Here is a 72,089-nt window from a genome sequence, read left to right as displayed (position 1 = left end):
CTGCCAAGTACTACATGCCAAGAATTTTATTAAAGCAACGGTAAAATGTATTTCCCTATCAGAAATCAGTCCTGCAATCATTGCTGTCCTTTCAGCCTGTATGTTTTGGCAGGCAATATATGCCAGCAAAATGAAGGCTGTTTTCACACACTGCTCATCTCCAGGCTAAGGTCTTGTGAAAGTTCCTAAAATTAGAAGAGCTAGTTCACAAGCCTGCATTCTGGTTGCAAGAGAATCTGAGAAACTGCAGTATAATTTCAATGTTGTAGGGCTATACACAGCATTTTATTTAATTCTCATAAACAGAGTGGACGTTATTATCTATATTTTATAAATAAAGATATTGAAGTATATCAATTTTGATGAATTATAGATTATTTTGATTTTTGATTTTATATAGACAATCAGGCCATCCACAAATAACGACATTTTTTCTTTCTTCCTTTCCAACTATTTGACCCTTTATTTCCTTTTCTTATTTTAATAATCAGGCTAGAAACTCTAGTACAATGAGAATAAATGTAGTAATAGCAGCATTCTCTGAATTATTTCTGGGTTTTTTTTTCCATGTTCCAAAGCTCTATTTTTATTATTATTATACTTTAAGTTATAGGGTACATGTGCACAACATGCATGTTTGTTACATATGTATACATGTGCCATGTTGGTGTGCTGCACCCATTAACTTGTCATTTACATTAGGTATATCTCCTAAGGCTATCCCTCCCCTCTCCGCCAGCCCCATGACAGGCCCCAGTGTGTGATGTTCTCCACCCTGTGTCCAAGTGTTCTCATTGTTCAGTTCCCACCTATGAGTGAGAACATGCGATATTCGTTTTTCCTGTCCTTGTTGGTCAGGCTGGTCTCGAACTCCTGACCTCAGGTGATCTGCCCACCTCGGCCACAAAAGTGCTGGGATTACAGGTGTGAGCCACCACACCCAACCTATTTCTGATTTTAAGATAAGTGCATTCAGTAATTTATAATTGAATATGATGTTTCCTATAGATTATTTGTAAATAACCTTAATTTTTCATGTTAAGAAAGTTTCCTATTGTTTCTTATTCCTCTTATTCCTTGTTTTCTAAGACTTTTAACAATGAATGGATGTTGAATGCTACCGATGCTATTTTTACATTTAATTAATCATATATGTTTTATTTTAATATCTAAATATGATGAGTAGTAATAACAGACTTCTTTTAAAAAATTTCTTTTCAGAAAGAAATCCAGTTTTCCTGAAGTAGCATCTTGTCTTTAAGATACTTAGGTTCACTTTGCTGCTAATTTGATCATATATTTGCATCTTTATATAAACAAGATTAGCCTGTGACACATTATTCTTATATTTTCCTTAAAAGATTTTAGTATCAAAGGATGTCACCAAAATGGTACAGCAGAAACAATCTGACTTTGCTCTCCCCAACAGAAAACTAAGGACAAATATCCAGCATCAAGATTACCACCAGGGGCCAGGTGCAGAGGCTCACACCTGTAATCCCAGAATTTTCAGAGGCTGAGGCAGGCAGATTGCTTGAGTCCAAGAGTGAGAGACAAGCCTGGGCAATATGGCAAAACCCTGCCCCCACAAAAACACAAAAAATTAGCCAGCTGTGGTGGTGCACACCTGTAGTCCTAGCTACTTGGTGGGCTGAGGTGGAGGATCACTTGAGCCCAGGAAGTTACGGCTGCAGTGAGCTGTATTTGAGCCACTCCACTCCAGCCTGGGTGACAAAGCAAGACCCTGTGCCCTACCCCATATATATATATATTTATAAAACAACCAGCAAAATCCTAAAACTCAAATCTGAGGCTGAGGCAATCCCTAGAGCCACAGAGAAGTGAGAAACTCCGAGCTTAAGGTAAGAGAAACAAACCTGTCTATCTTTGATACCGATCCTCAATCTGCCAGGCACCATTTGTGGAAAATTCCCCCCAGACTTATGATTTCTAGATCGGAAAAATTGAGATTGAGGTAGATAGCCAGCTTCTCCACCATCACGGATTCCCTTGTAGGAAAACCATTCCTGCCTCAACTCATGGGAAACATCATGAGTACCTGTAGGAAGGAAAACCCCAAGGCCAGCAGGAGACAAAAAGGGAAAGCAGGACTAGAAACCCCAGCCTGTGAAACTCTGGTCTTTAAGCCAAAGGAGATGCCAAATCAGAGTGTCTGTTCAGCACCACGACATTGTATGACGCACATTCTACCAGTCTTCTGAGCACAAATCCCTAGCCAGGTTTTCCTCATGGGTATGGCAACTTCTTTGGGATTTCCTCTCTCTCCTCAGTCAGGGATGGGCAACACTCTGAACCGTTACAAGAAGCCCAAGCCAAAACTGGGCTTAAGGCACCATCTAGTGTTGAAAAGAGGCAACAATCTAGGATAAGGAGACCCACAGGCAGCTAAAAATTACCTCATAGCAAACATACCCTAGGAAGACCAAAACAAGCCAGACAGCAAAAACTGTAAGTAGTCCTCCAACGCAAAGCCATAGATGCATATCCACAAGAAACAACAGCAAACAGGGAACTCTGACCTCCACAAATGAACGAAGCAATGAGTCCCTGACTGACCCTGAGACAATGATGTATAAGCTCTGTTAAAGAATCCAAAGTAGCAGTTCAAAGGAAACTCAGTGAACTCCAAGACAACACAGAAAAGCAATTCAGAAATTTACTACAGATATTTAACAAAGATATTCAAATAATTAAAAAATTTAAACAGAAATCCTGGAACTGAGAAATATGTTTGCTAAACTGAAAAATACATTATAGGCTCTCAACAGCACAATGGGTCAAGCAGTGGGAAAAATCAGTAAGTTCAAAGACAGGTTATTGGAAAATACACAGTCAAAGGAGAAGAAAGAAAAAAGAATGAAAAGAAATGAAGAACGCCTGTGAAATATAGAGAATACCTTTAAGAGAGCAAATCTAAGTGTCATTGCCATTAAAGAGGAAATTGAGAAAGAGAAAATGTTAGAAAGCTTATTTAAATAAATAATAACAGAAAAGTTTCCAAACCTAGAGAAAGATATAATCTAGCTACAGGAAGGCTAGAGATCACCAAATGACTTCAATCCAAATAATACCACCCCAAGGCATATAAGACTTTGAGAGTTTACCCTCAAAGGTCAAGGACAAAGAAAGGATCATAAAAACAGCAAAAGAAAAGAGGCAAATAACATATAAAAGGGCTCAGATTCATCTGGCAATAGACTTCTCAGGAGAAGACATAAAGGCCAAAAGGAAGTAGAATGACATATTCAATGTGCTAAAGGAAAAAAAAAATACTTCCAACCAAGAATACTGTACCCAGAAAAGCTTTCCCTCAAACATGAAGGGGAGATAAAGTCTTTTCCAAACAAACAAAAGCTGACAGAAGGAATTCATCACCACTAGACCCATCTTACTAGAAATGCTAAAAGTTATTCAGTCTGAAAGAAAATAATGCTATCATGCAAAAGCAAAATATTTGAAGATATGAAACTCACTGGCTGAGCACGGTGGCTCATTCCTGTATTCCCAGCACTTTGGGAGGCCATGGCAGAAGGATGACCTGAGGTCAGGAGTTCAAGACCAGCCTGGCCAACATGATGAAACCCTATCTCTACTAAAAATACAAAAATTAGCTGGGTGTGGTGGTGGGTGCCTGTAATCCCAGCTACTTGGGAAGCTGAGGCAGGAGAATCACTTGAACCCAGGAGGCAGAAGTTGCAGTGAGCCGAGATCACACCACTGCACTCCAGCCTGGGTGACAGAGTGAGACTCCATCTCAAAAAAAAAAAAAAAGAAAGAAACTCACTGGTAAAAGTAAGTACACAGACAAATTAACAATACTCTAATATTGTCATTGTGTAATCTACCCATAAATCTAGAATGAAGACCAAAAAAATCTGTAAAAAATAACTACTGCAACCTTTTAAGAGATAGGCAATGTAAAAAGATGTAAATTGAAAAAACAAAAAGTTAAAATGGGGGGTGGAATTAAAGTATAGAGTTTTTTAGTTTTTCCTTTCTTTCTGTTTTTTTCTGTGATAAAAGTTAGGTCATCATCTGTTTAAAATAACTTATGATATTTATAAGATAATTTTATAAGCCTCATGGCAACCACAAAGCAAAAACCTATATTAAATACACCAAAAAGAAAGCTCAGTGAATTAAAATATACTAGCAGAAAACATTACGTAACCACAAAGGAAGACACTAAAGAGGGAAGAAAGGAAGAGAGGAGTTAAAAAACAACCAGAAAACAAGTAACAACATGACAGTAAGTCCTTACCTATCAATTATTATACTGAATGTTAATGGACTAAATACTCGAATTAAAATACATAAATGGGCTGCGTATGGTGGCTCACGCCCATAATTCCAACACTTTAGGAGGCTGAGACGGGGGATCAGAAACCCCGCCTCTACTAAAAACACAAAATTATCCAGTGGCAGGCACCTGTAGTCCCAGCTACTTGGGAGGCTGAGGCAGGAGAATCACTTCAACCCAGGAGGCAGAGGTTGCAGTGAGTCAAGATCATGCCACCGCACTCCAGCCTGGTGACAGAGCAAGACTCCATCTCAAAAAAAACAGGGTTCAAATATATGTTGCCTTAAAGAAACTCACTTTACCTACAAAGACACACATAGTCTGAAATGAAAGGATACAAAAAAGATATTCCATACAAATGGACTCCAAAATCTTCAAGTCAAAGATTATAAAAAGAGAAAAGAATGTTACTATATGATAATAAAAGGGCCAATTCAGCAAGAGGCTATAACAATTGTAAATATATATGCACTCAACACCAGAGCACCCAAATATGTAAAGCAAACATTAACAGATATGAAGTCAGAGACAGACTTCAATACAATAATGCTAGGGGACTTTAACACCCTTCTGTCAGTAATGGACAGATTATCCAGACAGAAATCAATTTTTTAAAATCCAGGTTAAACTTCACACTAGACCCAATGGACCTAACTAATATTTATAGAACATTTCATCCAAGTGATACGGAATACACATTGTTATCATCAGCACATGGAACATTTTCTAGGATAGATAATATTTTAGATCACAAGACAAGTCTCAACAAATTCAAAAGTCAAAATTATATGAAATATCTTTTCTGACCACAATGGAATACAACTAGAAATTATTAACAAGAGGAACTGAAGAAACTATACAAACACATGGAAATTAAACATGTTCCTGAATGATCAATGGGCCCATGAAGAAATTAAGAAGGAAATTTTTTAATATTTTGAAACAAAAGAAATAGAAACACAATAATAAAGTCTATGGGCTATAGTGTAAGTGGTACTAAGAGGGATGTTTATAGCAATAAATGTTTCAAAAAATAGAAAGAGTTCAAATAAACAACCTAATGGTGCACCTCAAGAAACTAAAAAAACAAGAGCAAATGAAACCCAGAACGAATAGAAAGAAAGTAATAATAAAGACAAGAGCCAAATGAAATTAAGAGAGACTAAAAAACAATACAAAGTATAGACAAAACAAAAAGTCGATTTTTGAAAAGATGAAATTGGCAAACCTTCAGTAAGAATAATCAAGAAAAAAATAGAGAAAACTCAAAATGAAATTTGAAAAAGGAAACATAACAACTGATACCACAGAAATACAAGAAATCATTAGAGACTATTATGAACAACTATATGCCAACAAAATGGAAAGCCTAGAAGAAATGTATAAATTCCCAGACACATGCAATCTGCCTAAATTGCATTGAAAAGAAATAGAAAACCTGAACATACCAATAACAAATTGAAGCAGTAATAGGTCTCCCATCAAAGAAAAGCCCAGCACCAGATGAATTTACTGCTGAATTTTACCAAACATTTAAAGAAGAACTAATGCCAATTCTACTCAAACTATTCCAAAAAATAGAAGAGGAGGGAATATTTCCAAACTTATTATATGAGTCCAGCATTACCCTGATATCAAAACCAGACAAGGATACATCAAAAAAGAAAACTACAGGCCAATATCCCTGAAGAACATGGACACAAAAATTCTCAAATAAACACTAGCAAACTGAATCCAGCAACAAATTAAAAAGATCATTCACTATGATCAAATGGGATTAATTCCAGCAATACAAGAATGATTCAACATACGTGAATCAACAAATGTAATAAATCCCATTAACAGAATCTAGGAAAAAAACCATATGATCATTTCAAAAGATGCTGAAAAAGCATTTGACAAAATACAACGTCCCTTTATGATAAAAAAAAAAACTCTCTATAAACTGTTAGAAGGAACATACCTCAAAATAATAAAGATCACGTCTAAGAAACTTAAAGCTAACATCATACTGAACTGAAAAAAAATGAAAGGCTGTCCTCTAAGATCTAGAACAAGAAAAGAAAGCTCACTTTCACAAGTTTTGTTTAACACAGCACTGGAAGCCCTAGCAAGAATAATTAGGCAGAAGAGAGAAATAAAGGGCATCCAAATTGGTAAGGAAGAAGTCAAATTAGCCTTGTTCACAGATAACACAGTATATTTAGAAAAACCTAAAGACTACCAAAAAACTGTTGAAACTAATAAACAAATTCAGAAAAGTTGCAAGATATAAAATCAACATAAAAAATTAATAGCATTTATATACGCCAACAATGGACAATCTGAAAAAGAAATGAAGAAAACAAACCCATTTAGAAAGCTAAACAAAATATAAAATATCTAGGAATAAATTTAACCAAAGAATTAAAAAAAATTCTATAATGAAAACTATTTAAAAACTGATGAAAGAAACTGAAAAGAACACAAAAATGGAAAGATTTCCAATGCTCATGGGTTGGAAGAATTAATACAGTTAAAATGTCAATATTACCCAAAACAATCTATAAATTCAATGCAATCCCTATCAAAATACTAATGACATCCCTCACAGAAATAGAAAAACAATTCTAAAATTCATATGAATCACAAAAGACCCCAAATAGACTGAGCAATCCTGAGCAAAAAGAATAAAGCTGAGGGTATCACACTACCTAACTTCAAAATACCTTATAAAGTCATAATAACCAAAACAGCCTGGCACTGGCATAAAAACAGACTGATAGGCCAATGGAACAGAATAGATATTAATATCTGCATTTATATCCAATTTATTTTCAATGAAAGTGCCAATAATATTCTTTGGGGAAAGGACAGTCCCTTCAGTAAATAGTGCTGGGAAAACTGGATAACCACATGCAGAAAAATAAAGCTAGATGCCTATCACTCACCATATACAAAAATCAAATCAAAATACAGACTTCAGTTTAAGACCTGAAACTGAAAACACTAGAAAACAAGAAAACAACATTTGGGAAATGCTTCAGAACCTTGGTCTGGGCAAAGACTTTCTGGGTAACAGCTCAAAAGCATAGGCAACAAAAGCAAAACTAGACAAATGGGATTACATCAAGCTAAAAAGTATCTTCGCTGCATAGGAGACAATCAGCAAAATGAAGAGACAACCTACAGAATAGAAGAAAATATTTGCAAACCATCAATTTGACAAGGGATAAGTTACCAAAATATATAAAGAACTCAATAGCAAAAAAGCAAATAAACCAATTTTAAAATGGGCAAAAGATCTGAGTAAACATTTCTCAAAAGAAGACATACAGATGGCCAATGAGTATTTGAAAGAATGTTCCACATCACTAATCATCAGGGAAATGCAAATCAAAACCACAGTGAGATGTCATCTCACCCCAGTTAAAAAGGGTTTTAACAAAAAGACAAAAAAAAAAAATACTGGCGAGGATGCAGAAAAGGGGAACACTTATATACTGTTGGTGGAAATGGAAATTAGTATAGCCACTGTGGAAAACAGTATGACGATTCCTCAGAAAACTACAAATGGAACTACCGTGTGACCTAGCAATCCCACTATTGGGTATATGTCCAAAAGAAAGGAAATCAGTATATCAAGGAGATATCTCTATTCCCATGTTTGTTGTAGCACTGTTCATAATAGCCAAGATACAGAATCAAGCTAAATGTTCATCAACAGACAAATGGATGCAGAAAATATGGTACATATAGACAATAAAATATTATTCAGCCATTCAAAAAAGAATGAAACCCTGTCATTTGCAGTAAAATGATTATAACTGGAGGTCATTATATTTGGGAAATAAGCCAGGCACAGAAAGACAAATACTTCATATTCTCACTTGTATATGGTGATCTCATGAAGGTAGAGAGTTTATTGCTGGTTACCAGGTTACCAGAAGCTAGGAAGGAAAGATGAGAAGAGATTGGTTAATGGGTACAAAAATACAGTTAAAAGGAATAAGAGGCACTGTTTGATAGTACAACACGGTGACTATAGTTAATTATAATATATTGTACAGTTCAAAATAGCTAAGAGGGAAGAACTGGAATGTTCCCAACATAGAGAAGAGATAAATGTTCAAGGTTATGGATATCTCAATTACCCTGATTTCCTCACACATTGCATGCATGTATCAAAACATTACATGTACTCCAAAAAATGTATGACTATTATATACCGGTAAAAAAAAAGTTCAAAAAAAGATTTTAGTGTCAAAGTTATGCTATTTTTATAAAATAAGTAGATAGTATTCCCTCTTTTATATTGTCAGAAAGAGTTGTATATGTTTGGAATTATTTATTCTTGAAATTATTGTTATGATTTATGTGTAAAACCTCCTGCTGTAATCTGTTTGCTTGTTTGCTTGCTTTTTATGGAAAGATGTTTAATTACAGTTTCCATTTGTTTGTCATAACACCATTGAGGTTTTCTATTTTTGAGTTGATTTCATTAATTTACATTTTCTGAACTTTGCACATTTCATGTTTTCAAATTCATTACCATGAAATTATTCATGACATCTTCATTATATTTTTAGTCTCTGCAGCATCTGTGATTATCTCCCCTTCTTCCACTACTAATATAGTTCATCTGTTTATAAGCAATGTCCATCTTTAGTCAGAAGGAATTTCACTGCTGATTCCTTCTACTTCTCCTAAATCCACAGTACAACACAGAAAGCCCAGAGCCAGGGGACACACTAAAATCTTTGACTTTACAGATACCCAAGCAGCCTTAAGTATTCATGTATTGCTTATTAACCAAACCGTAATGCCTATAAGCCACTTGGACAATCACCCAATTTTAAAACATCCAATATAAAATATGAGAAAATTTAACAAATTAATCACCAAAATAATCAAGAATAAGCAGGACAAATTTGGAGAAATCTCCCACATTCTTAGGCAGGGAAACACGCACAAAAAAGAAAATAATAATGTAACAAATGTTGAATTTTATAGTAGTTTCGTGGCACATGTTCAAATTGGGAACATGGATTAGGCATGCCACAACTCAATACATAACATAGTATAATGTACACATTATAATGCATGTATAACCCATCATAAGATAATAACCACTAAACATATCTAAACACATCTACCATTCAAATTAAAATAGTTTTCATAAGATATCCCCCCAAAAAGGAATGTATTTAACTAAAATTATATAAGCATGTCCAAATTTGTTATTCACCGTTTCACTGATTTTATTCCTTAGATTCATAGTATCTTTTGCTGGTCTCTGATTGCTGTACAAAGCCCCTCACTGTTTCTGCTGACAACTGATACCTCACTTACTCTCTAGGAGTGCTGCTGTGAATGATCAAAGCTCAGAACAAGTATGAAGACATGTTTTCAGTGGGCAGAGGCAATGAGGAGATTCTCACTTTGGCTCTTTCTCTTATATTTGTGGATTTAAACTGTCATCCTACTAGAGTAGTAACTTCTAAGATTCAACCTTGAGCAAGAGCAGAAGGGGGCCATTTAGGCCTGGAGTCAAAGGAGATACTCTGCGGCCCTGCCCAGTGATTCCGAAACATTTACTCACAAGCACCCTAAAAGGATGTGGAAAAACTACATCTCCTCTCATACATTTTGTAATTGGCATTTAAGATTTTTAAAGAAATTATTTAAGCTTAAATAGTTGCAAGTGATATAACTTCTCACACATTATAATACTGACATTTTAAATAAAACTGCTACTTCACTCTTTTAAATGTATCCAATGGAATCTAAATACCATAGCAATTTGACACCCACCATCAAACACTTTTAAAAGACAAGGTACTTTTAAAGCTAAAACTTTCACAAAATTCTTTTTTCTTCTTGAACTTGTATTTATATTCTATCCTCCCACAGAATTTTATCCTAATATATATTTGTACTTGAAAGTATTTTATTGATTACCTCATCATATTCTTCTGCAACAAGCATATGTATATTCTTTAAATTATTTCTGTTGCCATAAGTTTCCAAATGCTAAAAATTTACATCTGATCCAAATTTGATTTATTCACTATTGATCAAAATAATACATGTAACTTATAAATCCTGACAAATATCAAACATAACATTGCAAATGTATCTCACAGATTGGACTTTCTCCAATTAGTTCATGAAGCTAAGAATGAATGTTACTTAATTATACAGAGTTCAGCATCAAAGCTACTTCTATTTCCTATTTTTATTTGTGAGCATTGACAACATCATTTCAAATAAATCAGTTGATAAAAATGGATAAACGTTTTCAACAATGTCACTCAGTTCTTTGAACCCTTTTTAAGTTATACGTTTGAAACATCACGTAGACATCTATCATCAAAAAAGTAAAAGTCTATTAGTTGACAAAAAGACACCACTTGATTTGGAAAATGATTGGTTATTCAGTCATTAAAGTCTTTCACTTTCTTAACACTGGCTCTATATTTCAAATATCCCTCTGATGTCTTAGAGATTTGTATGCATCACCATAAAAGACAAGGTACTTTTAAAGCTAAAAATTTCACAAGATTCTTTTTTGTGGTTTTTAATAATGCACCTACAACATTCTGCATGGGTGAGAAACTTGCTTTTCTTTTTCAAATAGGAGAAGGATAATTGGAAAAGGGAGAAGGGAAAGGCACATCAGCAGGATTCCTTGGTTACAGGCTGGTTCTCAGGCAAATTTTAGAAAAGAGCGTGTGGAAACCGAGACTCTAGAAATTTATTCCCTTTAAGCTACCAGTAGCAGTATACACTTAAGGTGTGCATGAGGATTACTGGTATCACAGTTTACTAGATATCTCTACTTTAGAAACCGTGTGTAAGATAATAATCAGTTCAATCAATCTAATCCAATAACTATTTAATAACTGGCTACAGGTTGTAAAATAACAGGTTGTAAAAATGTAAAAGAATAAGAAGCACATGATTTGGCCCCTCTCAGAGAGAGGTAGTCAAAAAGCTCTGGAAAGACAAATAGGAGTAGGGACACTAGATGATGACACGAGGGTTTGAAATACAGCAGATGATGGAGCAAGTACTGAAGGCGTCTGTGTGTGCCAGGAAAGTCTGAAAATGAGGAAGGTGGAAGCTGGTATAGGTGAAAAAAAAAAAGATCCTTGATTTGAAAGTGAAATATGGGATCAGGAGCAGTCTCCCCTCAAGAGGCTATAAAAGTAGGAGCATCTACAACAGAGAGCCAGACCTCAGTCAAGGAAAGAAAGTAGGGAGGTTGCGCCATTGCACTGTAGGCTGGGCAACAAGAGCAAAACTCCATCTCAAGAAAAAAAAGAAGAAGAAAAAGAAAGTAGGGAGGAAACAGGTGTTAAAAGGAGTCTGTTAACCACAAACCAAAAAAACTTTGCTGCTTTGCTTTTCTTGACTCCTTTGCACATTTATCTTTCTAAGGAGCACTTGCTTAGAAGAAAAACGGCCTGGTCAAGGCAGAATATTCTTAGGTTTTTCTGGCATAAAAGCCTTCTTGGGAGCTATGGCAGCAATTGTAAATGACATGATGCTGGAAATATCCTTGAGGTCCTTCAAGAAAGAGAGAAACAGAATGAGCAGAACAGGTGAGTCAGGCTGTAGGAATGTTACACCATGGTAGTGCCCACAGATAGCACCAACACTAATGCAGCATCAAGATGCCAGGATTCCTGGAACCACAGGAAGGGAGAAAAGTCAGAATTTTAAGCTTCATCTGTAGACCCAAAGGGAGAACAAGGAGGCTTCAGTAAATCCCTGGGGTGAGGTAACGATATCAGTGCTTTTGATGGAATTATTTGAAAAATGAAACATTTTATTCCCGTCGCTAGTTGGATGTGTTTCACCAATAAGCTTTTTTTAATCGACAAATAATAATTGTATATATCTGTGGGTTACAGTGTGATGTTTTGATATATGTGTAGATTATAGAAAGATTAACTCAAGCTGATTAATATATCCATCACCTTCCCTAAATAAGCTCTTGACGTAGGTGCTAAAAGTGAAAATGTAACCAGTAGAAGCCCAGGCTCTGAGGCAGCTGCAGAGGAAGCCACCCAGATTTCACCCACACCCACCCTCCCCAGAAAGGATTCATGTGGCTGTAATTGGGGAAAAAAGAAATATTCTTAAAAGCTAATTTCTCTGTGGGATCAGGGCGCAGAATATGCAATTTAGAGACATAACTTTTGTATGGAGCTATGAAAATGGGAGGAAAACAGAATTGTTCAATAGAGGGCATTTTCTATTACTGGCATTGTATTAAATTGGGCTACACTGCCATCTGCAGGTCACTGTGAAACTGTGCGGTGACCAAACTTTAAGATGCTGTATCCAAAAGTTAAATCAGGAAGAATGAACAAGCAGCACGGATAAACTCCATTACACTGTGTTCGAATTAACTGATTTCAGTTCTACATGGACATACTAAGTAAGCATCTCTGGAAACATCAAAGAACATGTATAATCAATTGTTAGGTCTCAAGTGAATGTATATGTAATATTTTTCACAGAATCAGCTACTTTACCATCTTTGCCATCAGAATAATGGTAGAGTACAGGCTGTAAGCCAGGCTGCCTGAGTTTGAATCCCAACTTGACAACTAGAAGATCTTGGACAAGTTATGAAACTCTCTTGGCCCCATTTTCCTCATCTAAAAAATAAAGTTAATAATAATGCTTAATTCAAAGGATGAGTTTGAGAATCAAGCTAATTTGTACATGTAAATTGTTCAGAATAGTGCCTGGCACATTGTAAGTGATCAATAAATTTTAACTATTATTCTTCCAGGAAGCTGACCATAGGTTTGTTAAATACATGGGATAATAGGAGGAAAAAAAAGGTGAATAGTCCCAATCCCCCTCACCATCACTCTTGCCCAGAAAAGAGGAATATGCTAGGAAGTTATGATTGGTCAGATCCCAGGATGCTATATAGAAAACTGGGATATTAACAGGCCTCTACTTGTGAGTAACACTGATTTAATTTCTTTTTTTAATTATTATTTCAACTGTTTGGGGGAACAGGTGGTGTTTGGTTACATGGATAAGTTTTTTGGGGTGAGATTTTGGTGCACCTGTCACCCGAGCAGTGTACACTATATCCAATGTGTAGTGTTTTATCTCTCACCTCCCTCCCACCCTTCCCCCTGCATCCCCAGAGTCCATTACATTATTCTTATGCCTTTGCATCCTCATAGCTTAGCTCCCACGTGTCAGTGAGAACATAGAATGTTTGGTTTTCCATTTCTGAGTTACTTCACTTAGAATAATGGTCTCCAACTCCAGCCAGGTTGCTGTGAATGCCATTATTTTATTCCTTTTTATAACTGAGTAGAATTCATATATATTCTACTACATTCCATGGAATTATATATATTATCACATATTATATATATCACATAATATATATAATATCACATTTTCTTCATTCACTCGTTCATTGATGGGCATTTAGGCTGGTTTCATATCTCTGCAATTGCGAATTGTGCTGCTATAAACATGCATGTGCAAGTATCTTTTTCGTATAATGGCTTATTTCCTCTGGGTAATTCCAGTAGTGGAATTGCTGGATCAAATGGTAGTTCTACTTTTAGTTCTTTAAGAAATCTCCATACTCTTTTCCATAGTGGTTGTACTATTTTACATTCCCACTAGCAGTGAAAAAGTATTCCTTTTTCACCACATCCACGCCTATAATTTTTTTATTTTCAGTTATGACCATTCTTACAAGACTGTAGTACCACACTGTGGTTTTAATTTGAATTTCCCTGATCATTAGTGATGTTGAGCATTTTTAAATATGTTTCTTGGTCATTTGTAAATCTTCTTTTGAGAATTGTCTATTCATGTCCTGAGCCCAGTTTTGATGGGATTATTTGTTTTTTACATTCTGATTTGTTTGAGTTCCTTGCAGATTCTGGATATTAGTTCTTTGTTGGATGCATAGTTTGTGAATATCTTCTCCCACTCTGTGGGTTGTCTGTTTGCTGATTATTTGTTTTGCTGTGCAGAAGTTTTTTGTTTTAATTAAGTCCCATCTCTTTATCTTTGTTTTTGTTGCATTTGCTTTTGGGTTCTTGGTCATGAACTCTTTGCCTAAGCCAATGTCTAGAAGACCTTTTCCAAATTATCTTCCAGAATTTTTTTGGTGTCAGGTCTTAGATTCAAGTCTTCGATCCATCTTGAGTTGATTTTTGTACAAGGTGAGAGATGAGGATCCTTCTACATGTGGTTTGTCAATTGTCCCAGCACCATTTGTTGAATTGAGTGTCCTTTCCCCACTTTATGTTTTTGTTTGCTTTGTCAAAGATCAGTTGGCTGTAAGTATTTGGCTTTATTTCTGGATTCTCTATTCTGTTCCCATGGTCTATGGGCCTGTTTTTTACCAATACCATGCTGTTTTTATTTTTTGTTGTTGTTTGTTTGGTTGGTTTGTTTTGAGGCAAAGTCTCACTCTGTCACTCAGGCTGGAGTGCAGTGGCACGATCTCGGTTCACTGCAACTTCCTTCCCTGGGTTCAAGCAATTCTTCCACCTCAACCTCCCAAGTAGCTGGGATTACAGGCACGTGCCACCATGCCCAGCTAATTTTTGTATTTTTAGTAGAGACTGGGTTTCACCATGTTGGCCAGGCTGGTCTTGAACGCCTGACCTCAAGTGATCCACCTGCCTCAGCTTCCCAAAGTGCTGGGACTATAGGCGTGAGCCACCGCACACTGCCTACCAAGCTGTTTTGGTAACTATAGCCTTGTAGTAGAGTTTGAAGTCAGGTAATGTGATGCCTCCAGATTTGTTCTTTTTGCTTAGTCTTGATTTGGTTATGTGGGCTCTTTTTTGGTTCCATATGAATTTTAGGATTGTCTAAAGGCATTTTGATGGGAATTGCATTGAACTCATAGATTGCTTTTGGCAGTATGGTCATTTTCACAATATTAATTTTACCCATCCATGAGCATGGAATGTGTTTCCATTTGCTTGTGTCGTCTATGATTTCCTTCAGCAGTGTTTTGCAGTTTTACTTGCAGAGATCTTTCCTTGGTTAGGTGTATTCCTAGATACTTTGTTTTTGAAGCTGTTTTAAAAGGGGTTGAGTTCGGCCAGGTGTGGTGGCTCACACTTGTAATCCCAGCACTTTGGGAGGCTGAGGCAGGTGGATCACAAGGTCAGGAGTTTGAGACCAGCCTGGCCAATATGGTGAAACCCCATCTGGTGAAACCCCATTTCTGGTGAAACCCCAAAAATACAAAAAAATTAGCTGGGTGTGGTGGTGGGTGCCTGTAGTCCCAGCTACTCAGGAGGGTGAGGCAGGAGAATAGCTTGAACTCGGGAGGCAGAGGTTGCAGTGAGCCAAGATCGCGCCACTGCACTCCAGCCTGGGTGACAGAGCAAGACTCTGTTTCAAAAAAAAAAAAACAGAGGCGGGGGTTGAGTTCTTGATTTGATTCTCAGCTTGGTCGCTGTTAGTGTGTAGCAGTGCTACTGATTTGTGTACATTGATTTTGTAACCTGGCACTTTATTGAATTTATCAAATCTAGGAGTCTAGGTGGTTTTGGTGCCAAATTCTACCAAATCTTTAAAGAGAAACTAACACCAATTCTCCTCAAACTATTTCAAAAAATTCAAGAGGAAGGAATTCTCCCTAGCTCATTCTGTGAGACCAGCACTACCTGATACCAAAACTAGACAAGGACACAACAAAAAAGAAAACTACAGGCCAATATTTCTGAGGAATATAGATGCAAAAATTCTCAACAAAATATTAGCAAACTGAATCCTACAAGACGTCAAAAGATCATACACCAGGATCAAGTAAGATTCATCCCAGGGATCCAAGAATGCTTCAACATATGCAAATCATTAAACATTATACATTACATCAACAAAATGAAGGACGAAAATCATATGATCATCTCAAAAGATGCAGAAAAATAATTTGATAAAATTCAACATCCCTTCTTGATAAAAACTCTCAACAAACCAATCATAGAAGGAATGTACCTCAAAACAATAAAGGCCATATGTGACAAATCCATGCTAATATCATATTGAATGGTGGAAAGCTGAAAGTTTTTTCTCTAAGAACTGTGACAAGATAAGGATGCCCACTTTCACCAAGTGGCTTCAAATATCACATGTTCTCACTTATATGTGAGGGCTAAACACTTGATCTTGAGAAGGTAGAAAGTAGAAGATAGCCGGGCGCGGTGGCTCAAGCCTGTAATCCCAGCACTTTGGGAGGCCGAGACGGGCGGATCACGAGGTCAGGAGATCGAGACCATCCTGGCTAACACGGTGAAACCCCGTCTCTACTAAAAATACAAAAAAAAAACTAGCCGGGCGAGGTGGCGGGCGCCTGTAGTCCCAGCTACTCGGGAGGCTGAGGCAGGAGAATGGCGCAAACCCGGGAGGCGGAGCTTGCAGTGAGCTGAGATCCGGTCACTGCACTCCAGCCCGGGCTACAGAGCAAGACTCCGTCTCAAAAAAAAAAAAAAAAAAAAAAAAAGAAAGTAGAAGATAGATACCAGAGGCTGGGAACAGAATGTGGGTGGGAGAAAGGATGAAGAGACGTTGGTTAATGGCTACAAAAATACAGTCAGATAGAAGATATAAGTCCTAATGTTCAACAGCAGAGTAGGGTGACTATAGTTGCAACATATACTTCAAAGTAGCTAGAAAAGAGTACTTGAATTGTTCCCAATGCAGAGATAATACTGAAGGTGATACATAACCCAAATACCCTAACTTTATCATTACGCATTCTATGCATACAACAAAATATCATATTTATACCATAAATATGTAAAGTATCATGTATCAATAAAAATAATTTTTAAAATGCATTTTTATTAAAAAAAACTCTTCTGTCTTTGAATCTGCTCTTCAACTTTGACTTCAACCTCTGCCTTTATCTGAGTACCTACTTCCACACCCATTTCTGGCATTACTGAACATCTGCATGACCAATGATCATATTATCTTAAAGGTTCCTTGAGAGCCAATAACCTAACAACATCAATAATACAAACGTGTGTCATTCAGATGCATTGCTAACCCTCATGTAAGCATTCTGTGTAAAGAGTGAATTCTGCAAGTGCAGTAAATTCTGCAAATACACTAAAAGGTTAACTTAGCTAGGCCTGGTGTGTTCAAACCCTGCACATTCCAAAGAAAGGACTGGCCTTTGATCAGCTCCTGGGAGATAACCTCTGAGCTTTCTGGAATAGCTTTCTTAATGAATGTCTTTGTAAACCCAAGACCTTGAGCCACACCAGATAATTTATGCTAACAATGTGATTTATGTCGAATTCATGTTTCTGTTTCTGGGCCACAATGCATTAGTTTGACCTCTGGGGGAGCTGACAAGTGAGTAGCTAAGGTCAGTCAAGTGGATGTTCCACACCAATGTAACTGACCCCCAGTAAAAACTCTGGACAACAAAGCTCCAATGAGCTAAGCTGGTTGGCAGTACTTCAAAAATGATGTCACACATTAGACTTAAAAGATCATCATGGTGGATGGGAGGCAGGACTAGCTTGCAGCATGCGGAGGCTTGCATTGTGAATTTTAGCTCCAGAATGACTGCAGGAATAAATCAGGAAACCTGAGAGGATCCCTAAATCATCCGAAGGAAGCAGACTGTTCCTGCGGGACCTGGGAGACACCCCAAATACTGTGACTGCCCAAACTGCAGAAGTGAGAAAGGGAGATCCTCCACCCCAGAACACACACCCCTACTGGGGAAACTGAAGGTCTAGTTTGCAGGAGAAGATTCCAACCTTACCTGGAGCTGAGTCCATTTAGAGAGCCGAGCGAAACACAAGGGTAGAGGAAGCAGTGGGAGAGGCCCTGGAAGTTCACTGGGTCCGGAAGCAGGCTATTCCTGTCTGGCATCACAGCGATCCTTTGGGAGGGAAGCCAGAGGTGCGGGGAAAATGCCACAGGGAGACAGAAACCTCCAGGTGAACTTTGTAACAATTTGAAATACTCGAGAAGCTTCCTGGCCAGAACTCAGGGGAGAGCACGAATCTGGCCGGCAGATTCCACAGGCGGAGGAAGAACTAATGCCCTATTCTTTTGTAGCTGGGAGGTGGGTAGTCTGGGGTAGGTCCTCAGCCCTGCTTGCCCACTGCCTGGAAACAGAGGCAGTGCTGTTAGGTGGGGCACGGTGGGAGTGAGACCAGCCCTACAGATTGCATGGAAGATGGGTGAGGCCTGTGACTGCCAGCTTTCCCCAACTTCCCTGACAACCTGCATGACTCAGCAGAAGCAGCCATAATCCTCCTAGGTACAAAATTCCATTCAACTGGTAACCTCACCCCCATCCCCCACAGCAGCCACAGCTGACCTGCCCAAGGAGTCTGAGCTCAGACACACCTAGCCCTGCCCCCACCTGATGGTCCTTCCCTATTCACCCAGGTATCTGAACACAAAGGGCATATACTTTTGGGAGTTCTAGGGCCCTGCCCACCACTGGTTCCTCTCCATACTACCACCACTGATGCTCTCTGGAAAGCACCACCTCCTGGCAGGAGGCCAACTAGCACCAAAATAGAGCATTAAACCATGAAAACTAAGAACCCTCACAGAGTCCATTTCACCCACCTGCCGCCTCCACCAGAAAAGGTGCTTGTATCCATGGGATGTGACCCATAGACAGGTCACATCACAGGAGTCTGTGCAAAAAACCCCCAGTACCAGCTTGGAGCCTGATAGATTTGCTGGGTGGCTAGACCCAGAAGAGAGATAACCATCACTACAGCTCACCTCTCAGGAAGCCACATCCATAGGAAAAGGGGAGAGTACTACATCAAGGGAACACCCCGTGGGACAAAACAATCTGAATAACAGACTTCAGCCCTAGACCTTCCCTCTGACAGAGCCTACCCAAATGAGAAGGAACCAGAAGACCAACCCTGGTAATATGACAAAACAAGGCTCCTTTACACCCCTAAAAAATCACACTACCTCACCAGCAATGGAGCCAAACCAAGAAGAAATCTCATTTTACCTGAAAAAGAATTCAAGAGGTTAGTTATTAAGCTAATCAGGGAGGCAACAGAGAAAGGTAAAACCCAATGCAAGGAAATTTTTTTAAAAATACAAGAAGTGAAGTGAGAAATATTCACGGAAATTAGATAGCATAAATAAAAAAACAAAACTGCAGGAAACACTGGACACATAGAAATGCAAAATGCTCTGGAGAGTCTCAGCAATAGGTCAAACAAGTAGAAGAAAGAAATTCAGAGCTCGAAGGCAAGGTATTTGAATTAACTCAATTCAACAAAGACAAAGAAAAAAGAATAAGAAAACATAAACAAAGCCTCCAGGAAGTCTGGAATTATGTTGAAGGACTGAACCTAAGAATAATTGGCATTGCTGAGGAAGAAGAGAACTCTAAAGTTTGGAAAACATATTTGGAGGAACTATCAAGGAAAACTTCCCCAGCCTTGCCAGAGACCTAGACATCCAAATACAAGAAGTACAAAGAACACCTGGGACACTCATCACAAAAAGATCATCACCTAGGCACACTGTCATCAGGTTATCCAAAGTTAAGACAAAGGAAAGAATCTTAAGAGCTGTGAGACAAAAGTACCAGGTAGCCTGTAAAGGAAAACCTATCAGATCAACAGCAGATTTCTCAGCAGAAACTCTACAAGCTAGAAGGGATTGGGGCCCTATTTTCAGCCTCCTCAAACAAAACAATTATCAGCCAATAATTTTTTATCCAGTGAAACTAAACATTTATATATGAAGGAAAAATACAGTCTTTTCCAGAAAAACAAATGCTGAGAGAATTTGCCACTACTAAGCCACCACTACAAGAACTGCTAAAAGGAGCTCTAAATCTTGAGACAAATCCTGGAAATACATCAAAACAGAACCTTTTTAAAGCATACATCTCACAAGACCTATAAAACAAAAACACAAGTTAAAAAGCAAAAACAAAAAAACCAAGGTACACAGGCAAGAAATCGTAAGATGAATGGAATGGTACCTCACATATCAATACTAACATTGAATGTAAATAGCCTAAATGCCCCACTTAAAAGATACAGAACTGCAGAATGAATAAGAATTCACCAGCCAACTATCTGCTGCCTTCAAGAGACTCATCTAACACACAAGGACTCATATAAACTTAAAGGGGTGGAAAAGAGCATTTCATACAAATGGACACCAAAAGCAAGCAGGAGTAGCTATTATTATATCAGACAAAACAAACTTTAAAGCAACAGCAGTTAAAAAAGACAAAGGGGACATTATATAATGGGAAAAGGTCTTGTCCAACAGGAAAATATCACAATCCTAAACAATTACTGATAGACCTAAGAAATGAAAAAGACAGCAACACAATAATAGTGGGAGACTTCATCAATACTCCACTGACAGCAATAGACAGTTCATCAAGACAGAAAGTCAACAAAGAAATAATGAATTTGGCCGGGCGCGGTGGCTCAAGCCTGTAATCCCAGCACTTTGGGAGGCCGAGATGGGTGGATCACGAGGTCAGGAGATCGAGACCATCCTGGCTAACACGGTGAAACCCCATCTCTACTAAAAAATACAAAAAACTAGCTGGGCGAGGTGGCGGGCGCCTGTAGTCCCAGCTACTTGGGAGGCTGAGGCAGGAGAATGGCGTGAACCCGGGAGGTGGAGCTTGCAGTGAGCCGAGATCCGGCCACTGCACTCCAGCCTGGGCGACAGAGCGAGACTCCGTCTCAAAAAAAAAAAAAAGAAAAAAAGAAATAATGAATTTAAACTACACCTCGAAACAAATAAATGTAATCGATATATACAGAACATTCCATCCAACAACCACAGAATACACATTCTATTCAACAGTGCATGTAACTTTCTCCAAGATAGACCATATGATAGGCCACAAAACGAGCCTCAATAAATTTAAGAAAAATTAAATTATATCAAGCACTTTCTCAGACCACAGTGGAATAAGACTGGAAATCAATTCCAAAAGGAACCTTTGAAACTATGCAAATACATGGAAATAAAATAACCTGTTCCTGAATGATCACTGGGTCAAAAACAAAATCAAGATGGAAATTTAAAAATTCTTCAAACTGAATGACAACAGTGACATAACCTATCAAATCCTCTGCAATATAACAAAGGCAGTGCTAAGAGGAAAGTATATATCCCTAAATACCTACATCGAAAAGACTGAAAGAGTACAAACTGACACTCTGAGGTTACACCTCAAGGAACTAGAGAAACAAGAACAAACCAAACCCAAACCCAGCAGAAGAAAAGAAGTAACCAAGATTAGAGCAAAACTAAATTGAAACCAAAAAAATACAAAAGATAAATAAAACAAAAAGCTGGTTCTTTGAAAAGATAAATAAAATTGATAAACCAATAGCAAGATTAACAAAGAAAAGAAGAGAGATATCCAAATAACCTCAATAAGAAACAAAACAGGAGATATTACAACTGACACCACAGAAATAAGGTTATTTAAGGCTACTATGAACACCTTCATGTACATAAACTAGAAAACCTAGAAGATATGGATAAATTTCTGAAAAAATACAACCTTCCTAGCTTAAATCAGGAAGGATTAGATACCCTGGACAGACCAATAACAAGCAGCAAGATTGAAATGGTAATTTAAAAATTACCAACAGAGAAAAGTCCAGGACCAGACAGATTCACAGCAGAATTCTACCAGACATTCAAAGACCAATTGGTACCAATCCTTTTGACACTATTTCACAAGTTAGAAAAAGAGGGAACCTGCCCTAATTCATTCTATGAAGCCAGTATCAACCTAATACCAAAACTAGGAAAGGACATAACCAAAAAAGAAAACTACAGACTGATATCCTTGATGAACATACTTGTCAAAATCCTTAACAAAATACTAGCTAACTGAATCCAAAAGCATATCGAAAAGATAATCCACCATGATCAAGTGGCTTCATACCACGGATGCAAAGATGGTTTAACACATGCAAGTCAATAAATGTGATACACCACATAAAGAGAATTAAAAACAAAAATCACATGATCATCTTAATAGATGCAGAAAAAGCATTTGATGAAATTCAGTATCCCTTTATGTTTAAAACTCTGAGCAAAATCAGCATACAAGGGGCATACCTCAATGTAATAAAAGCCATCTATGACAAACCCAGAGCCAACATAATAGTGAATGGGGAAAAGTTGAAAGCAACTTTTCTCTCTAGTTCTTTTCTCTGAGAACTAGAACAAGACAAGGATGCCCACTCTCACCATTCCTCTTCACTGTAAGTCCTAGCCAAGCAATCAGACAACAGAAAGAAATAAAGGGCATCCAAATTAGCAAAGAAGAAGTCAAACTCTCACTGTTTGCTGATGATATGATTGCTTACCTTGAAAACCCTAAAGACTTCTCCAGAAGGCTCCAAGAACTGATACAATAATTCAGTAAAATTTCTGGATACAAGATTAATGTACAGTAATCAGTAGCTCTTCTATACACCAACAGCGACCAAGCAGAGAATCAAATCAAGAACTCAACCTCTTTTACAATAGTCGCAAAAAAAATAAAAAATACTTAGAAATATACCTAACCAAGGAGTTGAAAGACCTCTACAAGGAAAACTATAAAACACTGCTGAAAGAAATCATAGATGACACAAACAAATGGAAACACATCCCATGCTCAAGGATGGGTGGAATCAGTATGTGAAAATGACCATACTACCAAAAGCAATCTACAAATTCAATGCAATCCCCATCAAAATACCAACATCATTCTTCACAGAATTAGAAAAAAAAAAAGTCTGGAATCCATATGAAACCAAAAAAGAGCCCACATAGTCAAAGCAAGACTAAACAAAAAGAACAAATCTGGAGGCATCACACTACCTGATTTCAAACTATACTATAAGTCCATAGTCACAAAAACAGCATGGTATTGATATGAAAATAGGCACATAGAACAATGGAACAGCATAGAGAATTCAGAAATAAACCCAAATACTTACAGCCAACTGGTATTCGACAAAGCAAACAAAAACACAACATGGGGAAAGGACACCCTTTGCAACAAATGGTGATGGGAAAATTGGCTAGCCACATGTAAGATAATGAAACTGGATCCTCATCTCTCTCCTTACACAATAATCACCTCAAGATGGATTAAGGACTTAAATCTAAGACCCAAAACTATAAAAATTCTAGAAGATAACCTTGGAAAAACCCTTCTACACATTGGTTTAGGCAAGGATTTCATGACCGAGAACCCAAAAGTAAATACAATAAAAACAAAGATAAATAACTGGGACTTAATTAAACTAAAGAGATTTTGCATGGCAAAAGGAACAGTCAGTAGAGTAAACAGACGACCCACAGAGTGGGAGAAAATCTTCACAATCTATACATCTGACAAAGGACTAATAACAAGAATCTACAATGAACTCAAACAAATCAGAAAGGAAAAAACAAAAAATCCCATCGAAAAGTGGGCTAATGACATGATAGTCAATTCTCAAAACAAGATATATAAATGGCCAACAAACATATAGAAAAAAGCTCAACATCACTAATGATCAGGGAAATGCAAATCAAAACCACAATGTGATACCACCTTACTCCTGCAAGACTGGCCAAAAACAAAAAAATCAAAAAACAGTAGATGTTGGAGTGGATGAGGTGATCAGGGAACACTCCTACGCTGCTGGTGGGAATATAAAATAACACAACCACTATGGAAAACAGTGTGGCGATTCCTTAAAGAACTAAAAGTAGAACTACCATTTGATCCAGCAATCCCACTACTGGGTATCTAGATAGAGGAAAATAAGCCATTATATGAAAAAGATACTTGCACATGCATGTTTATAGCGGCACAATTCACAATTGCAGAAATATGAAATTAGTCTAAATTCCCATCAGTCAATGAGTGGATAAAGAAACTGTGATTAGATAGATAGATAGATAGATAGATAGATAGATAGATAGATAGAAAGAATACTACTCAGCCATGAAAAGAAATGAATTAATGGCATTCACAGTGACCTGGATGAGATTGGAGAGTACTATTCTAAGTGAAGTAACTCAGGAATGGAAAACCAAACATCATATGTTCTCACCATTATGTGGGAGCTAAGTTATGAGGGTGCAAAGGCATGAGAATGATACACTGGACTTTAGGGACTTTGGAGGAAGGGTGGGGAGAGTGAGGGATAAAAGACACAAATAGGGTGCAGTATACTGCTTGGGTGATGGGTGCATCAAAATCTCACAAATCACTAAAGAACTTACTCATAACCAAACATCACCTGTACCCCAATAAGCTATGGAAAAATAAAATTTTAAAAAAAAAGAAAAAAAAATGATATCACACACTACTGCTGGGAGAATTAAGCACAATCCATTCAACTCCACTGGAAGAAGACAGTTGAAGGCTCATTCTTGGTTTATCCTGGATTCTGCCTATGCACCTTTTCATTTGCTGGTTTTAATCTGTTTCCTTTTCCTGTAATAAACTCTAACTGTGTAACTATAACAGTCTTTCTGAATTCCGTGGGTCCTTCCAGAGAATCATCAAATCTAATGGTAGTTTTCGGGACCCCTGACACAGCAAGGATTAATGATGATTACAAAATCTACTCATTTATGTATAAAAATAGTTCTTAAGAAATTAAATCATTCAATAAATTGATTGTTGGTTGATACGAATATGAAAAGAGTACATTGGCTACTTGAATTTAGAAAGAATATTATATCCTTTTGAGCAAAAAATAATATATTTTAAATAATAAAATTAAAAGGAAGACTAATCAAGATTAATATTTGTAGAATTGTTTGGTATACCAGCATGTTTTACATTAAGCAAAATAGTTTTTAATAATCATATTTTATTTTTATCTTATTATTTTAAGTGCATCCAGGCCACGAGTCTTACATGAAAACAATCTTATTTGGAAATTCTTCACATCATATTAGGTTGAATTAAAAGCAAAATGTCAACTTTCCTACATTAATATTTCATGAAAAAGAAAAACAGCAAAATCATGTAAGTCACATTTCAAGTACTTATCAGACACATCCACACTCACACACAAAGTTTGTTTTCTCTAGCACCAATCCAGCCATAATAAAGAACACAAGCAGTAAGAATAAAACAGGAACGTGACCAAGGGACACTACATGAAGCATTGGAAAAACACATCATGTTCTCATTAATCAAACTTCAAACCCACAGATTTTACAAGAATAATTTAAGAAGATGCTGCCTCAGTTCTCAGGCTATCAAAAACTTCAAACTAAAAGACCTTTTAAAATTATTACTAAGGGCTGGGCATGGTGGCTCATGCCTGTAATCTCAGCACTTTGGGAGATCAAAGCAAGCGGATCACTGGAGCCTAGAAGTTCAAGACCAGCCTGGACAACATGGCAAAAAAATCTCTACCAAAAAATAGCTGGGTGTGGTTGTGCACATCTGTGGTGCCAGCTACTCATGAAGCTGAGGTGGGAGGATCACTAGAGCCCAGGGAAGTTGAGGCTGCAGTGATGCATGATCACACCCATGCACTCCAGCTTACACAACAGAGTAAAAACTTATCTCAAAAAAGTAAAATAATAGTAGTACTGTTACACACATCTGTGTGAAGAGATCATCAAACAGGCTTTGTGTGAGCAATAAAGCTTTTTGATCCTCTGAGGGCAGGTGGACTGAGTCTGAAAAAGGAGTCAGCAAAGGCAGATAGGGGAGGGGCAGTTTTATAGGATTTGGGTAGGTAGTGGAAAATTACAGTTAAAGGGGGTTTTCTCTTGCAGGCAGGGGTGGGGGTTACAAGGTGCTCGGTGGGGAGCTCCTGAGACTCATTGTCAAGGAGAAGGAATGTCACAAGGTCAATTGATCAGTTAGGGTGGGGCAGGAACAAATCACAATGGTGGAATGTCATCAGTTAAGGCAGGAACTGCCTATTTCACTTCTTTTGTGGTTCCTCAGCTGCTTCAGGTCATCTGGATGTATACATGCAGGTCACAGGGGTTATGATGGCTTAGCTTGGGCTCAGATGCCTGACAATTACTATAGACTGAAAACCACCTTCAGATGTTGAAGAAAAGTTTGTAAGATTTTTCCAAACCTATCAATCCTAGATACAAAGTTCTTTTTAGAAAATTTGCCACTGAGTTATATTTTATTGGTGCTATGAAGTATTTCACTTCAATCTTTTATACATCAGACACTTGTATAGCAAGGCAGATTTGTGATAAATCTATCTTGATCTGCTTCACTTGTGTATGGGCGTTGGAGGAGCTTTCCCCTTGCCCTCAGAGGGTTCGATGAAAAAAATCAATCTATAGTAAGGCATATTAATAAGACAAAAAGCACACAAATTTATTTAACCATGTGTGCGGGAAGAAACATAGAGTGATTACCCAATTTCCCAATGGGGCCCACACACTTCTATAACCTCTTTCAGAGGGAGGGGGAAGATGGGGAATATAGGTAATTCTGGTTGAGGGGCATTAAATAATTATTAAGGAAAAATGAATGGATACTTAGGAGAATGAATGGAAGGTGAGAACAGAAATTGACTTGTAAATGGTTTTCTTTGGAAGTTAAAAGAACCTGACAGACAGCTATTATTTTGTAAAATGGTTGGACCTGGTATGGATACATTCTTCCTCTTCTTTCCTGAAATAATGAGATAACAGGGAAGGGAGGAAAAGGCAATTGTTCTTGATGGGCCCATCTGATCTTTTTGAAGCTGGGGGAAAATTTCTTCTGAGGCCTGTTGATTTATAAAGGCTTTTAATTCAAAATATGCATTATCCCAAGGAGCTCACTCATTCTCCCTGTCTGGAACGCTCCTAGAAGTTTCACATATAAAAAGTTGAGTTAGGCTGGGCGTGGTGGCTCATGCCTATAATCCCAGCACCTTGGGAGGCCAAGGCGAGTGCATCAGGAGGTCAGGAGTTCAACACCAGCCTGGCCCAAAATGGTGAAACCTTGTCTCTCCTAAAAATACAAAAATTAGCTGGGTATGATGGCAGGGGCCTATAATCCCAGCTACTTGGGAGGCTGAGGCAGAGAACTGCTTGAACCCGGGAGGCGGAAGTTGCAGTGAGCCAAGATCATGCCACAGCACTACAGCCTGGGCGACAGAGCAAGACTCCATCTCAAAAAAAAAAACCTGAGTTAATGGCTCTGGAGAGAGAAGTTGGTTTAGTAGTTGGGTAGTCAGAGATCTGAAAAGGAAGAAAAGAACATAGATTAAAATGAGAAAAGAACATATCTAAGCACACTTCCCCACACCCCGTTAAATCAGTCTCCCATTCCCAGGAATAGGTCAGACCAATAGAACTGTTTAGCCTTGGTTACATAATGGATAATGTTTTACCTTGACTTTCAAAAGGTGCAGATCAGTCTCTACTTGCCCTGAGCAGTTTATGTAGAAACAGCATTTGTCACCAATAGCTGCACAAGCTCCTCCCTGTTGGACTGTCAGCACATCCAGGCTGCAGCAGTTTTGAAGTACAGCAGAAGCTAGACTGTTGACTTCTGACTGGAGTGCTCCCAACGCTTGTGTAGTGATACTGAAGTCTTGTTCTCTTGCCATGGAAAGATTTTAAACTGCCCTTTCATTTTCTTAAGTTCCAAATGCCAGGGGAAAAGTTCTGAGGACTGAAAAGAACATAGATTTGTAATACACGGTTGGGTTTTTTACAAAGTCACATTCATTACTTCTGTGTGGCACCGCTTTATGAACAAAAAGGCCCATTTGTAATTTGGCTGCCATTTAAAGTGGAGTACCTAGTAACAGAGGATGTCAGATAACTGAGTCCACAGCACCCTGAGCATCTAGGTGGGAACCACTTGTACATCTTGTCGCCACACAATATTGAAAGGCCACTGTTGTTTACAGATAGGGTCAGGGTGGAGCCGGTGGCGCCTCAGCGTGGAGTTTGCTGTGCCTCATCTTCTTTGTTATTGGCATTTCCACATCTCCAGCTATCATGTCTCCCTGTCAATTTATGGGAGCAGAACAAGTTGTGAAATACTTTATATAAAAGACTTTTAGTTTTGGCTGTTAGAGGGCTTGGTTTTATCACCTAGCCAAATCAGTCCAGACTTTGAGTCTATCCATATGTAATCCTTAGTATCTGACAGGTAAGCTACCCCAAGTTGCACACCAGGGCTGGCTTGTGAGCCATCCGTAACATCTGGTGATTTGATAAATATTGATTTCATGAGTCAGCATCAGGACCACCTATGGTCTGTGTAAGAAGTGCAAGAATGCCGTTTGTGGAATCAAACTATAAAGTCTGATTGCAATATTGCCTAGTATGTCACCTAGCAAGGGTCCAGCATCATTCCTGTTTTCAATGCAGAAGGAAAATTTTCTTTCTAGTAATTTTATCTAAGTAGAAGACAGTTTTGAGCTTCCATAGTGGCTTTTCTGTGTCCAGTTGACTTGCCATAAGAGATGCAATGTGACATTGTTTCTCTGGTTCTGGATGCCATATATTGTCATACATCCATCTTCCAGACTGAATCCACCAGGTGCTCATACTGGCAGAAACAAAAATGAATTCAGGTTCTTTTGCATCATCTAGATGTTGGCATAACCAAAATTAGACTGACTAGTTAATGTGGTCAAGACTTACAAGCCTGGTGCAAAAGCTTTGTGCCTGACTGTCTAGAAAAACAGCAAGAATTAGTAAAAAGCACAGTTCAAAAGAACAGTCACAGCGAAAGATCAAAGGGCAAATGAGTGAGATAAGTTCAGGCAATCTTTAATCACCTTTCAATTAAAAAGTCAAGAAACAACAGATGCTGGTGGGGCTATGAAGAAACAGGGATGCTTTTACACTGTTGGTGGGAGTGCAAATTAGTTCAAACATGGTGGAAGATAGTGTGGACATTCCTCAAGGATCTAGAGCCAGAAATACCATTTGACCCAGCAATCCTATTATTGGGTATACACCCAAAGAAATATAAATCATTCTACTATAAAGACATATGCATGCATATGTTTATCGTGGCACTATTTACAATAGTAAAGACATAGAACCAATCCAAATGCCCCTCGACGATAGACTGGATAAAGAAAATGTGGCACATATACACCACAGAATACTATGCAGCCATAAAAAGGAAAGGGATCATGTCCTTTGCAGGAACATGGATGGAGATGGAAGCCATCATCCTCAGCAAACTACTACAGGAACAGAAAATCAAATACCACACGTTCTCACTCATAAGTGGGAGTTGAACAATGAGATCACATGGACACAGGGAGGGGAAAAACACATAAACACATACCAGGTCCTGTCGGGGTCAGGGGCAAGGGGAGGGAGAGCATTAGGACAAATACCTAATGCATGCAGGGTTTAAAACCTAGACGATGGGTTGATAGGTGCAGCAAACCACCATGGCACATGTATACCTATGTAACAAACCTGCGTGTTTTGCACATGTATCTTGGAACTTAAAGTAAAATTTTTAATAAAAATCCCCATGGTGTTCATTCAGCCCAAGAAGAGAAGGTTTAGAGGTGTCAGTAGGTATGGAGTGACTGAACTCTATTTTAAAAGGGGCTAATCCATGTCTCCTATTTGAAGTATTCCAGATTTTTATAAGGGTCAGAGATAATGCTTCTGGCCATTTAAGTCCACTGTCTTGATAAAATTTTCCCAAAATTATTTTTATATCTAAATTTTCAGGTTCCACTTGCCCTGAGGATTGGGGATGATATGAGTTATAAAATTTTAATAGTACCCCAGAGCCTCTGCAAGCAAGTGGTTTATTTCTGCTGTGAAATAAGTCCGTTGGTCTAACTCAATCCATAAGGGAATAGCAAAATGAGGAATAATCTGCAACTTATTTATTTACCACAGCTGTAGCATCAGCACACCTAGTTGGATAACATTCAGTCCAGCCATTGAACATGCAGAAAATAATGAAGCAGTGAGAAAAGCCTAAAGCTGGAGGTAAATCCAGAAAGTCTATTTGGAGTGCTGGAAGCGGCAACATGGGCCTTCGGGGGCTTCCTGAGGAATACTGGTTTCCTCTAGAGATTTAGTGAGATTTATAAATAGTGCACTGGGAAATAATTTGGCCATAAATTTTATAGTTCCCAGGACAGTACCAACTATCTTTTAATTTATTAATTATTCCCCATTTGTATATACATCCCATCTGATGGGAGATAAGTGCCAAAGAGTTAAAAGGAAAGGGGCTCCAGGGAGTCCATTTGGCCCAGTATACAACCAATCTGATAATAGTTTGGCACCCATTAATATCCATTTATCCTGTTTCACATTGTGAGGCATTACTGTGATAATCAGCAATGTTAGGCAGGGATAAGGGCAGGTTAATAAATTGCATATAAAAAGGACAAGGAGGGCCGTTAGGCCACAGATTTAGCAGCCCTGTCTGTTCAATAATTTCCTTGGGGTACAGTATCCATATCCTTGGTATAAGCTGGGTAATGAACAACAGCAATCTTAGTGGGAAGGTGGATAGCCTATAATAGGACAGAATTATAGGCCCATTGGCAATAGAAGTGCCAGCGGAGGTTAAGAAACTACAGGATTTCCAAATTGTACTAAGTGTATGACAGTCTCCAAAGGCATATTTGGAGTCTGTATAGAGTGGCGGTTTTTTGGTTTTTGTTTTTGTTTGTTTGTTTGTTTCTTGCCAATGTGCAAGCTCTAGTAAGGGCTACAAGTTCAGCAACTTGAGCTGACTTTATGGTAGGCAGATGGTCTGCCTACCAGAGAGGGTTTCATGTGAGGAAACTATAGTGTAGCCAGTTACATTCCCTTTGAAATCTCATTTACAAGAGCCGTCACAAAAAATAAGTAAATCTTGGTTGTCTAAAGAAATGTCTGAGGGATCCTCTTGTGACTTTCAAACCATACCAACAGCTGCAAGGCAATCATATGAAATGGAGTGAGGGTCTCCATCATCAGGGAGAGGCAGGAGGGCAGCTGGATTTATAGTGTTGCAATGATATAAAATAATGGAGGGATTGGTCAAAGGGGGTTGCTCACAGGTGGCCTGTCATCACCTAGAGAGACACTGCGTTTTATGAATTTGTAAGACAGCAGACACAGTATGAGGAACATAGGAGTGAATAGGGAAACCTAACGTAACAGTGCTGACTTTATCAATTAAAGTGGCAGCTGCACATAGGCCTGGCGGCACACCTGCTGCCACAGGGTCCAGTTCGCATGAAAAATATGCTATAAGGGACCTGGTGCAGTGGCTCATGCCTGTAATCCCAACACTTTGGGAGGCCGAGGTGGGTGGATCATGAGGTCAAGAGATTGAGACCATCCTGGCCAACATGGTGAAACCCATCTCTACTAAACATACAAAAATTAGCTGGGCCTGGTGGCATGCACCTATAGTCCCAGCTACTTGGGAGGCTGAGGCAGGAGAATTACTTGAACCTGGGAGGCGGAGGTTGCAGTGAGCTGAGATCACGCCACTGCACTCCAGCCTAGCAACAAAGCAAGACTCTGTCTCAACAAAAAAAAAAAAAAGAAAGAAAAGAAAAGAAAAAAGAGAAGGGAAGGGAAGGGAAGGGGAAGGGGAGGGGGAAGGGCAGGAAAGAAAAATATGCTCTAGGATAGATCTGGGAGGAAGAGGGCTGTCCTAAAATAACAGCAGCAGTCCCATTATTTTCATGGCAATATAAGTGGAAAGGTTTATCAAAATTAGGTAAGCCGAGAGCAGGGGGTATGAATAATGCTAATTTCCAGAATGGTACCTGGGAGGAGGGCAAATAAAAATTTAGCAAGAGCACCAAAATTAGGAATTCATTGGCTGCAATAGCCAGCTGCTTCTAGAAACTAATAGGTATTTCTTAATTTGGGGAACAGAAATAGACACAATAGACTCATGGCATTTTTGGAGTGAGCTTTTTGAGTGCCTTGAAATATCTCATGTCCTAAGCAAATAACAGTTGTCTGCAGCCATTGAAGTTTAGACTTGGAGGCTTTGTAGCTTCAAATAGCTAGCCTTTAAGAAAATGAGGGACTCTAGAAGGGCATCCTACTTGGTCAGGTTACAGAGCAAAAGACTGTCAACATACTGAACAACAATGGAACCTTGAGTAAAGGTCATAGCGTCTACATCAGTTTTGAGGATTTCAGAGAATACTGAAGGAGACTCACAATATCCTGGAGGTATTCAAGTCCATGTTAACTGTTTCCCTCTGAAGTTAAAGGCAAAGAGAAATTTTGAGTCAGGGTGCAGCAAAATTGGAAAGAATGCTGGACAAAGGTCAGTTTCTATAAACCAGACTGCATCAGTGGGAATTGAGGTCAGGATAGCAGCAGGATTAGGCACAATAGGGTGGCAACGAATTACAAAGTTATGGCTTTTAGATCCTGCACAAATGGATAGATTTGATTTCCATCTGAATAAAACTTTCCTTCCTTTTTTACTGGTAAAATTGGGGTGTTACAGGATGAACTAGTGAAAACAAGTACTACCCATAAACAAGTGTTGGAAAGATTTGGTCTTTTGTTTGTTTGTTTGTTTGTTTGTTTGTTTGTTTGTTTGTTTGTTTTTGAGACAAGGTGTCCCTTTGTCACCCAGGCTGGAGTGCAGTGATGTGATCTGGGCTCACTGTAGCCTCAACTCCTGGGCTCAAGCAATCTTCTTGCCTCTTCCCCGCACATAGCTAGGACTACAGGCACACCACCAAGCCAGGTTAATTTTTTGTTTTTTTGTAAAGATGGAGTTTCACCATGTTGCCCAGGTTGGTCTTAAACTCCTGAGCTCAAGCAATCTGTCTGCCTCCCCTCCCAGGTCCTAGGATTATAGATCCACTGCACCTGGCTGACTTGTTCCTTTTCCAGGAAATGTACATAGGCTCTACACTCAACAGCAATTTGACTTCATTTGCATGTAAGTACTAGCAACTAGATGGAGCATCCTTTAAGATTTTATCTTCAGAGGAATTTAAATCAGAATGGATCTCCATTAGGGAGACTAGAAAGTTTGGAGTTTTGTCTGAGGGCAGAGAAAAGTCATGGTGTGTGTTAAGAGGGCCTAGGAATATCGGGGTGACCTAAGAGATAAATAATGAAATGAAATAGGTTGCCCAGAGACTTGAATAGAATTAGAGGTGAGAGGTAGAGATAATTCTTCTGGACAAATGGTAGAGAACATCACCCCCAGTATCAATTTTAAAATCCAGTTCTTGATCCTCTATCTTTTTTTATTCTCTTTTTTTTTTTTTTTTTTTTTTTTTTTTTTTGATATGTAGTCTCACTCAGTCGTCCAGGTTGAATGCAGTGGCACAATCTTGGTTCACTGCAACCTCTGTCTCTCAGGTTCAAGCGATTCTCCTGCCTCAGCCTCTCATGTAGCTGGGATTACAGGGACCCACCACCACACCTGGCTAATTTTTGTATTTTTAGTAGAGACGGGGTTCCACCATGTTGGCCAGGCTGGTCTCGAACTCCTGACCTCAGGTGATCCCCCTGCCTCAGCCTCCCAAAGTGCTGGGATTACAGGCATGAGCCACTACACCCAGCCTGATCCTCTGTCTTAACTTTAATGGTAGATTCTGGAGTGCAACTGAAGATTCACTGACCCTGCCAGTCAACAAGATATTGTCCCACAGTAGGAGAGAAACAAACCTATTGAGTCAGACGGAGGAATTTTTTAAGTTTTCTTCTACTTTAAGGGCTAGACAATTGTTTTTCAAATGTCCAGGATTCCTACAGTATCTGCAGACACCCGGAGGAATGTTCTGTGACTGATGAGAGAATTTCGATCTGCTCTCAGGGGTCTGATTTTACTTTTGCAGTGACTCAACCTACAAACCAAGGCCTGCACATTTTAAATCTTTCTCTTTTGTTGTTGTTCTGTGAGTTGTTTTCAAAGAACTGTGTAGCTGCTTCCATAACAAATGCTTATGTGTCCCCATCCAAATCTCTGTGGTCCCCATCCAAATCTCATGTTGAATTTAATTCCTAATGTTAGGGCCAGGACCTGGTGGGAGGTGACTGGATCATGGGGGCGGATTTCCTCCTTGCTCTCATGATAGTCAGTGAATTCTCACAAGATCTGATGGTTTAAAAGCGTGTGGCACTTCCCCCTTTTCTCTCTCTTGTACCACCATGTGAAGGTGCTCACTTCCCCTTCACCTTCTGCCATGATTGGTTTCCTGAGACCTACCAGTCATGCTTCCTGTACAGCCTGTGGAACTGTGAGTCAATTAAACCTCTTTTCTTCATAGATTACCTGATCTCAGGTAGTTCTTTATAGTGGTGTCAGAGCAGGCAAATACAGAAAATTGGTACCTGAAGAGTGGGGCATTGCTATTAAGATACCTGAAAATGTAGAAGCAACTTTGGAACTGGGTAACAGGAGAGGTTGGAACCATTTGGAGGGCTCAAAAGAAGATAGTAAGATGAGGGAAGGTTTGGAACTTCCTAGAGACTTGTTGACTGCTTGTGACCAAGATGCCGATAGTGATATGGGCAATGAAGTCCAGGCTGAGGTGGCCTCAGATGGAGATAAGGCACTTATTGGGAATTTGAATAAAGGTCACTCTTACTATATTTTAGCAAAGAGACTAGTGGCATTTTGCACCCCCTAGAGATCTGCGGAACTTTGAATTTGAGAAAGATGATTTAGGGTTTCTGGCAGAAGAAATTTCTAAACAGCAAAGCATTCAAAATTGACCTGTTTCTAAAAGTATATGCTCAAATACATGAACAAAGAGATTATCTGAAACTGGAATTTATATTTTAAGAAGAAGCAGAGCGTAAAAGTTTGAAAAATTTGCAGCTCAGCCACATAGTAGAAAATAACACCCATTTTCTGGGGAGAAATTCAAGCCTGCTGCAGAAATTTGCAGTAGTAAAGAGGATCCTAATGTTAATAGCTAAGACAACAGGGAAAAAGTCTTCAGGGCATGTCAGAGACCTTCAGGCATCCCCTCCCATCACAGGCCAGGAGGCCTAGAAGAAAAATATGGTTTCGCGGGCCAGGCCCAGGGCCCCACTGCTCTCTGCAGCCTCAAGACATGGCACCCTGGGTCCCAGCTGCTCTAGCTCCAGCTACGACTAAAAGAGGCCAAGGTACAGTTTGGACCATTGCTTCAGAGGGTGCAAGTCACAAACCTTGGCAGCTTCCATATGGTGTTGGGCCTGTGGGTACACAGAAGGCAGGAGCTGAGGTTTGGGAATCCCCACCCAGATTTCAGAGGATGTATGGAAATGCCTGGATGTCCAAGTAGAAGTCTACTGCAGGGGCAGACCCCTCATGGAGAATCTCTGCTAGTGGAGGGGAAATGTGGGGTTGGAGACCCCACACAGATTCCCCACTGGGGCACTGCCTAGTGGAACTGTGACAAGAGGGCTACCATCCTCCAGAACCCAGAATGGTAGATCTACCAACAACTTGCACCGTGTACCTGGAAAAACTGCAGGCACTCAATGCCAGCCTGTGAAAGCAGCCAAAGGGGCTGTGCCCTGCAAAACTACAGGGGTGTAACTGCCCAAAGCCTTGGGAACCCATGCTTTGCATCAGTGGGCCCTGAATGTGAGACATGGAGTCAAAGGAGATTATTTTGGAGCCTTAAGATTTAACACTGCCCAGCTGAGTTTTGGACTTGCATGGGGCCCGTAGCCCCTTTAATTTGGCCAATTTTTCCCTTTTGGAATGACAGCATTTACCCAATGCCTGTCCCTGCATTGTATCTTAGAAGTAACTAATTTGTTTTAGATTTTACAAGCCCATAGGTGGAAGGGACTTGCCTTGTCTCAGATGAAACTTTGGACTTGGACTTTTGAATTAATGCTAGAATGAGTTAAGACTTTGGGGGAATGTTGGTAAAGCATGATTATGTTTTGAAATGTGAGAAGGACATGAGATTTGAGAGGGCTCTGGATTGGAATGATACGGTTTGGCTCTATGTCTCCACCCAAACGTCATGTTGAATTGTAATTCCCAATGTTGGGGAAGGGACCTGGTGGGAGGTGATTGGATCATGGAGTGGATTTCCTCCTGGTTGTTCTCATAATAGTGAGTGAATTCTCATGAGATCTGATGGTTTATAAGTGTATGGCACCCCCTCCTTTGCTCTCTCTCTCTCTCCTGCCACAATGTGAAGAAAGTGCTTGCCTCCCCTTCACCTTCTGCCATGATTGTAGGTTTCTTAAAGTCTCCCAGTCATGCTTCCTACTAAGCCTGTGCAACTGTGCATCAATTAAATCTCTTTTCTTCATAAATTACCCAGTCTCAGGTAGTTCTTTATAGCAGTATGAGAACAGACTAATACAGAGGCTGAGTAGCCCAACCAACTATATTGTTCTAGATGTGTGTGTGTGTGTGTGTGTGTGTGTGTGTGTGTGTGTGTGTGGTTATGGAAGTAGATTTTCAACAAGGGCAGAAATTTAAAGATTTCTGTGTTCTGGTGCATCAGGTTTTAATCCAGTATGCCTCTGAAAAGTTTGCATAAACCCCTCAATAAAAGCCCTAGGGTGTTCTCCCTCCTTCTGGTTACATAGTTGGAACTTAGACTAATTAACCTTAGGAGTGAAAGCCTCTAATATCACCTCATCAGACCCTGAATATTAGCCTCTAGCTGAACCATTTCCTGGTCAACCATTAGGGTGCCAGGGAGAGGAGCTGGCCTCCCATTTCCCATGTTTAGGGTTTTCCCCTGGAGGCCTTCTGGCCTGTCTCTGGACTACAGAATAATCATGGGTAGAATGGGTGGGAAGTACACCCCTTAGTAGCCAGTCAAGGTCCCTGTGAGTGGGATTGTAAATGGCTTCTAGCCTCTCCGATTCTTCTATAAATTTGGTAGGAAGGATCTTCTGAAAGTGCGAGCAAAAGGGTTTTGTGATTCAGAAGATTTGCTGCCATATAGGGGACATAAATTCTTTGTCATGGAGGCCCTGGATAGATTCTCAGGGGGCACTGCCTAGGGAAGCCTGGAGCTATTGGAGTTACTTACATAGCCTGGAAAGGAAGAAGCATCGTATGGCACAAGAAGTCAAGCACTGCCTGGTTTATCTAACAGGTTTCTCTTGCTTGTCAGCTCTTATACAATCAACCTGTATGCATCTGGACTTTAAATTAGGTCTAAGTGTTTTCTGTAAATGTTGCAGAGACACAGAAGTTAGATTAGGCAGTTGGTTAGCTAAAGTATTTTCTGGAGGCATTAGGGGTGTAATTGTTTTAGGGTTTATTACAGAAGTTTGCTGTGGGGTTAAGACTGGATTTTGAGGAGGGGGATTTTGACCAGCGGCCCAGATGATCCAAAGAATCTTCTCGGGCGGTCTGGGACACATAGTTGAGGATAAAAAAGAGTTTAAGTTGGAGGGAAATTTAAATTGGGGGCAGATTTTAACTTTTGTTCTAGATTAGATTTCTGTTCTTTAATCTTGTCAGGAGAGTTCTTAAGGCTAGCTGCAATACTAGTACATGTCTTTCTTTCTATTTGATCTTCTCATAAATACAAATAAGGCAAATGCTTAGAATGAGAGCTCTTAAAAATTTTCCTTAAATTTAAGCTTTCTAATTCAAAAGATCCTTCTGCTGGCCATGGATAATTAGAATTTTCAATGGATTATTTATTCCAATAGTGATTTAATCCAATGAGCCTCTTCATAGTAAGCCCAGGTGGAAATTTCCCAGGTTGAGAATAGGTTGTCACTGTATAAGCAAGATGTGTTTCTGGACAGGGCATAGAAGAGGCAGTCCCCATAATGCCCAAAATTCACTCTCAGAAATAGGCTGAAAGTAACAAAAGACAACAAAAGTCCCATAAAAATGGGACCTTTTATGACAAATCTCCCCTAAGAGCTTGGCACATTTGGTACAAATAATGTGCTGCTTAAAATCGTACATGTCTCAGACTCCTAGTCTTTTCAGATTGGCCACCTAATCTTTTCAGATTGGTATGAACCCAAAAATTCATACCCTCCTGATGGTGGAGACTAAGAGAGTACCCACACTTAGTCACAAAGTCAACCTCCCAAGGTTATAAACACCCCCCAAAAAAATCCAGTTTTTGTTTCAGAGACTAAAAGCAGTTTGTCTTTACAGATGCTCATCCAGTCAGATCAGCAAAAAACTAACCAGTCTACAGGGCCAGCTTGAACATTTATAGGGGATCTAGGCTCATGTTCTACCCTGTGGTACCCCTCTTTATAAAAGAATAACACAGAAAGACAAAGGAAAATGGAAAAACAACAAAAAAAAAAGGCTATTTCTGAGAGAAAAAGAGTTCAAACTGTCAGAGGCGTTTGAACCAGAGTGCCTCCATTTTGAATACGACTGGATAAAATAAGGCTGAGACCTACTGGGCTGCATTCCCAGAAGGTTAAGGCATTCTTAGTCACACAATGAGATGGGAGGTTGGCACAACATACAGGTCATAAAGACCTTGCTGATAAAACAGGTTGCAGTAAAGAAGCCAACCAAAACCAAGATGGTGATGAGAGTGACCTCTGCTGGTCCTCACCGCTCATTATACACTAATTACAATGCATTAGCATGCTAAGACACACTCCCAACAGCACTGTGACAGTTTACAAATGTCATGGCAATGTCAGGAAGTTGTCCTAAATATTCTAAAAAAAAAAAGAAAAAAAGAAAAAGGGAGGAACCCTCAGTTCTAGGAATTGCCCACCCCTTTCCTGGAAAACTCACGAATAATCCATACCTTCTTTAGCATATAATCAAGAAATAACCATAAAAATGGGCTGCTGTGCATATAGAGTAACCATTCTTTTATTCCTTTACTTTCTTAATAAACTTGCTTTCAGTTTACGCTGTGGACTCGCCCCAGATTCTTTCTTGCACAAGATCTAAGAACCCTCTTTTGGGGTCTGGATTGGGACTCCTTTCCAGTAACAAAACAATATAAATACTCATACCCCAAATTAAATACACCAGAGTTGCTAAAACCCAACTAGTCCCATATAAAACCTTTTCTCTCAATAATCTTACATTTGGAAAGGAAAAGGGAGAGAGCGATTTTTTTTTTCTTTTACCATTCACTCGACCAGAGTTCATGGAAAGAAAGAAACTGGGAGGCTGACCAGTAAGAAATTCTTACCATTTCTTTGCCAACTTTGTTGAGTCCTGGATTCCTTTCACTGTGGTCTCCAGAAGTGCACAATGGCTTTGATGATTCTGCCAACTATGCCAAAACTGTAGGGGCCATAGGGAAGCTTCCCCCTTGCCCTAGAGAGGTTCACTGAAAAAAAAATCAGCAAACTCTTTTCAATGAAAAAATCAGCGAACCATTATTGCCTCACAATAAAGCAGACTGTTAAGAGAAAAGGCATACAAATTTATTTAACTGTGTGCATGGGAGGAATTACAGAGTGATTACCCAATTTCCCAATGGACCACAAACACTTATATAATTTTCTTTCAGAGGGGAGGGGGAAGATAGGGAATAGAGTAACTGTGGAGAGACAGCAAAGGATTGCCAGAGGAAAAAGAAAGGGTACTTGGGAGAATGAATGAAAGGGGGAACAGAGATGGACTTTCAAATGATTCTCTTTGGAAGTCGAATGAACTGAGAGACAGGAATTATTTTGTAAAATAGTTGGGCCAGGTCTGGTTACATTCTTTCCTTTCCTGAAATATTAATACATAATGAGATAACAGCAAAGGACAGGAAAAGCAATTGTTCTTGATGGATCCATCTGATCTTTATGGAGACGGGAGAAAAGTCTCTTCTAGGGCCCATTGATTCCTAAAAGTTCTTATTTCAAAATATGCATTATACTGGGGTGCTCCTTCATTTGATTTCAGAGAGATTTCAGGGTTTCACACAGCTACAGCAAAGTTGGCCATAGAAATATTTATAAACTGTAAAGGCAATAAGCAAACTCACGCAATTGTAACATCATGTTTGGTTCATGCTCTTCAGTTGTTTATTCAGAAAGTAATAAAGCATAGTGTAATTAACAAAATTACTGGCTGGAAACAGAAAATAATGAGCCACTGTCACCACTTTTTCTGTCTGTCACAAGAATCATTTTGAAAGCTCTCTGTCATGTAATTATGTTCAAACAAAATGGAATCACAGCTATTATTTTTTAAAAGAACAAGGACTGACTCCGAGGAGGGAGGTGGAAACAGTAAAGGGCAGAGGAAGAGTGAATGACGAGAAGAATATTGGATATGTGTGTTGTGAAATGCCTTACAAATGTAGAGGCAAAAATATGGTAAAGACCTAGATAAATTTATGTGAACCTCAAGAACTCCTTTTACTGTTGTGGCTGTTTTATGAGCAATAAATGACATGCCTGCTCCCCCTTCCACAGGGCAGTCTGTCAACTAACAGCAGAGACTAGCCTTACCAGGCTGTCAGAGGATCCCTATCAGATGAATGGACTAGACTAAATTCTGAGGCAGGACTCCAGAATCAGGCAGGTCTGACTGTCCTCACCTCTCACACCAGATTGGGTTGGGAGGTAGAGCTGTCATCCCAATGAAGACAGCTGGATAGAGCAAGAGCTGTTAGAGCTCTGGAGATGCTTTCTCACCATTGTATCTCAGAGCACAGAACAGGGCTCTGTCAGTTTCAGAAAGGATTATAAGATGAAGGAGACGGAGGAGGAGGAGGAGGAGGAGGAGAAGGAGAAGGAGAAGAACAAAAAGAAGAAGGAGGGGGAGGAGGAGGAGGAGGGGGAGAAGAAGGGGGAAGAGGAGGGGAAGTAGGAGGGGGAGGAGGAGGGAGAGGAAGGGGAGGATAAAAGAAGAAGAAGAAGAGGAAGAGTAAAAGGAAGAAGAAGAGGAGGAGGAGAAGGAGGGAGGAGAAGAAAAAGAAAAGAAGAGGCGGAGGAGGAGAAGGAGGGGGAGAGGAGGAGGAGAAGAAGAAGAAATTTTAAATTAAAAAGAAAAGTTAAGAAAAACTATTTAAAACTTGGAAATAAGACAGGAAGACTACTGTGCACCCTTTCAAAGTCGTACTACTGTTAGAGTAGGTAGCGAGACAGAAATGAGCAGAGTGGAGAGCCCCCCACCAAGAAATGTCAGGCGACCATCAGGTGATGGTCAGGTAGTTGTTAAACTGTCTCTCTAAAATAATTGTTGGTCGCAGCTGGCACCAGGAAAAGACAGCCTCCCAACAGATAGAAAACACCTGAAGCTGGTGATCAGCAGCTGTGGGCTCAAGCATGTTCACTGAGAGGCAAAATGGCAGAGTTTAACAGGTATCTGACCTTCCTCGAGGAATGCTCGTTAAGGAAAAAATGCTTCAAGTGAGTATGTGCATAACTGCAGTAGACACGCTGGACATGTGGCCTCTCCCAAGTGCTGGCAGGCCACCATGCATGCGAACAGCCTGCACCAAGGGAAGAATCAAGGGAGAAAAAACGCAAACCCCAGAACCATGCCAATGTATAAAACCCCAAGTCAAGGGCTGGACGGGGCACTTGGATCTCACAAGTTGCCTGCGTGGCCCTCTTCCAAGCGTACTTTACTTCATTTCATTCCTACTCTAAAATGTTTTATAAACTCTCACTCCTGTGCTAAAACTTGCCTCAGTTTCTCCTTTTGCCTTGAAACTACTTCTCCTTGGCCAAATTCTTTCCTCCAGGGAGGCAAGAACTGAGTTTGCTGCAGACTCATATAAATTTGCCACTGGTAACACTAGGACATTGTCTAACAAGCTCCTCAACGGTCATCTGATTCTAGGGAATATGGTATTGTTTGGCTTACTATTTATTATTCTGTGAAGTTAGATGTTAATTTGGAGGAGACTGGTAAGTCACACATGATTTTCTGTCCAGCAGAAAAAATTACTCCAAAGGTTGAGTCTTGTAGGACATTAACCAATTTTGTATCTAATTTTGCAACCTTATTCCAGCATTTTTCTTTAATTTAACAAGTATATCAATCCCTCCTATCTTGCTGGTTTCCTCCTTAATGACTTAAGTCTTTTACATAGTCTCATATTATATTGTGAGTCTTTTTTTAACTTTTTGAAAAGTATAGTTTGATGGAAGTTAGAAAGGAAAGAAGGAAGAAAGAAACTCTTATCAGATTACTCTAAATAAGGAGTAAACCTGACACTTCCCCTCCCCTTCATCACCTCTCGTCTCCCTTCTCTGTCCTCTCCCACCTGCAGGCTCTCTCTAGTAAACCCGGCAAACAAATCAGAGAGTAATACAGAAGGCACTTCCTGACAGAAGTCCTACCCTGGGCCATAACACGACAGAGCTCCTGACACAGACCAATCACAGTGAGGATTCTGAGTGCGCATGAGGTAACCACCCAATGGGTTCTTCCTGCCCACTGCACAAACAAAGACAATTCACAGTGTTGCAACAAAGAAAGAGTTTAGTTGACACGAGGCTGGCCATGCCACACCGGAGATGGAGTTATTACTCAAATCAACCTCATCGAAGGCTCAGAGGTTAAGGGTTTTTCAAAGGTGGTTTGGGGGAAGGGGTGGGAGTAGCTAGGCAATAGGTGGTTGCTACTGATTGGTTGGGTAGGAGATGAAATTATAGGGAGTTGAAGCTGTGTCTTTCACTGAGCTGCTTCTGGGTAGGGCCACAGGAGTAGTCGGAGGGTCCAGATGGAGTCAGGTGTCAGACACACAAAAAACCTGAAAAGATATCACAAAAGGAGATTCTAGAATAGTGATGTTATTTCCAGGAGTAATCAGGGAAGTTGCATATATTGTGACCTCCAGAATAAAGGCTGGCGCTTGTTTATATCTACACCTCAGCAGAATTCAGGCTTCTCTCCTCCTCCTACCCTGATGGGCTTTCATTAGCTTTACAAAGATGATCGAGTTTTGGGGAAGGCCTATTATCAATTAAACTATAAAGTAAACGTCTCTCAATGCTACACCAGAAATAATTAAAGGCAGCTTGGAGGCTAAAGGCACAAGGGTGCTTGGCTAGATCAGATCTCTCTCACTGCCACAATTTTCTCACTCACATAATTTTGCAAAGGCAGTTTCAATGATATGACCCAAAAAGCATGACTTCCCCTCCTATGTTAAATGAGAGCATAGAACTAGAGAGGTTCTTACCTAATTTTACCCCCACAGACCCTGGGCATTTCCCTGAGACCCCTGAGCAGCCCAGGCCAGGATTAGGGAGAGGGCTATGTGAACAGGGCTCTGGACCGTGTATCCATCGGAGATTGTATCAGAGGAACTCAACTCTCTTTTTGAGACGGAGTCTCGCTCTGTTGCCCGGGCTGGAGTGCAGTGGCCGGATCTCAGCTCACTGCAAGCTCTGCCTCCCGGGTTCACGCCATTCTCCTGCCTCAGCCTCCCGAGTAGCTGGGACTACAGGCGCCCGCCACCTCGCCCGGCTAGTTTTTTGTAGTTTTTAGTAGAGACGGGGTTTCACCGTGTTAGCCAGGATGGTCTCGATCTCCTGACCTCATGATCCGCCCGTCTCGGCTTCCCAAAGTGCTGGGATTACAGGCTTGAGCCACCGCGCCCGGCCGGAACTCAACTCTCAACTTCTTTAAGTACCACACTTCAGAGTAGGATTTTATTAGAAGCAAAGGATATTATGGTTTCTTTATTTCATATGTTTTGAAATGTTTATGACCTTTAAATGCTTCAAATATACTTTTTAGCATTAAACTTTTCACTGTGGTATAATAATTCCATTTGACTAATGTATTATACAAAGAGTATTTCTAATATACATAGAATATAGACACATTTATTATTGAAGTAAGTGTCACATACTCTACTGTTGCATGATATCATAACTGGGCTAATAACTGCAACTTGTTTAAAACACTTTACCTTTATGTGGCATTTAGATAGCATTATTTATATGTAGTCTTCTTAACATTGAACCAAGCTATTTTGCCCCCTTATAAATTTAATTTATGCCTGATATTGAAGAAAAGAAAAATTTGCTTATGAAAAATATCGCTAGAGAAACTGTTCAAGGAGTGTACCTCACAGGGAAGGGTCAAGCCAACCTCAGGGACACAGGCCTGCTTCAAAATTGCCATCAAGTTGCAAAGGAGCTCCACCCCCAAATCCCAAGCAATACATCAGGTGCCTTTACTCAGCGAAGGGGTCTCTGAGAGAAAAGAAAATACAACTTGTTTGTTATGTCTCTTTAGAGTCAAATTGAATACAAAACATTATTCAAATCTATATCTTCACCATATTGCCTCCACTTCCATGGGGTTTCCTTAGGTTTGGTTGTTTTTTGTTGTTTGTTTTTTTGATCATTAAAAATGCTGCACTGGGCTGGGTGTGGTGGCTCATGCCTATTATCTCAGCACTTTGGGAGGCCAAGGCTGGTGGATTGCTTGAGGACAGAAGTTCGAGACCAGCCTGGCCAACATGATAAAACCCCATCTCTACTAAAAATACAAAAATTATCCTGGTGTGGTGGCACACACCTGTAATCCCAGCTACTCATGAGGCGGAGACAGGAGAATCACTTGAACTCGGGAGGCGGACATTGCAGTGAGCCAAAATCACGCCACTGCACTCCAGCCTGGGCGATAGTGTGAGGCTCCATCTTAAAACAAAACAAAATAAAACAAAAAACTGCACTTTTTTTTTACTTAATTATATAAATCTAAGGTAAAATGTGAATTTGATCCAAAAATACATTTTTCTTTCACATAAGCACAGGCAGCCTACAACTGTTCTGGGGAGCTCCATTATCAACAATCCAGTTTTCTTCTATCTTGTTATACAACCATCTTCATCATGTGGACTCCACATTACCTCCTGGTTGACAATATCCCTTCCACTTCTAGCAAACTCATTCTGGTCAGCAGGAAAGAGTTTTTTGCTTTGTTTTAAAGAAGGACTCTCCAATTCTTCCCTCTAATGACACCTCTCAGCAGATGCACCAGGCACAGTCATTTGTACACTCTTGGCCAGAACTTAATCTTGTGTCCATAGGACTAGCAATGACAGCTGAAAAATAATCTTTAGGTCCAGCAGCCAAGTTTCCATCTAACATTTGAGGATTCTTACTAAGGAAGAAAGGAAGAGTGAATATTTGGAACTCTTATTGCAGTCTCTAACACAGTCGATCCCTTTGGGCACCCAACCATCTGTGCACAACCTTCCTCTCCTTAAAGGACATGTTTATACCCTCCTCAAAAGACACAACAGCAAAGCCCCAACCAGGCACACCTCTTCCAGATCAAAGTCCAGGACCTCTGGGAGATAAACTCTCATCAAATCTAGATATGGATCTTTGTGATCTGGTGACCTCATCTGCCCCAAAAACACCGAAGATGCAATGGAGGAGTGAGAAGCAGATTAACTGCAATTAAATCTTTGATTTGGTAATGGGGAGCAGAGAAAATACACAGCAGTCACTAGTCCATTTTAGTTAATAAATTCCATTGTTCTTTGGTAGTAGAGTGCTTATTTTGACCATCTGGCATCCTGGATTCTGGTCTTGGAGAGTAATTTCTTTGTCCACTGTCCTGTCTAGTCTGTTCTTCCTTGTCCATTATCTTCCATGAACGAATTGAAATAAATATTTTGTATGGTTTGAATCTGTATCCTCACCCAAATTTCATGTTGAAATGTAATCCCCAGTGCTGGAGATGGAGCCTGGTGGGGGGTGATTTGGATTATGAGGGCAGTTTCTAATGGTTCAGCACCCACCCCCAGTGCTGTTCTCGTGATAGAGTTCTCATAAGGTCTGCTCATTTAAAAGTGTGTGGCACCTCCCCTCGCCTTCTGCTCCAACCACGTGCAGATTGTACGTTTCCTGAGGCCTCCCCAGAAGCCAAGACAATGCCAACATCATGCTTCCTGCACAGCTTACAGAAGCATGAGCCAATTAAACTTCTTTTCTTTAAGAATTGCCCAGTCTCAGATATTTCTTTATAGTAGTGTGAGAACTGACTAATACAATGTTGGAAATTATCACCTACTTGGGAGCTGCACACCTTCCCACTCTCCGGTTTGGGGGCCTGGGCTTTAGGGGTCGAACAGTCACAGGCTTTTACAGCCAGGCTTGTGATTCCTCTGTCAGTATAATTCCTTCAAAACCTTAGTAGAGTTATGATCTGTTTGCCTGTGGTTAGTTCCAGACATCCCACATGCAAATATTCCACAACCAAATGCATCTGCACGTCATTTTTAAATCTGAAGACTCTGGTCTGTGCTTTCCGGCTTCTCTCCTCTACCCATGCCCCTTAAGCCATAAAGTTAATGGCAGCAGTCTAGAAGCCCTCAGAAAGAAAAAAAACCTTGTTTTAGCATAATAGCAAGATCCTTAATCTGATCTTTGCTGTTGCACTGGGCTCCCATTGTCTAGCAGAAAACTCTTAATAAAAGGTGCTGAAAAAGGCTTAGGACCACAGTTTTATCTCCTGCTTAGGCTGTCTTTTCACAGCCACAGCATATAACTGCTTCCCTTTGAAGTACGCTAGTGATTTTCTTTACCAAACTGCAAGGCTCCAATTCCAGACTTTCAGTCAATTTAAATTAGAAGACTCAGGCACAGAGCACCTGCAAGAGAGCTATACCTCCAACAGTCTGTATCTCTGTCAACAGACTGGTGAGCTCTAGCCTGAATTTATCTCTTTTCTAGAACTTGGATGAAAGCAGCAAGAAGCAACCAACCAACCCCAATACTCTGCCTTTTTGCCATCTTTTTCACTGACACCACACCAGGTGGCAGACAGTTAAGTTTTCCAACTGTTACAGTTTCTTTTATCCAAATGTGTTGCCCCTGCATAACAAAAGTCGCCCGACTTTCAGCCTCCAAAATCCGAGTCTTTGCTACCTACTAGATATTGTTATAGAACCAAACTAGGTTCCATTTGCCCAGTGCAGTAAGTCCAGACATCCACAAAAAGGTTATTGCAGCAGTAGAAAGAGAGCCATTTATTTGCAAGACACCAAGCAAGGAGAATTGGAACAGCTCATGCTGCTTAAGACCCAAACTTCCTGATGGCATACAGGTAAGGGTTTTTAAAGGCAGGAGTTGTGTCTTTGCCAGGTTTTGGTATCAGGATGATGCTGGCCTCATAAAATGAGTGAGAGAGGAGTCCCCCTTTTTCTATTGTTTGGAATAGTTTCAGAAGGAATGGTACCAGCTCCTCTTTGTACCTTTGTAGAATTCGGCTGTGAATCCATCTGCTTACAGGTTTGTTTGTTTTGTTTTCTTTTGTTTTGTTTTGTTTTGTTTTGTTCTTTGGTTGGTAAGCTATTGGTAAGCTATTTTTTTCTTTTTTTTTTCTTTTTTTTTTTTTGAGATGGAGGCTCACTCTGTCATCCAGGCTGAAGTGCAGTGTTGCAGTCTTGGCTCACTGCAATCTCCACTTCCCGGATTCAAGCGATTCTCCTGTCTCAGCCTCCTGAGTAGCTGAGATTACAGGTGCATGCCACCACATCCAGATAATTGTTGTATTTTTAGTAGAAACGGGGCTTCACCATGTTGGTCAGGCTGGTCATAAACTCCGGACCTCATAATCCTCCCACCTCAACCTCCCAAAGTGCTGGGATTATAGGCATGAGGCACCACACTCAGCCAGTAGGCTATTAATTACTCCTTCAATTTCAGAACTTGTTATTGGTCTATTTAGGGATTCAACTTCTTCTTGGTTTAGTCTTGGGAGGGTGTTTATGTTCTGGTATTTATCCATTTCTTCTAGATTCTCTAGTTTATTTGCATAGAGGTGTTTACAGTATTCGCTGATGGTAGTTTGTATTTCTGTGGGACCAGTGGTGATATCCCTTTATCATTATTTATTGGACTAAAGAGCTTCTGCACAGCAAAAGGAACTATCATCACAGTGAACAGGCAACGTACAGAATGGGAGAAAAATTTTGCAATCTATCCATCTGACAAAGATTTAATATCCAGAATCTACAAAGAGCTTAAACAAATTTACAAGAAAAAAACAACCCCATCAAAAAGTGGGCAAAGGATATGAACAGGCATTTCTCAAGAAGACATTTATGCAGCCAACAAACACATGAAAAAAACTCATCATCAATGATCATTAGAGAAAAGCAAATCAAAACCACAATGAGATATCATCTCATGCCAGTTAGAATGTCAATTATTAAAAAGTCAGGAAACAACAGATGCTGGTGAGGATGTGGAGAAATAGGAATGTTTTTACACTTATGGTGGGAGTGTAAATTAGTTCAACCATTGTGGAAGACAGTGTGGTGATTCCTCAAGGATCTAGAACCAGAAATACCATTTGACCCACTAATCCCATTATGGGAATATACGCAAAGGATTATAAATCATTCTACTATGAAGACACATGGACACGTATGTTTATTGCAGCACTATTTACAGTAGCAAAGACCTGGAAGCAACCCAAATGCCCATCAATGATAGACTGAATAAAGAAAACGTGGTACATATACACCATGGAATACTATGCAACCATAAAAAAGAATTAGTTCACATCCTTTGCAGGGGCATGGATGAAGCTGGAAACCATTATTCTCAGCAGACTAATACAGGAGCAGAAAACCAAACACTGCATGTTCTCACCCATAAGTGGGAGTTGAGCAATGAGAACATATGGGCACAGGGAGGGGAATATCACACCCTGGGGCCTGTCAGTGGGTGGGGAGAAAGGGGAGGGATAGCGTTAGGACAAATACCTAATGCATGCAGGGCTTAAAACCTAGATGACAGGTTGATGGGTGCAGAAAACCACCATGGCACATGTATACCTATGTAACAAATCAGCATGTTCTGCACATGTATCCCAGAACTTAAGGTATAATAATAAAAAATGAATAATAAAAATTTAAAAATAGAAGTTCAAACTGGGTGAAGCCCACTACAGCTCTGCAAAGTCACTGTAGCCAGACTGCCTCTCTAGATTCCTCCTCTCTGGTCAGGGCATCTCTGAAAGAAAGGCAGCAGCCCCAGTCAGGGGCTTATAGATAAAACTCCCATCTCCCTAGGACAGAGTACCTTGGGGAAGGGGCAGCTGTAGGCACAGCTTCAGCAGACTTAAATGCTCCTGCCTGCCAGCTCTGAAGAGAGCAGCAGATCTCCCAGCACAGTGCTTGAGCTCTGCTAAGGGACAGACTGCCTCCTCAAGTGGATCCCTGACCTCCGTGCCTCCTGATTGGGAGACACCGCCCAACAGGGGTTGACAGACAACTCATACGGGAGCAATCTTTGTTGTTCTGCAGCCTCTGCTGGTGATAAACAGGCAAACAGGGTCTGGAATGGACCTCCAGCAAACTCTAGCAGACCCGCAGCAGAGGGGCCTGACTGTTAGAAGGAAAACTAACAAACAGAAAGGAACAATGTCAACATCAACAAAAAGGATGTTCACACAGAAACCCCACCCAAAGGTCACCAGCATCAAAGACCAAAAGTAGATAAATCCACGAAGATGAGAAAAAACAACACAAAAAGGCTGAAAATTCCAAAATCCAGAAGGCCTCTTCACCTGCAAAAGATCACAACTCTGCACCAGCAAGGTAACAAGACTAGACAGAGAATGAATATGATGAATTGACAGAAGTAGGCTTCAGAAGGTGGGTAATAACAAACTCCTCCAAGCTAAAGGAGCATGTTCTAATCCAATGCAAGGAAGCTAAGAACCTTGAAAAAAGGTTGTAGGAATTGCTAACTAGAATAACCAGTTCAGAGAAGAACATAAATGACCTGATGGAGCTGAAAAACACAGCCCAAGAACTTTGTGAAGCATACACAAGTATCAATAACCAAATTGATCAAGCAGAAGAAAGGATATCAGAGATTGAATATCAATTTAATGAAATAAAGTGTAAAAACAAGATTAGAGAAAAAAGAATTAAAAGGAACAAACAAAGCCTCCAAGAAATATGGAAATATGGGACTATGTGAAAAGACCAAACCTACGTTTGATTGGTGTACCTGAAAGTGATGGGGAGAATGGAACCAAGTTGGAAAACACTCTTCAGGATATTATCCAGGAAAACTTCCCCAACCTAGCAAGACAGGCCAATATTCAAAACCAGGAAATACACAGAACACCACAAAGATACTCCTCGAGAAGAGCAACCCCAAGACCCATAATCATCAGATTCACCGGGGTTGAAATGAAGGAAAAAATGTTAAGGGCAGTCAGAGAGAAAGATCGAGTTACTCACAAAGGGAAGCCCATCAGACAAACAGTGGGTCTCTCTGCAGAAGCCGTATAAGCCAGAAGAGAGTGGGGGCCAGTATTCAACATTCTTAAAGAAAAGAATTTTCAACCCAGAATTTCATATCAAGCCAAACTAAGCTTCATAAGTGAAGGAGAAATAAAATCTTTTACAGACAAGCAAATGCTGAGAGATTTTGTCACCACCAGGCCTGCCTTATAATACCTGCTGAAGGAAGCACTAAACATGGAAAGGAAAAACTGGTACCAGCAACTGCAAAAACATACCAAATTGTAAAGACCATCAACACTATGAAAAAAATGCATCAACTAACGGGCAAAATAACCAGCTAACATCATAATGACAGGGTCAAATTCACACATAACAATATTAACCTTAAATGTAAATGGGCTAAATGCCCCCAATTAAAAGAAACAGACTAGCAAATTGGATAAAGAGTCAACACCCATCTGTGTGCTGTATTCAGGAGACACATCTCAAGTGCAAAGACACACATAGGCTCAAAATAAAGGGATGGAGAAATATTTACCAAGCAAATGGAAAGAAAAAGAAAGCATGGGTTGCAATACTAGTCTCTGATAAAACAGATTTTAAGTCAAGAAAAATCAAAAAAGACAAAGAAGGGCATACATAATGGTAAAAGGATCAATGCAACAAGAAGAGCTAACTATCCTAAATATATATGCACCCAATACAGGAGCACCCAGATTCGTAAAGCAAGTTCTTAGAGATCTACAAGTAGACTGAGACTCCCACACAATAATAATGAGAGACTTTAACACCCCACTGTCAATATTAGACAGATCAACAAGACAGAAAATTAACAAGGATATTCAGGACCTGAACTCAGCTCTGGACCAACCAGATCTAATAGACATCTATAGAACTCTCCACCCCAAATCAACAGAATATACATTCTTCTCAGCACCACATTGCACTTATTCTAAAACTGACCACATAATTGGAAGTAAAACACTCCTCAGCAAATACAGAAAATCATAACAATCTCTCAGACCACAGTGCAATCAAATTAGAACTCAGGATTAAGAAACTCACTCAAAATGCACAACTACGTGGAAACTGAACAACCTACTTTTGAATGACTACTGGGTAAATAACAAAATTAAGGCAGAAATCAATAAGTTCTTTGAAACCAATGAGAACAAAGACACAACATACCAGAATCTCTGAGACACAGCTAAAGCAGTGTTTACAGGGAAATTTATAGCACTAAATGCTCACAGGAGAAAGCAGGGAAAATCTAAAATTGACACCCTACCATCACAATTAAAAGAACTAGAGAAGCAAGAGCAAACAAATTCAAAAGCTAGCAGAAAATGAGAAATAACTAAGATCAGAGCAGAACTAAGGGAGATAGAGACATGAACAACCTTTCAAAAAATCAATGAATCCAGGAGCTGGTTTTTTTAAAAGATCAGCAAAATAGATAGACCACTAGCTAGACTAACAAAGAAGAAAAGAGAGAAGAATCAAATAGACACAATAAAAAATGATAAAAGGGATATAACTACTGATCCCACTGAAATACAAACTACCATTAGAGAATACTACAAACACCTCTACACAAATGAACTAGAAAATCTAAAAGAAATGGATAAATTTCTGGACACATACACCTTCCCAAGACTAAACCAGGAAGAAGTCAAATCTCTGAATAGACCAATAACAAGTTCTGAAATTGAGGGAGTAATTGACAGCCTACCAACCAAAAAAAAGCCCAGGATCAGACAGATTCACAGCCAAGCTATCAGAGGTACAAAGAGGAGCTTGTACCATTCCTTCTGAAACAATTCTAAACTATAGAAAAAGAGGAACTCCTTCCTAACTCATTTTATGAGGCCATCATCATCCTGATACCAAATCCTGGCAGAGACACAGCAAAAAAAAGAAAATTTCAGGCCAATACTCCTGATGAACATTGATGTAAAAATCCTCAATAAAATACAGGCAAACCAAATCCAGCAGCACATCAAAAAGCATATCCACCATGATCGAGTCGGCTTCATCCCTGGGATGCAAGGCTGGTTCAACATACACAAATCCATAAACTTAACCCATCACATAAACAGAACCAAAAGCCACATGATTATCTCAATAGATGCAGAAAAGGCCTTCTATAAAATTTAACATCCCTTCATGCTAAAAACTTCAAATAAACTTGATGGAACGTATCTCAATATAATAAGAGCTATTTATGACAAACCCACAGCCAATATACTGAATGGGCAAAAGCTGGAAGTATTCCCTTTGAAAACTGGCACAAGACAAGGATGTCCTCTCTCACCATTCTTATTCAACATAGTATTGGAAGTTCTGGCCAGGGCAATCAGGCAGGAGGAAGAAATAAAGAGTACTCAAATAGGAAGAGGGGAAGACAAATTGTTTGCAGATGACCTGATTGTATGTTTGGAAAACCCCATTGTCTCAGCTCAAAATCTCCTTAAACTAATAAGCAACTTCAGCAAAGTTCCTAGATACAAAATCAATGTGGAAAAATCACAAGCATACCCATATACCAATGATAGACAAACAGAGAGCCAAATCATGAGTAAACTCCCATTCACAATTGCTACAAAGAGAATAAAATACCTAGGAATACAACTTACAAGGGATGTGGAGGTTATCTTCAAGGAGAACTACAAACCATTGCTCAAGAAAATAAGAGAGGACACAAACAAATGGAAAAACATTCCATGCTCATGAACAGGAAGAATCTATATCATGAAAATGGCCATCCTGCCCAAAGTAATTTATAGATTCAATGCTATGCCCATCAAGCTACCATTGACTTTCTTCACAGAATTAGAAAAAACTACTTTAAATTTCATATGGAACCAAAAAAGAGCCTGCATAGCCAAGACAATCCTAAGCAAAAAGAATAAAACTGGAGCCATCACGCTACCTGACTTCAAACTATACTACAAGGCTACAGTAACCCAAACAGCATGGTACTGGTACCAAAACAGATATATAGACCAATGGAACAGAATAGAGCCCCAGAAATAACACCACACATCTACAACCATCTGATCTTTGACAAACCTGACAAAAACGAGCAATGGAGAAAGGATTCCCTATTTAATAAATGGTGTTGGGGAAACTGGCTAGCCATATGCAGAACACAGAAACTGGACCCCTTCCTTACACCTTAGACAAAAATTAACTGAAGATAGATTAAAGACTTAAGCATAAGACCTAAAACTATAAAAACCCTAGAAGAAAAACTTTCCAATACCATTCAGAGCATAGGCATGGACAAAGACTTCATGACTAAACCACCAAAAGCAATGGCAACAAAAGCCAAAATTGGCAAATGGATCTAATTAAACTAAAGAGCTTCTGCACAGCAAAAGAAACTATCATCACAGTGAACAGACAACCTACAGAATGGGAGAATATTTTTGCAATCTATCCATCTGACAAAGGGCTAATATCCAGAATCTACAAAGAATTTAAACAGATTTACAAGAAAAAAAACAAACAACCCCATCAAAAAGTGGGTGAAGGATATGAACAGACATTTCTCACTAAGATATTTATGCAGCCAACAAACATATGAAAAAAAGCTCATCATCACTGATCATTAGAGAAATGGAAATCAAAACCACAATGTGATAGCATCTCACGCCAGTTAGAATGGCATTCATTAAAAGTCAGGAAACAACAGATGCTGGTGAGGATATGGAGAAATAGGAACGCTTTTACGGTGTTGGTGGGAGTGTAAACTAGCTCAACCATTGTGGAAGACAGTGTGGCCATTCCTCAAGGATCTAAAACCAGAAATACCATTTGACCAGGCTACCCCATTACTGGGAATATACCCAAAGGATTATAAATCATTCTACTGTAAAGACACATGCACACATATGTTTATTGCAGCACTGTTCACAATAGCAAAGACTTACAACCAACCCAAATGCCCACCAATGGTAGACTGGGTTAAGAAAATGTGGCACATATACACCATGGAAAACTATGCAGCCATGAAAAAGAATGAGTTCATGTCCTTTGCAGGGATATGGTTGAAACTGAAAACCATCATTCTCAGCAAACTAGCACAGGAACAGAAAACCAAACACTGCATGTTCTCACTCACAAGTGGGAGTCGAACAATGAGAACACATGGACACAGGGAGGGGAACATCTCACACCAGGGCCTGTTGGTGGGTGGGGGGCTAGGGAAGGGAGAGCATTAGGAGAAATACCTAAGGTAGATGACAGGTTGATGGGTGCAGCAAACCACCATGACACAAGTATACCTATGTAACAAACCTGCATGTTCTGCACAGGTATCCTAGAACTTAAAGTATAATAAAACAATTTTTTTTTTTGAGACGGAGTCTCACGCTGTTGCCCAGGCTGGAGTGCAGTGGCGCGATCTCGGCTCACTGCAAGCTCCGCCTCCCGGGTTCCCGCCATTCTCCTGCCTCAGCCTCCTGAGTAGCTGGGACTACAGGCACCCGCCACCGCGCCCGGCTAATTTTTTGTATTTTTAGTAGAGACGGGGTTTCACTGTGGTCTCGATCTCCTGACCTTGTGATCCGCCCGCCTCGGCCTCCCAAAGTGCTGGGATTACAGGCTTGAGCCACCGCACCCGGCCTAAAACAATTTTTTTAAAGAAAGAATAATAATAAATTAGGACTAAAGGAAGAAAAAAATATATCTATACCATTTCTTCCTTCTTTAGTGAAAAACTCATTAAAAGAATTATTTGCCCTGGACACAGGTTAAGCAAAAAGCCAAGTTCCATTATGCATATTGCGCTGCCTACTTGACAACTAATAAAGATTTTTAATTAAACTATTAAATATTAAACTTCTAATAGACATTTCTAATTAATTATCCAAAACTAATTTTTTGATCTTCTGCAAACCCACAGCTTTTCTCATCACAGTTGCTTATGTCCATCCTTTCAGTTGCTTACATCAAACACCTTGGGTGTCTGTGTCCTCTCAGGTTCATTTATGCGAGTGGAAAAAATTAATCCTCAGGGTAGAAAACATAAAATACCAAAGAACCACTGCCAATTACCCTCATTGTCTGACACTTTCACTTGGCAATTAGGGATTCAACTTTAGACTCTTAGGATGAGGTGATATTAGAAGGTGGCAGTGTCCTTAGGTTGTCAGAGAAGGAGCTGACTCTGGGTTGTTAAAGTTTGACTCCTTAGATTTAAAAAATAAACAAATCAAATCTCAGAGAGTAAAAATGGGATTGAAAAAGCTATATGACAAAAAATCAACCAAAATCATCACAATAATGGAGAACTGTTAGATGCATTTTACATAAGATTGGGAGCAAGAAAATGATTCCCAGAATCACCTTTATGATTTAATATAGTTCTACAATTCCTGGGCAACACTGTAGTGTAAGTTTTTTAAAACAGTAATGTGTAATGAACAGAACGGAATATACGTAACAACAGCCATGACTTCTTCATTCCACAAAATATACTAAGCACATACTATATTAACAGACACTATCCTAGGCACTGGGGATGCAGCAGAACAAAGTCTTTGGTCTCATGCAGATAAAATACTGAGAGGGATGGCAAGTAATAAAGAAGAAATTAAATGCAAATAACAAGCAAACTAAAGAAATATATTTTGCAGATAATGTTATCACTTACACAAGAAAATAACATAAAAAACAGATAAACTATAAGAAATCTCAAAGGAATTTAGAAAAGTTCACAAATAAAAAATTTACAAGACTCAAGTGTGTTTCTCTATAGTGTCAATAACCAACCAGGAAAAAAATGACATCATTCACAATAGCAACAAAATTTATAAAATATTGAAGAATTGACCTATTAAAGGACGACAAGACCATTTTGGTTCAAAAAAAGATATTAAAAGGTATAAAAGAAAGTTTAAAATGGAAGTGTACCATGGTTATGATATAATGATTTAACATTGTAAAGATAGCAGTTTTCTCTAAATTAATCTATAAATGTGATATTTTCTTGATAGAATATCTAGCTGGAAAATTTAGGAACTTGATACAGTTACTCTAAAATTTACATGGAAGAATAAAGGTTTATAGATAGCTAACAACATTTTGGAAAAGAAAACGTATGAGTGGACATACAGTTTTTCAGAGATTAAGACACGCCACAGAGTCACATAAACTAAACAGCATGGTATCAGCATAGAAAATAACAAACCAATGCAAGAGACTGAAAAGTTAAGAAAGAGATCCAAGTTTAATATTCTACAAATAAAAGGAGAAAACATAGATTTGTAGTGAGTATAAAGAAAACTGTCTCACTATGTGAAGAAAACTGATAAATTACTCTGTATATACATGAGGCAAGTGGACTCCAGAAAAATTAAGTTCTAAATGTGAAAGCCAAAACTACAAAGCCGATAGAATCATTTGTATGTGGGATTGAAAAGGTCAAACTCATGGAAGTATAGAGTAGAACGGTGGTTACAGGGGGAGGGAGGAGAGGATGGGGAAAGGGGAGATGTTAATCGATGTATACAAAATTTCAGTCAGACAGGATGAATGTTTTTGATATCTGTTGTACAACTATGTACAACTATGGTGACTATAGCTAACAATAATGTATTGTATATTTCAAAATTTCTGAGAAAGTAGATTTCAAACGTTTTGCCACAAAAAAAATGACAAGTAAGTGATATGATGGATGCTAACTAGCTTGATTTAACCATTCCACATTGCTTATGTGGAACATCAAAACATCACACTGTACGCAATAAATCTACACAATTATTATTTGTCAATTAAAATTTTTGGACGAACTAAGCAAAAAATAAAGCCAATAAAAGAGAATCATAGGTGAGAATATCTTTTTTACTAGAAGTCGGAAAGAACATCTTATAAACGACCCAATGAGTACAAAAGTGAAGGCAAAAAAATGAGTTTGGTTTATAGAAATTAAGGGTTTGTGTTCAGAGAATGATAAGTCAGACAAACGAATGACTCAAAAATATATCTGCAATATATAAAAAATGAGGGATTAATATGTAATGTATAAAAGAGCACTTGTGTAACCCCGGTTCCACAACTTACTAGCCATTTAATTTAATTTAGAACACCTTGTTTTACCTTGCTGGTCACACTTTCTTCACCAGTAATATGAAGATAGCAATAATAGTACCTGCCTCATAAGGTTATTGTGAGTAGGAAATTACTTAGAAGAGTGTTTCTCCAACACATAGAAAATATTCAATAAGTGTTAGCTGATTTTTATTGTATCGACAAAACAAGATATAATAAAGAATACAAAATTCCGTAAACGATATGGGCAAAGGACATGTAATTCACAGAAAGGGAAACACAAATGACTAATAAGTACAGATAGATACTCTAAACATTTTAGTAACAGAAATGCAATGAGATACCATCTTACCACCATTAATTTCTCAAAAAAAAAATAGAAAAGTAGATAAAACCAAACGTTTGTATATTCTGTATTGGCAAGGATATGTGGAGAAAGAGAATTCTCATCAGCTGTTGCTGGGGGGCATAAACTGGTTCTACTATTTTAGAAGAAGTCTGGCAATCTGAGGTGATATTAAATATGCATACATCCTACAACTGATTAATCCCAATCCAAAAAGTTGGAACCAAACCAAACCATCACTAAAGAAATGGGTAAGTAAATGGTGGTGTGTGCCCATTATGGAAAATTCCACAAAGGATAGAAGCAACAAAATTGTATCCTGCCTAACTACATATATATATATATGCTAGAGTGTCAACTTTATTGGATTGAAGGATGCAAAGTATTGTTCCTGGGTGTGTCTGTGAGGGTGTTGCCAAAGGAGATTAACATTTGAGTCAGTGGACTGGGAAAGGCAGACCTACCCTCAATCTGACTGGGCACAATCTAATCAACTGCCAGCACGGCCAGAATAAAAGCAGGCAGAAGAACGTGAGAACACTAGACTGGTTTAGTCCTCTGGCCTACATCTTCCTCCCGTGTTGGATGCTTTCTGCTCCCGAACGTCGGACTCCAAGTTCTTCCGCTTCAGGACCCAAACTGACTTCCTTGCTCCTCGGCTTGCAGACGGCTTATTGTGGGACCTCACCTTGTGACTGTGCAAGTCAATACTCCTTAATAAACTCCCCTTTCTATATACATATCTAGCCTATTAGTTCTGTACCTCTAGAGAATACTGACTAATACAATATACTATACATACATATATATGTCTTTTTAACAATTTTAAGATACACCAACACATTGACAATCATTTAACATGGTATGTGTGTTCCCAATTTCTCAGACTCCCACCAAATTTTATTTTTTTCCGTCTTCACCAATAGGCAAAGACAATAGACAAAGGTAATATTTAGGCAAAGGTAATAATAGGCAACGGTAATATTCTATTCTGTTAATTTGCATTTCTTTACTCACTAGCAAAGCTGAACTTTTTCAGTTATTTGGCCACTTGGATTCTTTTATGAATTCTTTTATCACATTCTTAGCACAATTTTCTGTTAGATTCATCAACTTCTTTTCACTGATTTATGTGGTGGATGCTCAGCGGGAATCCAACTGCTAGCCCATGTCTTCTTCACCCACCTTGCCCCTCTTCTTCTCAGCAGCCCACTTGCCCTGTCAAGGATCCAAAGGCAGATGGCCACTTTCTTATTCTTACCTCCCTTTCTTTCCTTTTTTTTTTTTTTTTTTTTTTTTTTTTTTGATAGAGTTTCACTCTTCTTGCCCAGGCTGGAGTGCAAAGGTGCAATCGGCTCACCACAACCTTCCCCTCCCGGTTTCAAGCGATTCTCCTTGCCTCAGTCTCCCGAGTAGCTGGAATTACAGGAATTACAGGCATGCGCCACCATGCCCAGCTAATTTTGCATTTTTAGTAGAGACGGGGCTTCTCCATGTTGGTCAGGCTGGTCTCAAACTCCAGACCTAAGGTGATCCTCCCAAAGTGCTGGGATTACAGGTGTGAGCCGCAGCACCCGGCCTCTTACCTCCCTTTCAGTTAGGGGTAGGTGGCCAATGGAAGCTGAAAAAAAAGGCTTGGATGGGGCTTTTGGAAAAGATATCCCCCACCCCTTAATGAAAATAAATGATTAGGGGAAGATGCTCATATTCTTCGCCATTGTCATGTCTTCGTGGGACATGTAGGAAGTACTGGAGCCTTCTTGCCACCATGAGGAACAATGTTGCCTATATGCTGAGGATGCAGAACCACAGAGCCAAAAGGAAACTGGATCCCTGACAACACCATCGAGCAACTAAATTAATCCTAGAACTGGAACTGTCCTATCTCTGTAATGTTTATAGAAATAATATACATCATTTTGCTTAAGCTACTATTAGTTTGGGTATTACATAACTTGAAGAAAAATGTATGTTAACTCGTACAATTTATGAACACTTTATTATTTGAAAATAGGTGCCCATAGTTTCAGCCACTCAGGAGGCTGGGGCAGGTGGATCACTTGAACCTGAGTGGTTGAGGCTGTAGTGAGCCAAGATCGTGCCACTGCATTCCAGCCTGGGTGACAAAGCAAGACCCTATTTCAAAAAGAAAAAGTTAACACATTTTAATTTATGTTATTGAGTATGATAGTTTGATTCTGTTTCAAGCATACAAAAAGTTTTGAACAGAAATGAATTTTTAATTTAAATTTTTATTTTATTTTACAAATATCAGTTATAGATCTATCACAATGATCATATGACATTTCTCCACTTGCTTTGTGATGTGTTAAATTTAATATTAAAAATATAATCTTAACCCCTTGCTATAGTTCTTTTAAAAAGCATCTTTGAACGAACCTGGAGGACATTACACCTAAGTGAAATAAGCCAGACAGAGAAAGACAAATAATAAATAAATTCAAATATTTTAAAGTTTCAGTACAATAGTCACATTAGCTCCACAAAAATGAATCTGGAACTTTTCATCTTTTCAATGTTCTGAAATCATTTAAATACCAGAAGTATACCTCTTTCTTAGAGGGTTAATTGAACTACACAGTAAAACCATGCAGATCTGAGGCTTTGGATGCAGAAGTTTGGGAATGATGATGACAAATTTTAAAACATTTTCTATAATTGTTTGTCTATTTGTATTCTTAAGTCTTCAGAGCAAATGTTAAGTATTCATATTTTCATAGAAACTAGTATTTATTATTTTGAGATTTTAAGATATATTAGCCAAGAGTAATTTTATTTCAAGTTCTGTATCTATGGTTATATTTGTATCTAATTTTCATTAACAGGTATGTGGTCTTTTGTCATTTCTATTGATTAATTTTATTGGTCTTTTTAAAATATTTGAATTTATTTATTATTTCTCCCCTTTATCTGTATTCTGGTCTATTAATCTATCATTTTTCTTCTTCTATTCTACATTCCTTAAGTTTATTTTGTTACTCTTTCTCTAAACTGGATCTTTTCTTTCTTTGTTTTTTCTTTAATAGCTAATGCATTTCAAAGCCTTCTCTGGTCAGACACCACTTCAGTCATAAGTTTTGACAGATAATGTTCTCGCTGCCATTAGTTTCTTCTCTTTTAATTACACAGGTGACATAAATATATTCTCATTATGTGAGATATAATTCAAATAATACACTTGGAAATTTATACTCTACTAAATAAAAACTCAGGATTGTAACTACAGAGTATATGTAAATGTAAGGCAATAAATGAGTAAATAAAGATGGCAAATTGAGCACAAGCATCCACTCTCCTTCCCGCCCTAACTTCTGAGAAATAACATAAGGGACAAAAGAAACCAGAATATATTCATAATAATTTGGGGACCAAGAATAAGCACTGCGTGTATTTTTAAGGAATCTTAAAAAATAGAAAGCAGAGAGGATCAGGAAAATCGAGAAACAAAATGAGACAAAACTATGACTGAAGCAGGGTAAGGAGAAGCAATGAGGAAGGAGCAAAGATAGCAATGAGGAAGGAGCGGTTTGAGGAGACGAAGTCCAAAGTCGATGGATATATGGAATGTGAGCTTCAAGAGTATTCGTTAGCATGATCAGTGAGATACTACATTCAGGTCATTTAAACAGCTGATCTCCTTCTATTTCTCCAGTGCACTGGGCAGCTATGTGTGTAGACAATGGGCTTAGAGGCATTGCCTTTCGCAGGAAGGACAAGTAGCTCCCACAGCGAGAAATTATCCACCATCACTAGAGGTAGATGACAGTAACAGAATAAGCAAACTCAGATTTTCAAATTCAGATATGCAACAACAGAAAACTAACCAAACATTTGAGAGACACCAACATTAGGAGAGATACTAAGCATTAAAGAAGAAAACTAACCACTGAGAACACAAAATCAACAGAGCAACTACCCTGAGCAATATTCAAGAGTTTATTAGGCTCATTGAAAAGACACCAGTCAGAATGGCTATTAAATTAAAGTCAAAAAATAACAGATGCTGGCAAGGTTGTGGAGGAAAGGGAACACTTCTGCGTTCCTGGTGGGAGTGTAAATTAATTCAGCCATTGTGGAAAACAGTGTGGCAATTCCACAAAAACGTAAAACAGAATTACCACTTGACCCAGCAATCCCATTATTGGGTATGTACCCAATAATGAATTGTTCTACCATAAAGACACATGCATGCATACATTCAAAGTAGCACTATTCACAATAAAAAAGACATGGAATCAACCTAAACGCCCATCGATGGTAGATTGGATAAAGAAAACGTGGTACATACACATCATGGAATACTATACAGTCATAGAAAAGAAGAAGATCTTATCATTTGCAGCAAAATGGATACAGCTGGAGGCCATTATCCTAAGCAAACTAACACAGGAACAGAAAATCAAATACCACATGTTTTCACTTATAAGTGGGAGCTAAACAACGAAACCATGTGGCTCTTAGGAGAGGAACATCAGACACTGGGGCCTACTTAAGAGTAAAGGGTGGGAGGAAGAAGAGGATCAGAAATACCTATCAGGTACTATGCTTATTACCTGGGTAATGAAATGATCTGTACACCAAACCCCCATGACACACAGTTTACCTATATATCAAACCTGCACCTGTACCCTTAAACCTAAAATAAAAGTAAAAAAAAAAAAAAGAAAGAAAGAAAAGAAAAGAAAAAAAGATGGTCTGGAATGGCAAAATGGATAAAATTAAAATCAAAACTAGTGAACTGATACAGCACGGTGAGAAGTTCTTCTGAATTGCAGTATAAAAGATAAAAAGAAATACAAAGATAAAGGTATGAAGGACAGATCCAGTGGATGAAACATGATTTGGCACAAACAGATTTAGCATCTTTTGGGTAAGGTATTTTTTTCCTCATAAGGTACACCCACATTATCTTAATAGTCCCTTGTATCTAATATCCCATTTGCCTGATATTAACATAACTATGGATTTCCCTGGGATATGAATTCCATCTCCTTACTTTCAGCATTCTGTGTCACTATGATTCTAGTTGTGTTTATTTTTAATGATAGGAAAAAATTTTGGATTTATAACCAATATGAGATTCCCTAGTTTTAACTGTTTTAGTTTTAACTGTTCAGTTTAATTTTTACATGTTTGTGACTACCATATTTGGATTTATTTCTTCCATCTAAGTTTGCCTTTTATTTATAATGTTTTCTCTTTGCTTCCTTGTTGTCCTTTCCTTCCTTCTATGGGACTGAACATATTTCTGAAAAATAAATGGGTGGGAAAAGATACACTCTAGTACTGGTGTAGGGATTGATAATTAGCCTAATGCCTTTTTCAGCTAAGGGAAATGTCTGGAGACATTTTTGATTGTCACAACTGAGATGCTGCTGGCATCAGGTGAGGAGAAGCCAGGGATGCTGCTAAATATTCTGCAATACTGAGGACAGTTTCCCACAACAAAGAATTATCCAGTCCAAAATGTCATTATTACCAAGATTGAAAAACTCTGTTCTAATAGAACAGAATAGAGATCCCAGAAACATATTTTTGCATTTTTGCATATAAGGACACTTGAGATATGCCAAAGATGACATTGCAGATTACTGAGGAAAGAGGAACTATTTCATAAGTGGTTTCAGAGCAACTGATTATCCACATATAAATAAACTACTCATGTTCTCACTCATAAGTGGGAAGTGAACAATGAGAACATATGGACACAGGCAGGGGAACATCACACACCAGGGCCTGTTGGGGGTGGGGGTCAAGGGGAGGGAGAGCATTAGGACAAATACTTAATGCATGTGGGGCTTAAAATCTAGATGATGGGTTGATAGATGCAGCAAACCACCATGGCACATGTATGCCTATGTAACAAACCTGCACATTCTGCACATGTATCCCAGAACTTAAAGTAAAATGTTAAAAAATAAAATAAAACTTTATGCCTACTTTAATCCAGGTAGATTAAAGCCTTAAATGTGAAAAATAAAATTTTTAAACCTTTAGAAATATATAGAATAATATTTCTATGACATATAGGGGTAGAAAAGTCCTAAACAAAGCTCAAAAAGCCCAAATTATACAGATACATTCTGATGCATATGACTGTGTTAAAACTTAAAACTAACCAAAACTGTCACCATAAATAAATCTAAGAGACAAAAAACAGACATAGAAGAGACTTTCAACTCATATACCAAAGGAATCGTAGTCAGAATATTATAGAAAACTTTAATAACCTAATAAATTAAAGCAAAGTCAAGTGAGAATAGAAAAATGAGCAAAAAAGAGTAAAATGAAATTCAAAGAATAAATGCTAATGACAAAAGGCCTATGAAAAGAAGCTCAATCTCCCTGAAAATTAGAGAAATGCAAGTTAAAACAGGGAGAAACCATTTTCATATGTATTGTATTTGCAAAATTTTTAAGTCTGATTATAGCAAGTGTTGGAGCAATGGGAAAAATCAAATACATTTTGTACACCACTGCTGCTGAGCATTTGGCTCGATCATTCAGAGAACAACTTGGAATGTGTATTGAAGTTGAAGATGCTCATATCACACAGTCCCACAACTCTATCTTACGTACACAACAGGTAAGAACAAAAACATTCTTGCTGGTTTGGTTTGGTTTGGTTTTGTTTTGTTTTGTTTGTGTGTGTGTGTGTGTGCTTTGTTTTGTTTTGTTTTTGAGACAGGGTCTCTCTCTGTTGCCCAGGCTGGAGTGCAGTGGCACAAACACAGCTCACTGTAGCCTTGACTTCCTGGGCTTAAGCGAACCTCCCACCTCAGTCTCCCAAGTAGGTGGGACCACAGGCATGCACCACCACTGCCGGCTAATTTTTTCTATTGTTATTTTTAGTAAAGATGGGAGTCTCACTATGTTATCCAGGCTGGACTAGGACTCCAGGCCTCAAGTGATCCCCTCCCAAAGTACTGGGATTACAAACGTGAGCCACTGCACCCAGCCTGTATTTTTAATAAGAGAAAGAAACAGAAAACCAAAGATTTGTCAGCTGAGGAATAGATAAGTCAGCTATGTTCATACAACAGAATATTGCACAGAAGTTTAAATAAATGAACTAGAGATACACTTAGCACCAAAAATAAAGCTCAGAAGTATACTGTAGAGTGAGGGGGGCGGGGGGAACAAGTTTCAGAAGAAAATGAAAGTGTGAGACTATTTATATAAAATTTTAAATCTGCAAAGCAATACTGTATGATACTAATGGATACATGGTTATGTAATAAAAACTAAAAGCATGAAAGGCGAGATTAAACACTAATGAAAGTGGGTAGTTCTGAGTGGAAAGAGAGAGGATTCTAGGGTAAATTAATACTGTGTTGTTTCTTTTTTAAAAATGTTAAATACACAATTAAAATTTGATCTAGTAGTAGGTTCATCACATGGGCGTTCAATATATTATTATATTCTTGTGTGCTTATTTGAACTATTTCACAAACTAGATTAATTGTAATCAGTTTTAAATACCTATCACAGAATCATTAAAAATGAAATTCGCACAGGCATTCAGCTAACATTTCAAAATTTAGTTGTCCAACAGCACCCTCTGCTGTTCTATATAAGCTAAGACCAACTATTACAGCAAAAATCAACGCTGGAGAGGTCTCCCAATACAGTACTTCCTCTCTTCCACCCCAGCAGCGAGCAGCCTCTGCATCACAGGTACCATCTTTTGGGACCTGGGGAATATGGTAAAAACACATAGTTTGTGACAATTATTCCTTACAAAGATTTTCTCCCAGGCCAATGAGGAGCCAGGGGTTTGAGGAAAGGTGTCTGTGCAGGGCACCCACCCCAGAGAGAAGTCTCTGGGCCTCCTGGCATTAGTATGTCATAGGCAAGATAATAAAGGGGTGGGTGGGGTAAAGGCGACACTGATTGAGTGAAGGGCAAAACTAGGGTCTGAGCTGCCAGTGGCCTGAGAGAAATCTGATTCGGCCCCTTTATTTACAAATGAGGACTTTGAGATCCAAAAAGTAAGATCTCTTCCTGGATCACCCAGTGACTCCAAGTCACACAAAGAAATGCACCCAGGGAAAGGGAATTAGATACATGGTAGTATTCTGTCCTCATGCATGAGTCCTCATTGAGTCCTGAGCATTGACGTAGATGGTGCACTCTATTCCCGTTAATATGCTCCCCTTTCCCACCATCGTCACCATGAGCCAGTCAGGCACATGAGGGACTGTCACAGAATTGCCCTCCTATATTAGCTCAAAACTTAGAATTGCTTATGGCTTTGCCCTGGAAGGAGAATCTCCCTGAGGGAGATGCTGCTAGATAAAGTAGCCTGCCAAAAAGATCTGCCTCCGTGTACCTTTCCTATTGCTGCTTACCAAATTACCACAAATTTAGCAGGTTAATAAAACAACACAGACCTCACCATTCTAAAGATCAGATGTCTGAACCAGGTTTCACAGAGCTAAAATCAACGTATCAGCAGAGCTGTATTCCTTCTCCAGGCTCTAGAGGAGAATCCATTTCCTTGCCTTTTCCTTAGTTCATGGCCCCGCTTCCTTCTTCAAAGCTGGCAATCATATCGCTCTAGACTATGCTTCCCATCTTCTCTGACTCTGACCCTCTGCCTCCCTCTCTTACTCGGAAGGACCTTTGTGATTACCCACATAATCCTGGATAATCCCCTATCTCAATGTCAGTTAGATTAGCAAACTGAATCCCACGTGCAACTTTAATTCCCCCTTGCTATGTAACATAACATAATCACAGGTTCTTGGGATTAGGATGTGGACCTCTTGGAGTGAGGGGAGCATTTTTCTGCCTACCACACTAGTTATAGCCAGTATTGGCTTGAAGAAAGGCTACATACTTCAACTCATGGTTTTGCTCTATCCTTTCCTGATAGTCTTCTCTCTCTCTGTCTCTCTTTATCTCTCTCTCTCTCTCTCTCTCTCGCTCTCTCTCTCTCTCTCTCTCATTTGCAGACACACATATGCACATGCACACACACGCACACACAGGCCTTATCTCAATTACCAGCCTAAAAGTGTACAAAGAACTTCAAGAACAAGAATTGTATCATTTATCTCTCAATAATTTCACATATACAAGATGTCCGTCCCTCTCTGCATTACCAACAATGGGCTCTTCTACTCCCCCACCACCAGCCAGCCCTTCTGAAATTCCTCTACAGCTCCAATCCCCTCTACTTCCTGCATATTTCTATAACCCCTCAGGACATCGTTGAGCAAAAAGTATTTTCATTTCAAGACATATTTGTTCAACACTACTACATGCCAGAATTGTACACAAAAATTCTTGCCTTCAAGGAGCACAGTGTCTACAACGCAGGTCAACACACATGCACGCACACACATACACACACACAAGCCAGCTGCAGAACTCAGTGCTGCACTGAAGACTGCATGAGTGTCAAAAGGAAATAATTAACTCAAGCCTGGGAGGCGTGGAGAATCCACACAAGAGATGTCTTTCATGGAAGGCCTTAAGAACAGATAGCATTTTGACAAGAGAAAGGAAAGGAGATAATTAACTCAAGCCTGGGAGGCGTGGCGAATCCACACAGGACATGTCTTCTAAGCGAGGCCTTAAGAACAGATAGCATTTTGACAAGAGAGAAGGGTGGGAAGAGCATTCTAGACACAGGGAGCAGGATAAATAGAGGCTAGGAGATGGGAACATCTTGGAATGTTCAGGAACAGTTGGATGTGCCTTGAATGAAAGCAGTGGATGGAGGGAAAAGGGTTGGGAAATTAGGCTGAAAGAAGTTTTAATCAGGTGAGAAAAGGCCTCAATGTCATTCTGAGTGGGTGTCCTGATTCTAGTGTTTCCGTGTTTCCTCACTGCTCTCTCCCACCCTGGAGCCTGGCACAGAGAGTTACCAAGACAGGGAGAGGATTAACTGACCAGTTGACTAACGGGAGTTTCAGGGAGGGCTTCTTCCTCTGTCCTTTGTAGACAGGGCCCCTGCCCCAGGATCCCCAGAAAACTCAAGGACAGCAGTGACATCCTTGGTCTCTTCCTACCTAAGAAGGAAAAGGCTGGGATAACTTCTCTGAGTCCTTTTCCCTCTAATTGTACCTGTATGTGTTGTGGACCTGGAACAGGAATTAAAAGAAATTAACGAATGTGCAAGCAAAAACTCAGTTGTATGTAAGAAAACCCAGTTCCCCCTGAGGAAGAGAAAGAGGTGGAGTCCTTTAAAAATTAACTGCCTGTTTTTCTGTCTGTGGCTAATGAGCTTTATCTCTCCCGTTCCCAGGCATTGTGAAGACCCTGTTTCTCTAGCTCTGCAACTGCAAGGTCACTAGGCAGATAAACCAACATGTTTTTCCTTGAAAAATAAGAAATAATGTAATGCACGTCTCAGTTGGACAACTGTCTTTGTTTCTCGCTTCTGTAATATGCTTCCCACTGCACAGATCTCCCCCAACCCCACGAAATGCTTAAAAGGTAACCTGACTCTTTGCTCGGGGCTCAGTCCTTTGGATGTTAATCCAACTGGGTCAGTGCACCTAAATAATAATAAATCCTCCTCAACCCGTCCGTCTCTCTGATTCCTAAATTATCCCGCTGCAGAGCTTGTCCCTTTCTCTGTGAGTTACTCTTTCAGAATTCGAGGGAGGTGAAACTGACTGGAAAAGGCCAGAAGACAGGAGGGATCCAGGGTGTGCGGCAAGGCTGGAGGATATCTGGATTCATTCACCACCTGGAGTTCCTGGAATCATAAAAGGGATCAGAAGAAGTAGCCTCGGCCAGACGCGGTCGCTCACACTGTAATCCCAGCACTTTGGGAGGCCGAGGTGGGCGGATCATGAGGTCAGGAGATCAAGACCATCCTGGCTAACATGGTGAAACCCCATCTCTACTAAAAATACAAAAAATTAGCCAGGTGTGGTGGCATGTGCCTGTAATCCCAGCTACTTGGGAGGCTGAGGCAGGAGAATCACTCGAACCCGGGAGGTGGAGGTTGTAGTGAGGCGAGATCACACCACTGCACTCCAGCCTGGGCGACAGAGGAGTAGGAGAGGGGGCAGGGGGAGGAAAAGCCTCACCCATACTGTATTCCCAGCACTAACTTCTTCCATCCATTCTGATGGGACCTCCATGATATTTTGGCCCCTTCACAAATTATATCACCCTTTGAAGCCTCAGGGCTCCCAGAGGCATTCCCACCCCACTCTACCTCCCCTTTCCCTGCTGACAAGCCCGAGATCAACCACCCCTCAGGCCTCTCCCTCCATGAAGCTTTCCCAGATTACCCTCACACTCCTCAAAGCTGATGACTCCTCAGGGCTCCTGATGATTCATTAGGGATTAAGAATTTAATTTGCAATAAATCAGCTAGGGACCTTGATGACAGGTGAGGAAAATCAATTAGTCGCTTTCCACATATAAACCAGAACTTCTATATTTCATGCATTGAGTGTACTGAATCAGGAAATCTAACCTAGAAAGGGAAGGTGGTCAAGACAGGGATGGAGAAGTCAAGGCACCGAAGGTGAGAGAAAAGGCTTCAAGGAAATATCTGTGGCAGAGAGTCAGGAATAGGTGGCAGGAAGAGTCAGGGGCAGGGGGATATTGAAATGAAGAATTTCATTAATAGAGCAAACTCAGGTAGTGAATTAGGCCTGTGTGTTGCCAATGCAGTTGAGATGAAACTTACTGGAAAAGAGGAGGTAAAAGAACTGGAAAGCTCTAGAAAACAAAAATTATCTGGGATGTTGGCAGGATGTGGGATGGGTGATCCAGGAGTCAGTCTTAAATAAAGGAGAGGAGTAACTGGGAGATGAGTGGATGAAGTAATAAGAAGGGGTATCTAGAGGACAGGAGCCTCAGGGGAGCAGAGTAAGCTGTGTGGTCTGGAAATTGCAATACAGACCAAGGTGCTCAACGTGACTGTGAACTCCCTCTCCCATCCTGAGGAGCACGGGCCGCAGAGCACATGAGGCTGCACTTCAGGAGCCTCTGAGCAAAGGGGTGCTCCTGAGAACCGTGTTTCACTCGGTTTGCAGTGCTCTATTTAAATGATTTCTGCTTTTATATCTATTCATTCCTTCCTAGTTTCTTTTAGTTTATTTGGTTTTATATTCTAGTTCCTTAAACTAAATATTTGGTTTATTTACTTTTGATATATCTCATTTTGCAGTAAAAAAATCACTAAAAATGAAGAATTCTCAGAGAACCATATTGATTGCAACCACATGTTAAGATGTGAAGTGTCCATGTTGTCAATTCCCAAATAGCCAGTAACTGAATGTTCACTTTTCGCTTTGACAGGAAGATATTCAGAAAACTGCTTTTTTGTTCTTTTTTTTTTTTTTTTTTTTTTTTAGTATTTCCAAGTGGTTTAAAATGTTTTACTTAGAATCTCGTCTTTAATTCTACTTCTGTGGCATTGTATTAGAAAATGTGACCTGTACATTTTCAACCTTAGGTGTTTATCGAGATTTTCTTTAGTACCTAGTATTGATCAACATCCCATTTTTAATGCCCCATGGGAATTAAAATTCTTCGTTCATTGTACACAAAGACATAATAAAGCTTCTTCATCATAGTACTCAAATATTCTCTTTTGTGTTTGTTTGTTTTCTTTTGGTTTTTTAAATAGAGGTGTTTTAAAAGTCCCCTGCTATGATTATTGGTTTTTTTCTTACATTTTTAACAGATTTTGTTCTGTATGTGTCAGTGCAAAGTAGTTTTGGTACAAAAAAGTTCGTGACTGTTCTAGCTTCTTGGCAAATCACACCTTTTTTTCTAAATAAAACAGTATTATTTGTACCACTTAAAGATCTTGGACTTGAGTCTGCTTTGATGCTTCCATGGTATCAAACCTTGTTTTCTTTTGGTTAGCATTTACCTCACATGTATATTTGTCCATCCATTTATTTTTCAACCTTGCCGTGTTCATTCATTTTTGGTGCACCTCTTGTAAAAAACATACTTCTGGATTTTACTTTTTGACTCTGTTGCCTGTTATTTTCATCGTTTTTTTCCTTCATTTTTGTATTTTTTTATTCTTCCCTTACTGACCTTTGCAAGATCCACTGGGTTTTAGGTTGTTGCCTCTATTTCTCTTCTAGTGGTTTCAAGGATCTATATATCAGTCATTACTTGATTCCACTGAGTAAGGAAGCCCAAAACAAGAGTTGCTTAAACATACATTCTTACATGTAAAAGAAGTCTAGAAGAAGACAGTCCAGGGCTGAGACAGAGGCACCACTGCCTTCAGGAACCCAGGTTCCACTCTCTTTCTGCTTCACCATTCTTGGAGAGTAGTTTCTTTTTTCAAAGTCGTAAGGTGGCTGCTAGTGCTCCCACCTTCATGCCCAAGTTCCATGCAGCAAAGAGAAGAAAGAGAGAAGGGCGAAAAAGGATATGTTCAACTGCATCAGCTCCACCGCAAGAGCCCTCTCTGAAGTCTCGCACAGCACTTCTACTTACATAGAATTAGCCAGAACATAGTTACATGGATGTGACTATAGATATGTAGTATACACCAATCTGCAAGTGTGGCTGCAAAATAAGAAAACATGGTGTTTTAGTTGGACATAGCGCCACTTCATTCTCTTTGTAAGTAAGAAGAGGAGAAAGGATACTAGACAGGCAACCAAAATCTCTGCCAAAATATACATACAATAGCCATTCTACCAGCTATTACATCTAATTTTTTAATAACACTATTTAAAGAGGCATTTCCCAGTATCAATCATTAATCATTGTGATTGCCCCTCAAAATAAGATAAGTATCATTTTTAATTTCTGTCTTTCCTAATCATGCCTCCCAAATATTAGTATGATTTTACTTCCAAGTTATTATCAGTTTTGTATTATACACTGTTTTATCATAGGAATCATTAGTAATTGTATGAAATAGATTATTAATAATAATTGTTATTAAATGTAACTGTGAGGTATAATAGTTTTCTTGCTTACCAACTATCATTGTAATCTCCATCATTTATTTCTTGAATTTTTCATCTAATAGTAACTTCTCCAGAAATGGTATGGCACATTTCCAAAACCCTATTTTTGCCTGATTTTATATGGTATTTTCTAACTACAGAATTTCAATTTCTCAATTCTTTCTCCTCAGAACCAAGTAGCCCCTGCTCCCTTGTCCACTGACATTTAATCTTAAACAAGTCTTAAGCCCTTCCAACTGGCTTTTCCTTGCATGTAATTTATTTTCTGAAAACTTGTAAGTTATTATCCTTAGCCCTAAAATTCAGAATCTGGAAATTTCACCTAGCTATTCCCTCCTACCCTCAGGACATCCTTTTGATCAGAA

Source organism: Macaca mulatta, chromosome 11, assembly GCF_049350105.2.
Source record: "Macaca mulatta isolate MMU2019108-1 chromosome 11, T2T-MMU8v2.0, whole genome shotgun sequence".
NCBI classification, from domain to species: domain Eukaryota; kingdom Metazoa; phylum Chordata; class Mammalia; order Primates; family Cercopithecidae; genus Macaca; species Macaca mulatta.
Note: the sequence above shows the minus strand (reverse complement) of the source record.